General features: G+C 35.1%; 5 protein-coding genes across 12 annotated transcripts; 2 read left to right on the plus strand and 3 right to left on the minus strand.

Moving 5' to 3' along the window:
• Positions 1-3,441: 3,441 nt before the first annotated feature.
• LOC128228661 (tumor necrosis factor alpha-induced protein 8-like) lies at positions 3,442-33,436 on the minus strand. Of its 5 annotated transcripts, none has more exons than XM_052940100.1 (3): positions 33,340-33,436; positions 24,726-24,832; positions 3,442-9,804 (listed from the first exon to the last, which is right to left on the minus strand). In XM_052940100.1, coding segments are annotated over exons 2-3 (573 nt in total). In that variant the 5' UTR covers positions 24,727-24,832; positions 33,340-33,436; the 3' UTR covers positions 3,442-9,232. The 5 variants fall into 5 exon arrangements, with proteins under 5 accessions (XP_052796060.1, XP_052796059.1, XP_052796062.1 ...); XM_052940099.1 differs by lacking the exon at positions 33,340-33,436 and adding an exon at positions 29,680-29,838; XM_052940102.1 differs by lacking the exon at positions 33,340-33,436 and adding an exon at positions 25,236-25,334.
• Positions 33,437-33,475: 39 nt separating this feature from the next.
• On the plus strand, positions 33,476-43,291 carry LOC128228663 (snRNA-activating protein complex subunit 3-like). Its single transcript, XM_052940104.1, has 9 exons — positions 33,476-33,658; positions 35,821-35,913; positions 36,100-36,199; positions 37,814-37,966; positions 38,218-38,358; positions 40,529-40,611; positions 40,986-41,150; positions 41,677-41,784; positions 42,373-43,291. Exons 1-9 carry the CDS (start codon positions 33,483-33,485, stop codon positions 42,518-42,520), a joined length of 1,167 nt encoding a protein of 388 aa, XP_052796064.1. The 5' UTR covers positions 33,476-33,482; the 3' UTR covers positions 42,521-43,291.
• Positions 43,292-51,712, minus strand: LOC128228665 (frataxin, mitochondrial-like). 2 transcript variants are annotated; one of them, XM_052940106.1, is made up of 5 exons: positions 51,514-51,712; positions 45,941-46,035; positions 45,492-45,609; positions 44,814-44,911; positions 43,292-43,619 (listed from the first exon to the last, which is right to left on the minus strand). In XM_052940106.1, the coding sequence occupies exons 1-5, from the start codon at positions 51,607-51,609 to the stop codon at positions 43,475-43,477; spliced, it is 552 nt and encodes a 183-aa protein (XP_052796066.1). In that variant the 5' UTR covers positions 51,610-51,712; the 3' UTR covers positions 43,292-43,474. The 2 variants fall into 2 exon arrangements, with proteins under 2 accessions (XP_052796066.1, XP_052796067.1); XM_052940107.1 differs by lacking the exon at positions 51,514-51,712 and adding an exon at positions 47,854-48,132.
• LOC128228666 (nucleotide triphosphate diphosphatase NUDT15-like) lies at positions 51,704-54,518 on the plus strand. 3 transcript variants are annotated; one of them, XR_008259963.1, is made up of 4 exons: positions 51,704-51,884; positions 52,229-52,425; positions 53,073-53,298; positions 53,970-54,106. XR_008259963.1 is itself a non-coding variant. In XM_052940108.1 (3 exons), exons 1-3 carry the CDS (start codon positions 51,727-51,729, stop codon positions 54,493-54,495), a joined length of 471 nt encoding a protein of 156 aa, XP_052796068.1. In that variant the 5' UTR covers positions 51,704-51,726; the 3' UTR covers positions 54,496-54,518. The 3 variants fall into 3 exon arrangements, 2 of the variants coding, with proteins under 2 accessions (XP_052796068.1, XP_052796069.1); XM_052940108.1 differs by lacking the exons at positions 52,229-52,425; positions 53,073-53,298 and adding an exon at positions 54,380-54,518 and having other exon boundaries at positions 53,970-54,166; XM_052940109.1 differs by lacking the exon at positions 53,970-54,106 and having other exon boundaries at positions 53,073-53,959.
• An 83-nt stretch (positions 54,519-54,601) lies between these two features.
• Positions 54,602-60,394, minus strand: LOC128228664 (protein CA_C1420-like). The gene is made up of 5 exons (XM_052940105.1): positions 59,891-60,394; positions 57,129-57,297; positions 55,674-55,798; positions 55,402-55,532; positions 54,602-55,014 (listed from the first exon to the last, which is right to left on the minus strand). Exons 1-5 carry the CDS (start codon positions 60,189-60,191, stop codon positions 54,802-54,804), a joined length of 939 nt encoding a protein of 312 aa, XP_052796065.1. The 5' UTR covers positions 60,192-60,394; the 3' UTR covers positions 54,602-54,801.
• Between the last annotated feature and the right edge of the window lie 4,313 nt (positions 60,395-64,707).

Consider the following 64,707-nt stretch of genomic DNA (forward strand, 5'->3'; position numbering starts at 1 on the left):
TTCGTGGCAATTTGAGAGTGTGCATACACTGTCCAGGGTGCAATTCTAGGCAAATTGAGTGTGCATACACTGTGCAGGATGCAATTCTAAGCAATTTGAGAGTGTGCATACACTGTGCAGGGTGCATTTCTTGGAAATTTCAGAGTATGCATACACTGTGCAGGGTGCAATTCTTGGCAATTTGAGAGTGTGCATACACTTTGCAGGGTGCAATTCTTGGCAATTTGAGAGTGTGCATACACTTTGCAGGGTGCAATTATTGGCAATTTGAGAGTGTGCATACACTGTCCAGGGTGCAATTCTAGGCAATTTGAGTGTGTGCATACACTGTGCAGGGTGCAATTCTAGGCAATTTGAGAGTGTGCATACACTTTGCAGGGTGCAATTCTAGGCAATTTGAGAGTGTGCATACACTGTGCAGGGTGCAATTCTAGGCAATTTGAGAGTGTGCATACACTGTGCAGGGTGCAATTCTAGGCAATTTGAGAGTGTGCATACACTGTGCAGGGTGCACTTATTGGCAATTTGAGTGTGCATACACTTTGCAGGGTACAATTATTGGCAATTTGAGAGTGTGCATACACTGTGCAGGGTGTAATTCTTGGCAATTTGAGTGTGTGCATAAACTTTGCAGGATGCAATTATTGGCAATTTGAGAGTGTGCATACACTGTGCAGGGTGCAATTATTGGCAATTTGAGAGTGTGCATATACTGTGCAGGGTGGATTTCTTGGCAATTTCAGTGTGCACATACACTGTCCAGGGTGCAATCTAGGCAAGTTGAGAGTGTACATACACTGTGCAGGGTGCAATTCTTGGCAATTTCAGTGTGCACATACACTGTCCAGGGTGCAATCTAGGCAAATTGAGAGTGTACATACACTGTGCAGGGTGCAATTCTTGGCAATTTCAGTGTGCACATACACTGTCCAGGGTGCAATCTAAGCAAGTTGAGAGTGTACATACACTGTGCAGGGTGCAATTCTTGGGAATTTCAGTGTGCACATACACTGTCCTAGGTGCAATTCTTGGCAATTTCAGCATGCACATACACTGTCCCGGATGCAATCTAGGCAATTTGAGAGTGCACATACACTGTCCCGGGTGCAATCTAGGCAATTTGAGAGTGCACATACACTGTGCAGGGTGCAATCTAGGCAATTTGAGAGTGCACATACACTGTCCCCGGTTCAATCTAGGCAATTTGAGAGTGCACATACACTGTGCAGGGTGCAATCTAGGCAATTTGAGAGTGCACATACACTTCCCGGGTGCAATCTAGGCAATTTGAGAGTGCACATACACTGTGCAGGGTGCAATCTAGGCAATTTGAGAGTGCACATACACTGTCCCGGGTGCAATCTAGGCAATTTGAGAGTGCACATACACTGTCCCGGGTGCAATCTAGGCAATTTGAGAGTGCACATACACTGTCCCGGGTGCAATCTAGGCAATTTGAGAGTGCACATACACAGTGCTGGGTGCAATTTTCGGCAATTTGAGAGTGTGGATACACTGTCCTGGGTGCAATCTAGGCCATTTGAGAGTGTGGATACACTGTCCCGGGTGCAATCTAGGCAATTTCAGTGTGCACATACACTGTCCCGGGTGCAATCTAGGCAATTTGAGAGTGCACATACACTGTCCCGGGTGCAATCTAGGCAATTTGAGTGTGCACATACACAGTGCTGGGTGCAATTTTCGGCAATTTGAGAGTGTGGATACACTGTCCTGGGTGCAATTCTTGGCAATTTCAGTGTGTGCATACATTTGCAGGGTGTTATTTTGGCAAATTGAGTGTGCAAATACACTGCAGAAGGCAATTCTAGGTAATTTGAGTGCATTCACTGCGCTGGTTGCAATTCTTGGCAATTTGAGTGTTACACTGTGCATATACTTTGCAGGGGTACAAATCCTGGCATTTTAATTGCAACCCTGTGCATAGACTGTGAATGGATGCAATTCCTGGCAATTTAATCATCACCAGATATTTTCCGTAAAAGACAGCTGCGCAAAATGCAATTCCTGGCAATTAAATTTTGATCATAGTGTCCATAAGACAGCTTATCAAAATGTACAAAAAGCATGAATGCAATTCTTGGCAATTTAATGTTCAGCAGATATTTTCATTAAGACAGCTTATCAGAATGCTGTACCTAATAGTGAAGCACAAAATATCTAATAAACCAACTATTAGTGAAACATGTCCATTAATAATTTATCACATTATGCTTTCTTTTGAAGTTGAAGTTCTTTAGTGTCCAATTATTGTCAATATGAGAAATTGATGTGTAGAGCTTAAACACTTTCTATTGAATTATACCAAAAAGAGCAAATGATTGATAAACTAACTACCAGGAAATATTCAGATACACTGATGGCCAGTTCTGGAAAGGTATATTAAAGCTGCCCTCTCACAGATTGACCGTTTTTTCTTTATTTTTTTCGACCGTAAATATGAAAAACTGTGATCTGATTTTTTGTCAGCACTCTCATATCACAGGATTCCAGACATTCACACAACAATTTGGGTTATTCCAAGACAAAAACTACAAAAAGTTGTCAAAAAGGTCAATCTGTGAGCGGGCAGCTTTATGGATGGTTTTGCTTCTGTTTCAAATTTCTTTTGACAGAGACATTATAAACCAACTTATCTGCAGTATCTAAACACTATAATAAATTTTATATCAATTACCTAATTGTATAAAGTGCTTTGTCTTGACAGCTATTAGCTAGCGTATCACATTATCATTTATATACATCTCTACTCTAAGTGATTTCTATTCTGTTATTTCCATGTCTTTGTATCTGTTTATATAATCAGATTTCATGGGACAAATACTGTGTACACATGCATGTGGCTTCATTTATGATCATTCTTGCAGAGTAAGAAATCCTAGATAGTCTTAGTATATCATGCCGGTGTCATGATTTCTCTGTGCTTATATTTCATTTGCACATTTAAGGCTCTGCAGATCTATTTAGGGTATATCAAGGAAAAAGCCACGACCAAATGGATAGAATAGATACTGATCAAGTTGATGTTTTTCGTTATTCATGGATTCAATCCTGAGAAATAGCCAGGAGTCTGTTCAAGTACGAAGGATTCATGTCCTTAGCATGGTTAAGGGGATTACCGGTAGACCCCTTTTTAAATTCTTTCAAGTCACATATAAAAAATACTTCCTACTGTTTTTTTACTCAAATGTCCGATCAAAAACCTTTCAATACAACTTCAATAGTCATACAAGTAAAAGCGAAGGAGAATATAACAAAGTTTTACAACTATTTTTTTTTTAATCATATTCATGATTTTTAACAACTTCTCCACCTAAAACTGACTTGGACTTGTACACGATTCGACATTGTCATTTGGTAGATACTAAAACTGCTAGTTTTGCAATACCTTCAAATGAGTACAAAGATTTAGAAGCAAGTATGTACAGTGCAGAATTTATTTGTATAACATATAAACATAAAATACAGTCTTTATTACATACTATATTGTCGATGCAAATAACTGTATACAAAATAAAACTACACATTTGTATTTTTCGGTGATAAAAGATATCAAGGAATATGCACTTAAGTGTATGAACTACAGAAAACAGTCATTGTTAGTTTTATGCATGCAATCATGTAAATTACAGTCCTGACAGATAATTTGTAGTCGGGGAAATAATATGGACTGAGGACATCCATGTATCCATAATATGCATTATTATGTGGATGCTTCTGAAATATCCCAAACATTTGCATTGATCATGTTCCATTCTCTTTCATATAAGAGAAGATGAAATATCAGCCACCTCTTTTCAACTACATTCATAATCTAAATGGAGTTACAACTACAACTGAAGAAAACATATTCACAGGTTGAATCTTAAAATCATGTCTACTAATTCACAAACTTTTTTTTTTTATATGTTACTACATAAATGTTGAATAATGAGTGCACATGTCAAGTATTACCGTATTATTTTCACAGAAGCTTTTATGTGCTTTATAGCAGTGTTAAGGCAATGGTGTCTGAAGTCAATAGAGACATAGTTCAGAAATAACAAAGACCTATAGCAAAACATGTAATAAATATAAGACTATTAGCACATAGTGAATTGTATATGAAAACCAGCAGCAACTTTCAACAGAGCATTTCTAGGAATACTGAGCAGATGAATGAGAACATATCAAAGCATTTCTTGGAATACTGAACAGATGCATAATAAAGTAACAACTTCATAACACAAGTCCTATGTTCCTCCTATTATACATAAGCTAAGTGTTTACGAGGTTTCATAAGAGTCAATGTTCGAAATTCTCATGTAACTATATGAAATGCTCTGTTGGTTCTTATTCCTGTTAGAAATACAGATATAAAACCTGTAATAATTATTGGAAATTAGCACCAATGTAGATAAAGAACTAACTATATTTCCATATTTCTAATCTTATTGCATCAACCAGAGATCACAGACAAAGGGTTAACAAACAGGACAGTGATCAGACCTTTACATCAACGACATTTCTCTGACACTTTTGCATGATTAACATTTGGTGACTGGTTATAAAGAGTGTGTAAAACATAGCATTAGGAAAACAGATAAAATAGTATATACAAATTGACAACAATATTGACAATTACATTTTAAAAACTTAATAAACACATTTACATATAATTTTTTGGCTCCTAAACACCACAGATAGCACTGATCCTCAGGTAGAAGGGGGCATTTAACATTAGCCTTCAGTACGGCATGTTGCTTATTTTGTTTGACAAAATGGTAAATTAAGATCACAAGGGACTGTTTCATCAAGAATACTAGATGTTATTTCGAATCTAGGAGGGATTTTCAACAGTATTTATAATACTGCACTTTGAAAGAGTTTCCTACAGCAGGAAATGCTCCTAGCATTATTGATGAAATGGCTCCATCATCTGTCATAATCTTATACATTTAAATGATTCCAGAAAACCATGCATTTAAGTTTATAAATTTAACTATGTCATGTACTTTGAAAATGTGACTCTGCCTAGGAATACAATGTTCAAAAAATGACATCACTCTCACTGATGAACTGAATTATTACTGTCAAGTCAGAACATTGCTTAATGCATTTCCGCCGTTTTGATTGGTTGAGAAGCTACCACCTGACAAACCATAGAAAGTTATATACAAGGCCAAAAAAATATATTATTGTAAACAAACCCCACATGTGTTACAGGAAGTGACATCATTCATGATGTGTGCCATGACATATATAAGCGACTGGAAGTAAAATTCATGAAAGTGACAACATTTTCTTATCTTAGCGTTTTTGGGCATACTGCATCAAATATTATGTAAAACGATTGTTTTTTGAAGGAAGATTATAACTTATAGCACATTATTAAACACTTACAGGTTGACAATATCAGTGTATATTCCATTTATAGAAACATAAAAAGTGACATTCACCTTCTACCATCTATAAAACAGTATACAAAACAAATCATCAGTGTGTAACTGTATAATAATAATATCGCAAAACAAGAGTTGTACATGTATGTTAGAAAAAATATCACACATTTTCAATAATTATTAAGTTACAGCTTTCTTTTTCTGCTACATCATTGAACTCTGCTATAAACTGGTAACATGAAAATACTGTGGCTAAACATTTCTTCAATTGCAAAAAATAAAGTGACAAACAGATATTTTAGTGTAGATGGTGAGATCCCTGCAGAGCATCAGATTTGTCATACAAAAACATTCTGCAGCTGATTCTTTCTAATACTGTCAAATCTCAAACACTGCATCTTAGTAAATGGCAAGAAACCAAGTGTGATCAATTTGAAATCATGAAAGATCACGTTAAATTATATGCTTTCCAGTTGTTTAAAGAGATTCACCAGTAAAATTTAAAAAAAACCTTGATATTATGCCATTTAAAACAGTGAAAATATCAGTTTGATATATATATAAATATTTCAGTTTTTAAATTTTAGCATAATATCATGTCCAAATCAAACGTCAGCGCAAACAAGCCTGGGGCACAATTTCACCAACACTGAAAAATAATAATAATAATAAAATGCTTGTTTCAGTGTTCCGAGTGAACACCAAAAGTATGACATATTTCATTTGTGATTATGCCACTTGTAAAAAAATAGCTTTGAGTGTTCACTTAGTGATATATATTTTGCGATCTTACATTAATATAAACATTTATCCTATATGCATTTTGCCCTCTTATTGTGTGTGACAGACCAATGGGCAGAATAACTCACACCATTAACATCCCATTGCCTTTCGGTGGGGGTATTTCCAATCGGGTAAGTGAAAAAAATAAAATCACTCAAATTCATATAACAGATAATGTTAATCTTATATTTAAACCCAAAGGAAACAAAATGAAATCTTGGATAACGATGACAGTAAACAGGGATACTTTAGACAGTTTTTGACAGCAAAAAATGTTCAGATCATTTTCCAAAGTTTCTATAATGGCACTTTCATTCCTCAGAAGAAGTCTATATGCCAGCATGTAAAAAGCAACTGACATTTAAATTGTATAATAATAATGGTTTTGGTCTTGTTTGGCAATTCAAGAGAAGCAAGCCCTGTTCAAGAAATATATACCCTGACTTTGTGATTGTTTCTCTGGTTATAATAATCATACCATGTATGTGTTCGACGTAAAGGCACATTATGTCAGATCGGTTTCCATATCATTTTCACTTACAGTGTCCAGCATTTTACACATATAAATTACTATGAATCGTTAAATAACCATTATATCTATCATAAAATTAAATTTTTTATCAGAGACTGTTAAAAAAACAAACATCAAAAACAATAAAACTGGTGAAAAGTGGCACAGCAGAAAAGGTCTGCCTTTAACCTCATAGCTGTTACACAATGTGATCTCACAGAATGTACCTTTTATCAAAAATGCAAAAATCAACAAATGTCATGGTGCATGCTTTTTTGGCAAAATTCTGGATGGTTTGTAAAAAAACAATTTTTTCTACATTTCTCTAAAATATTAGAAAATAAAACATATTCAAGAATAGATCTGACAATTAACACTGAAAACGCCCATTAACAAAGCAATATGGTGTATATTGATTAACAATAAGTTATTAAGTTACATCTATAAGTGGTTCTCAAAGGATATTATTACCTTGTACTTGTAGTATTTAAACATGTACAATACCTAGAATAACATGGTGTCATATTGATAATTATATACAAAACATTTACAAGATTCATTATTCACTTGTTAAAATACTTTATAAACTGTTACCTCATGCAATGAAACATGACAAAATGAGCTGATTGTTCGGAATTTCGCAAAAGTTAACAATGTGATTAATAACAGTGTTGTTAACTTTCAAATGTACCGTAAAATATTTAAGACTCGCTGATATTTTTAGATAAAACAAGCACAGTTGAAACAGTTGTCTCAAAAGGTGTAAGAAGTATTGCAGATCACCAACGTGTCCATAACCCCCAGAGAAGTTAAGATTTCAAAGTGAACAATGGTGAAGTTAATGTTAATTTTAACAAGGTTCTGTACAATCCGCCCAATGTCATGCTGATACAAAACTTGTTAATTCTGCAGTAGCTGCAGTGGTCTCAACATTTTGAGACAGTAGTTAACAGCCCAGATACATACTCAGACAAATTGTTAATCATGAACACATTTATAACTCCATAGGTTTTCATAATACATAAACTTTGTAAACATAACAGCAATTTCAACACTTACACTTTCCAAATACTTTTTTTTACTGAAAATATAAGATTTCAACAAAATGGAAAATTCTATAGTGACATAAATGCATAAAGAGTGGTAATAATTGTCATCCCTCATGGGATTGCAAGTTGTGCATGCTACTGATTTTTACTTTTCAGGTATCAAATGAACAACGCAATGTATCATGATAAAACATTTATAGCAGCAATGGCAGTCCGGCTTTTACATATAATGATGACAGATGGCTCTATACAGGCATAAACAATCATTCTTATACTCAGTGTTACAAACTAATACAGCACCATCAAGTCATTGTCTTATTTCCCAAAAACTACCTTATTATTTCTTATTACTTGAATGCAGGATGTTTCCCACGTTACTTAATGGCTTGGCAATCTCATTTCGCCCAATTAGCAGCAAGACCGAAATGAATGGTGGTGAGATGAATGGTAATGTCCCTACTGTTTTCATAATTATGGACCAAAATGGGACAGCTCGAACGCCGCTGATTACAAGTTTGTTATAATAAAGATTTCTCTCCCATCATCATTAAACAATAACAAGGGAATCACAGATATTCCAAGTCTACTGTTGTTTTACTGTCCATATATGGGCATAATTCCACTTTTATTATAGCCAGAGTTATATGCCTTGATGCAAATGTAGAACACATTGTCACTGGTGACATAATTATATACTATGTTTCATGTGAAGGTCTTGTGAGATACGGTGAGTACAGTGAGTGCACTGGTGAACATCTCTCACTAAGTACACAATCATTCCAAGGATTCTTGATAAACCAGCTACCTGCTCTACATAATGATCATTTTTTACATTTTTATTTTGGGCAGTTTTCCATGATTGCAGGTCAGTAGTATAAAGATTTCATGCAGGTTTGTAGATTGTGATGATTTTTTAAAAATTGTTAGAGAATAATTACATTTTCACACCAGCCAAAGGTCAGATTACAAGAAGTTGTTATTTCTCTGGTAATTTAACTTCATTCTATTTAAAACAGTAAAAGGTTCTTATATTTAGATTTAAATGGAAGAGTTTCGCTACATTTGGCCAAAGTACCTCTTCAGCTGTAAAATGTGTAATTATATTACATAACTCTATCTGTAACATGCTCAAAATAATGTGACTAAAAGGATACAAAATTACAGCAGCAATGAACACTTCATGGAAATAGCAGATCTAATGTATAAGGTAATTGCCACTTGGAAAAGGTCATTTTCTTGGCTTTGGAGAATATTCTTTGCACAGAAACTGCAAGCATCATCATAATCATTACTAGAAATTCATAAGAAAGAGATGTTAACATAGCACAAAAAATGTATTCAAATGACCCTTTTATAAGATGTGAAAGTTATTATATCAATTGTGCAAACATTTTATAGCAGTTTTGACGGAATGTGCATAGATTTCATAGAAAGGCAGTAAATATGTTTGCATCACATTGGCAAGTGTACTACAAAACAAATCTCTGATTTCACAAGCTTCCCTCATCCATCAGTGTGTTCAGGTCAGTTGTTATTTTGTCCATGAATTCCTTGAATTTTCCTGACGTAAATATAGCATCCATAAGCGCAGGATCATTGAAAGTGTCAAAGATTATATCCACCCGAGATTTTGACTTGTCAGTCAAATGACGCTTGATTAGCTGTTGCAGTAACGTGTGACATTCTTCTGTTGTATGTCGTAGAAACTGCTTGTCATACGTAAAGTCTACAGTGTAGAAGCTCACCAGTGTCATGGCAACAGATCGAAACTTTTGCTTAAACAATTCAGCAAGTTTCAACTCCTCAGCGTTAAACTGGTCATTTCTGTAGAGAATGCCAATTTTTACAACAGTTTTTATCAGATATTTGAGAATCTTGTCCGCATCCTTTTTAGCGGGCAAATATTCTTTAAGTATTCTGAAAGCATTGTCGAGAACCCTGGCAGTTGTGTCATCAATGAAGACTTTTGCTATCTTCTTGCTGGACATCTTCCCCAGCAGCTTTTTCTGGGCTCGCAGGCCAATGCCTTTTGAATCAAACCCGGCCCCTGGCTCGGACGCCACTGAAAATATCATAAATAGTAAATTAGCAGGATTATATTAGTGTCATGGCCATTACATATTTAGACCCACACATAAACGGAAAAACTGTCATTGTAGTTTTTTTATTTTTAAAGTCTTACCGTTATGTGCATTATTGTCATTATCACAAAACACAAATAATGCTTGGTAAATTCGCTCAATTTACTTTTTTGTAGATACAAGTTATTATACCTGGACATTTTATTTTTTCAAGCACTTGTTATCTACTTTTTGTCAATCAAATGATTGCACTAATTCCTCAATGAACTGGAAGCAATTTGGTACCCTATCTGACAGCAATAACCAGGTAATAACTCAGCAGTAAATGGGCTGATAACCATTCCCAATCCATTCTGTATATATACTTTTAATAAACAAAACATGGCTTTCTAATTCAATTCGCCAATTTGTCTACATAGTTATGCTTATATAAAAAATAAAGCAAAGAGGACAGCAATGAAGTGAGTATGTAATATAGGGAGGGTTTTTTAACTATAATTGTGGGTAAAAATTGCAAAAACTAGTGATTCTTTTATTGTGTTATAATTATTTTTGAACAGAAAGGTATGATCACACCGTTTTTTGCCGAGTTAAACCAAACATATAACATATGTTTCCATAGTAATGATGGTCTTCATAAGAACTTATTTGGACAACCTTCAAACAGTCAGATTGTTTCAAGTCTTGTGAGGAAAAATAGCCAAGATTAAAAGCCAGTTGGAATATTGATATGATTTCAATGCATGTAGTTTCGATAAAGATCTTTCGCTATGACATCACAAGTGTGACGTAAAATTAAGCAGTCAAAATTTTCATCTTGTGGGCACACATGATGCATATCTTTCTAAAATTTTAAGATATCATCAAGATATTTTCAGCATTATCCTATAAAATGTCACCGAATTTTAGAATCAACTAAAACAATTAGATGCTTGTCTGATGGCATGTGGCATGTGACTTGGTTCATGTATAATACTGTAATGCTGATTGCAAATAATGCTTATATTCTTTCAAAATTATATCTAAAGTTTGGTTAAATCTCCTCTGACATGCCAGATGCTGCAAAATATTTTATTCCTGACTCATGAACCAAGCTCATTATTACAATTAAAATCACGCTGAATCATATCATTTAAAAGATTTAGGATGCCTGGATATCTGTAGTTCCGAAGCCAAGAATTGATAAATTTGTCTAGGTTTAGATTAAGACTCTTAAAGTCTAACACATACATGCAAAATACCTGAACCGGAAGTAAAAAATACAATAACTCTGGCTATCATTTAAGGAAAATACAATCAAACTAAGACCTGAGCAAACAAAGATATCAACAAGTTTCTGTAATATATTGCAGGTGAGAAAATTCACCTGGATTATATCAAAGAAAAAATAACATTAACATCCACTGGGGGAAACAGAAGCAGGTTCTGGAAAATATTTGACTTAAAAATTGTATTTCTGTACAATCCTCAACATGTCTGTCTATCAATTAATGCAAACCATTATATATGACTAACTTTTAAACTGACTCATTTTAATACTAAAGGAATAAACGTGCACTCAATTTAATGGTGAAAATAAAAAGTTAACAGTCATACAAGTCAGAAATAATTTAATACTAAAGACATGCCTTGTATGACTGCCCAAAATGAAAGCATTGACACACCATGAAGGAACAGATAAAAACATTTTGAATGACAACCAATCTGTTTAATGAGGAAAATAAATAGGCTATAAATGAAAGATTTTTTTTTTTTTTTGAAAAGGGTCAGAATATAAATAAAGTTATTACATCAATACCAAAGTCATGTTTATCCCCCGCCGAAAGGTGAAAGGGATATAGTAATAGTAGGCATGTGTGTGTGTGTTGTGTGTGTGTGTGTGTGTGTGCCTGCATGCGTGTGTCCAGGCAATCTTGTTCGGAGCATAACTTGAAGTCTTTGAGGCATATACTTAAAATTTCATATACAGATAGATCTTATTGAGGAAATGTGCAGTGCACAGGAACCATAACTCTGGGTGTAGTTTTTTTTTTAGTTTTTTGCTTTTGTCAATTTTTATTCTTATTTTTTGTACAAAAAACTTGAAAAGTCTTTGAGGTATCGACATAAACTTCATATACAGAAGGTGCACCAGGATCAAAACTCTAGGTGCAGTATTTACTGTTCTTAATTTTGCTGAGAATATGGCAGACAGTGTCTGCTCTTGTTCTTTTTTATTATAATCAAGCTGTTAAAAGCAGTATTAGATGGTGCTATGGCAAAACCTCAGAGCATTGAATAATGGTGAAACTATAATTTGCCACAATTCCATCATATGAGTTGCACAAATGTTGGTGGAGATATGCAAGTCTTAAGGTGTCCTAAATTAATATTTTACTGACATAATTATTATCTGATATCATTAATAATTAATGTTCCATGAAAACGAATTTTAGGAAATGGGTATTCATACATGCCATATTTTTGAAGACCATTCCAGGGGAATTGTTCAAAAAGGCTGAACATTCAGGGGGATTATGGTATTTTTCAGGGGGATTTTTTAGCTGGTATAAGTTGGCGATTTTCCAAGTATTTTTAGTTGAAGTATGAAAAAATGTATTCACATATATTTATTGCTATGAAAACCTTTAACTTTTAGAATATACAGAATTATTTTATATATAATGATTTATCATATTCTTACTGTCATGTCATACTGTAATGCACTTGCAGAACAAAAGTTGTCATAGGAAAAATGTTTTCGAAACAATTGAATTGGTTTACCTAAGTCCTTCCTTAAATTTTTAAAATACGGATACCATACAAAAATTCCAGTCTGGGTTTCCAGAAAATCATTTGTGTCACACAGCGTTAAAAAGGATTTACTGATGACTAGTTTAATGGATTTGCCACAGTTACTATGTAGGTGCTCTATTTCTTGATCTACACAAAGCATTTGATCTAGTAGATCACCAAATTCTTCAACATGAAATGAAATTGTACAATTTCAGTGTTAATGCATTTAAACTTATAAATCCATATATGAAAGATAAGACACCAAAATGTTGAAGATGATGATACTTCACGAAGATGTTGCAAGTCTGGAGTTCCTCAAGGGTCCATTGTTGGACCCATCTTTTTTCTTATGTATTATTACTGACATAACCTTTAAAATACACAACTCTTTGATCAACCTCTATGCAGATTATGCCACACTTTAATCAAGATATGCAAAATTAATGCACAAGAAAAGGAAAGTATAAAACAAATAATTTTTAACAGCATATCGGAGTGTTGCGAAACAAACAGTTGAGCAATACATCCAATGAAAATCAAATGCATATGTTGTTAGGATCAAATGGAGAGCTAAGAAATGGAAGTGCTCTTAGGTTATATGTAAATTATGTTCTCATCAATAAACGTTAAAGAAATTGCTTGGAATTGTTATTGATTCACCCTTGTCATGGAATTTGCATGTTGACTTTGCTTGCCTAAAATTAAGTGCAATCTAGATTACCCTTTTTAAAGACTAAGCTACTTCTCAACAAGTCGAAAACTAATGAGAGCATATACATATATTATATTTATATATATAAGTCATATATACTCCAAATGTTTGACTGTTGCAATGTTGTAGGGCTTGCGAAAAAGTAAGCAATCACACGTGAGAAAAGTAAAATCTTTTTAAACTTTATTACCAGAACTTCATCACATGAATTGTTTGAAAACTTAGAATGGCTTAAATTTGAGAACGGTTGCAAATATGAAACAGCTGTGCGCATCTTATACACAGTTTAATTTTGTGCCTTCTAAAATTACAATTTTCATAGAAATTTGAAAAAAAACACAACTGAAATGTAGGATTTAAGACCTATCTTGCCAGTACACAACCATGATTCTAGTTTGGCCGCAGACTTTAAAAAATCCTAATTCACAGGACAGTTTCACTAAGGTATCTGTAAATTGAGAGTTTAATGTTTCCCCGATCTGGCTACAACTTGACAAATGTTTCAAGATTGTGAAACAGTAAAGGGGAATCCTCTTGTTTTGGGGCAATTTCCTTAGCTGTTTAGACACATTAATTGTATACTGTAGATGAAGTAACTAAAGCTTTATTGTGAAGAAATGTAAACATTATGGAACAAATGTCCACTAAAATATGTTCAATATTAAAAAAACATAACATAAACATTAAATGAAGAAATGTACAGTACCGTGCACGGCGGCCTGGTTTTAGTAAGGTAAAAATGCAAATGCATGGCTGTTGATTTAAATGCAAATAATATTTAGATTTAAAAACTTTGCAGTCCTAACTTCCCTTTTCAGTTTTATTTCCTACAAGAAAAGTGCTGTTCACTTTCATTGTTTTACATATCCACATTTTAGGGTTAAATATTTGCCATAACCGAAGTATCAATATTCAAGTTTTTTTACTTTTTGTGTTCTAAGCAGCATCTTAATTATATCTCACCTTTTGACTACCTATTATGACACATCTCTGATGCTGTGCATCACCATCACACTTGTTGCACTTTGCATAAGTGACTTTGGATTAGGAGTTGTTTATGTTTTTGTTTTTTTTTGTCTTTAATTTGCGTATTATACAAGAGGATTAGGCAGTTTAACTACGTGTTGAAACACTGATTTCTGATAAAACTGCAAATACCAGTCCTGCATTAAGTAGTTTTATACTTGTATATTGCACAGTAGTATAGATGGAGGACGGAAAAACTGACAAAATGACAAGGGAGGACAAACAGACATGGATTAATGGACCGACATGCAGGCAGACAGACAGACAGTGACAGACAAACACACTAGCTATCTGACAGATGGATAGAACATAGGTTTGACAAATTAACTTACACATTCTACTGTACTCCATTTCAAACACGTCAACTTCGTTTTCCTCCATTGAACCCATATGATTGTTCTGATTATAAATATGTCCAAGAATATATGTATTCCAAGTGAACTATTTAACTCGAGTCCAAGAAGTAATATTGCTGTAAAAATACACTGTAAATAGGCATTATTTATGAACCTTCAACTAATAAGCTCAAATACAAATAATATTCACAGCTTGATAACAAAATTCCATGCTTAAACTGTACCTCAGAAATAAGTGTCAATGACTATGAAGTTTTGCAAGCACACTGTGAAATAATCAAATGAAAATCGGAGAAACTATTTTGCAATTGCCACAAAATGTAGACAGTATTTCTCTTCTGATTTGACGTAGTATTTATGTCTCACGAATGCTACACACTGATGAGAAATTATTACTCAATATTCATCCTCTGTCTGTGACAAAAAGAAAACAAAACCCCAAAACAAAAATGATTGATTTATAATGTGTCTCATGTAACCACCATTAGCAAAGATGTATTCCTTATTTTTGAGCTGTTGTTAATACAAAAGTAAGATCACAAAATTTTAGACTTGTCTTCTATCAGACAAAATTCCAAGTCTTTTTGTTCCACAATTTTAAACATCTGAAAATATAATAGCAGCTGCAACATCTTAGTTTTAGCTTATTGACAATCACTCCCAAAATTCCAACACTCCTTCACAAAGGGCAATGACAAGCCTTCTGGGCTATCATACAGTATTTCCTGGCTGCCAGAAGATGCTAGTGCAGGAGGAGCAAGTCAGTTTTACCAGAAGTCCCTCAGATATTTTCCAGGAGGCCGGTCTTAGATCTCCCTAGCTTGTGGCAGCAGTATCTGCCTGCTTCAATTAAAGCAGGGAGAATATTGCACAGAAATCATTTTTGCTAGAAGATAGTCAGAGATAATATGGCCGAAAATTGCTGGTTGGAGATATGTCATGATCTTAGAACAATAAAGTAGACAACAATGTCCTACTGCAGATGTACCAGTTACTACCAATTATTTTTTAAAAATTAAACATATCAAGATATTAAATTATTTCAACTCAACTCTACAAAAATCACAAAAAAGTCTCATTAAACAAGTTTAAATGTTAAAAAGGGTATAAAAAAAATTCAACTTTAAAGTTAGAACAAAAAAAGTCACAGTAAGTCACAGATGCCCCTGAAATGCCATTCATTTTATTGCATTTTGTAATTACTAATATGCCAACACTCTAGGTCTTGCACACATAACTTTAATATGTACCAAACACATGTGCCTCTAAATTTTAAATCCCACTGTGCATGACAATATTACAGCCCGGGCACTGATCCTCAATCTATGTACTTGTATGAAGTATTCCATAATAATAAAACTCAAAGTTTGACCTTGAACTTTGAAGTCTGGTCAATGGTGTTGGAAGCGACACATCACATCACACATTACCTTTAGGTACTAAACACATGATTTCCCATTTATTTTAACACCCTTCTGTGCATGACAAACTAATAGCCCGAACTAAGATTTCTATCTATAAGCATATATGCAGCATTCCATAGTGGTAAGTATCTGTGACCACGAATTCTGAAGTAGGGTCGTGGGTCCTACATGCGACACTATGTCACTTGTGTCAATTTGTTTTAAAATCCATATGAGAATATGACAGTCCGGAGACTGACTGATACTGGTACCCTACATATGTGCATATATGCAGCATTCTTATATCAAACTCTAGGAACTTCGAAGTAGGGTCATGGATCTTGCATGCAACACTTTGTCTTTTTGAACAAAACAAATCTGCCTAATAATTTTAAAATCGCTAACTGCATGGCAAAGTTAGAGCCCAGACACGAAAAACTGGACATATGGACGGACAGATGCACAACAAACCAACAGTTTTAATATGCCCACAATAATGCCCAAGCATAAGGGGGCATAAAAAAGAGTGTCACATAATCATGACAATTGTCCCTGATTATGAGGGCAGCTGGCTAGAACAAAAAAAAAGTACAATAACTGAATACCATTTCCATTTTTTTTGAAATTTGAATGCAATCAAGATTATCCAAAAAAAACCAAGAGATGTTTATCAAATATTATGCCCTGTCTGAATGCCATGTTGTCAGGATTATATGGACAATTGAATGAAATATGCATGGAACGAAATGACAGCTGATATGTCACTGACATTGGATGCCGTTGAGGCAGTTTTAAGATTCATTCATTTATCATTAAAGGTCACCGTGACCTTAACCTTTGATCCGATGAGCCCTAAAATCAATAGGGGTCATCTACTGGTCAGACCCAACCTTCATATCAAGTTTGATGACCATACGTCCAGGAATTGTTGAGTTATCACTCGGACAAGCTTTGGTCTTCGGACGGACCGACTGACATGTGCATAGCAATATTCCCCTCTTCTTTGAAGGGTGGCATAATTAAGATCTATTGCTTTATACTTATAAATCACTACTTGCTTCATGGACCCAATGACCTTGACCTCTGCATACATTTTCTATGTGATGCACCTTCCCGAAAGGCTGTCAAATTCTTTGATGTTTGTTTGCAATCGGAAAAGGAGAAAACATAAATCTTTTTTTTGCTAAGAAATCCCTATTGCTAAGAAATTCCTTGTGGGATACATTAATGGACCACAATTGAAGCATATTGCTGTGAAATCACTTTTGGGCAAAAATGAGTTCAAAAGTAATCCTTATGAATCATAATAAACTAGAAAATATTATTGCAAGGCATTTTAGGACAGCACTCACAAAATTTCTTGTTTCTGCCCATATTAAGAATTAAGATGCGAAGATATGGCCAAAACAGATTAGAAAGAAATTTGCGTTTGTGCTTCAAATGACGTTGAAGATGAGTTTCAAGTTATCATTATTTGTCCATCTTACCAACAACAGAGAGAAAAATAGAATACGTTAATATGCACAAAAATCCTTTATGTTTAAAACATTCAACAAAAAATGTACGTTGCATGTAATGCATTAATGATAATACTGTTTAAAATTATATTTTACTATATTAATTCTTCCTGTTTGTTTTATTACCAAAACACCAACTGTTTTCCACAGGTTACTTTGAAGATTTGAATTATTTGATTGGTTAAAGGAAATAACTCCATGTGTATCTTGGCTAACTAAAAATTAGCCAAACCAAAACATTAGGAATATATTATTTATTTGGAGGTATTCATTTGATTTAAGCCTAGAGCAGCAAAGCAAAGATTTAATTTTCATCAAAACTTCCAAATACCGGTAACATAGCATATATTATGGTTGAAATCATTTTTGTTTACAAACAAGGCAAGCTCCTTTCACTTAAACATATTTTCACCCTTTTTGCTAAAATATGAATGTGTAAGAGACTCGAGCAATATATGCAGGGTACTATGTTTTGACATTTCAATATGCCTGGATTCAGATGTTTTGTTTTCTTCTTTGCAATAAGATTTGGTTTAAATTTACTTTACCGCATAAAGATTGTGAGAACTGTTATTGTTTATTGTGTGTTTTTTTAAGGAAACCTTTAAATGGCTTGTCTCTCATGCATGAAAGCCAATGGCGTTGTTGTCGTCAGGAAAAGATGTTAAACATTATCAAAAACAGTTAATGACCACTTCCATTACTGAAAATGAATCTTACCAAACCCTTTTCATTGTATATTACAGTAAGTTATCAAGCCAAAATAGATGTTGACTTGTGCTCCTTAACTTACTGGCTGAGTGTTCATTATTATGTCAACTACATGCAAACCTAATGGGTTTTTTTGGTGATTCATTCCTATTACTAAAAGTCATTTACAAAAGGAAAAAAAATCGCATTTTAAATATGAGTTTGAACTTTATTTATTTTCACTTGATTAATATAAAGAAAGTTAAACAAACTTACACTAAGTCACTCTCATTGGCACAGTATTGCACCAGAATTTAAATATTATGAAATCTAATTGAGCAGAACAGCATATGGCAAATCCCTGCATACTTATGCTTACGTCATAAAATAACCAGACAAATTATTTTTTCCAAATTTAATTTGATCGGGCAATATATAAATTCTATTAAATTCAACCAAGTACAGCATGCAAAACATCAACCAATATTGAATATAATCAAGAAGGCCATAATGGCCCTAAATTGCCCACCTGAGTAAAAGTGTGTAACCTTTGTAATCAAATTAGCTTGATAATCGTTCTCAAGGCTGTACATATGGTCCAAATTTCAAAACAATAGCTTCAAAAATAAGAAAGTAGGTCAAAAAGTAACCTGACAATGTCAATATTGATATATGTTTTCAAACTGTACACATGCTTGAAATTTCATAACACAGACTTCAAAAATAAGAAAGGTAAAAAAGATACAAATAAGGTCATCCAAGCACAGCATTGATTGTTTTCAAAACTGTACACATGTTCAAATGTCATATCTGTAGCTTCAAAAATAAGAAAGTAGGTCAACAGGTCAAAGTCAAGGTCATCCAAGCAAAACATTGTTAGTTGTTTACAGAATTGTGAATATGGTTTAAATTTCTTCCCTGTAGTTTCAAAAATTAAGACCCTAGGTCAAAAAGGGTGGGACCGGCTTTGACCCAAGGGGCATAATTTGCACAATCTTGGTAGAGGACCACTGAATGATGCTTGCATCAAATTATTAAAGGTCTTGGTCAAGCAGTTTCAGACAAGAAGATTTTCAAGAATACCCTATACAAGTCCACAGGAAACCTCAGGGCCTCAGGGCATAGCAAGTTATGACCACAGAGGCTTAATGCACCAGTCAATTGTAACCCCCCCCCCCCACCCCTATAGGGGATAGCCGGGAAAATGGGCAGTGTTTTTACCAGCAGTGCAGGGTGCATGCCGTGGTTTTGTCTTCCCGCCAAATATAGCGGGGTATGGGCATTACCTTGGGTCCCTGGGATGCGGGGTATTTGGCGGGGAATTTACCATCAGTTACCAAGCAGGACAGGGATTTTACCCGGGCTTGGCTAGACCGAAAGTCAAAGTCCCTGTTATTCGTCAGGACCTGGGGGGGGGGGGGTAGTTACAATTGACTGGATCATAATTTGTGTTGAGAACAGACACACGAATGACGGACGGTGCACCACCCAATAAAAGCAAATATGTCTGACTCTGTGGATTTGATATAACTACACATTAAAACCATAAGTTAAAAATGTCCCTTCTTCCATCCAACACAACATAGCTTTCCTTCTTTACATTTCAATTAAATTCTTGTCTATATAATGTGTATTCTCTAACCAAGTAAAAGATAAGATTGTACCTTACAATGGCCTACATTTAGTTCAATGGAAAAGTCTGATAATTGAATTCATTATAGAGTAAAAATGAAATTCTTCATAAAACAAAAGAGCTATAATAATTACTTTTACCTAAACCTATAAAAAGAACAATTATTACCTTAGAAGTGACTACTTTGAAGAATTGATAAAATGTAAAATATATTTCCTTGTTACTAAAAATAGACAATAATGCAATCTCCAAAAGAAAGGGAGACCATATAGCAAGATTTGCTGCCCTTGCTTCAAGAGTAAACTTTACATAACTATCAGATTTTAACAAAATGTATTTATAGTGAACTTGTAACCCACGGGGTGGGGCCAATTTTGACCACAGGGGCATAACTTAAACAAACTTGGTAGACGACTACTAGCCAATGTTACACACAAGATAGCTAAGCCTCATGTTTTTTGTCAAGAAAAGTTTTGTAGTTTTTCCTTTCTTTGAACAATTTTAAAAGAGAACCAACCAAGAATCATTCCTATAAAGTTTTATTAAAATTGTCCAAAGGGTTTAGGAGGAGATGTAATTTATAAGCAATTGTTTACGCTGGATGCCGGACGCTGGACGACTGACGCCAGACATTGACCGATCACAATAGCTCACTTTGAGCGCTTTGTGATCAGGTGAGCTAAAAATGAAAACTTGAAAAATACTTCCACCTCATACTGGTTTGAAAATGATTTTAACAATTTGACAGGTTTACACTGTCTATGTTTTATTTCCTTTAGTGCAACTTTTTATCATGGTTTATTCCATATAAGATTGATCTTTTTTATGTGCTATTGCCTAATGTCTTAAATGTTACAAGTATGATTATTATGATTTGTATACATTTATAGAATATATATTTATCAATCACCAGAAACTGTACATCATCTGCTCAGTAAATGGTATATATATGCAGAATATGTGCAATTCATATTGTTTTACCCATAACTTCAAAAACTTTCAGCTGCAAAGTATCACATTTATCCTAAGTTTGAGACAAAGAAATGAATACTGCACTTATAAAACAGTGCATATTGAATTACAACTACACATGTTCTTAACATTATACTTACTCTTATTTCATAGATTGAAAGCACACTATTGTAATGTATTTATTCCTCCGGTATTTACTATCCACATGATAAAATTTAATGAGACAACTAAAGAGGTTAAACAGGAAAATAATTAGTTAACCGAATGGTGATGGCCGATAATAAATCTTTACATTGAATAAGCACATAAAACATGATGCACCAGTAGCCATATAGTATAAACATCACCCTAGTATCATCACTGTGTCACTGGCAGTTTAATACATACATGTACAAGTTTAACATGTGTTAACAACTACCATTATGGACTTTTTTCGTTCCCATAAATTAATGAGCATCAGAATGTTATTTCAAACTATTCAACTTATAATAGGATTCTTAGAGTACTTGAACAAGTTTCAAACCCAGATTGAAGATAAATTATTAATAAAGTAAAGTGCCATAAAGATTTGTCAACTGAACTTAAATGATTTAAAATCAAGCTAAAATCACTCCATTAACACTTGTAACCAGTAAGGAAACATTGTTACAAGAACCCTCAAGGGAATGTGACGAATGCCCCAAAAAGGTATCTTTGAAAAGATACTGTTCGCGTCTGGATCTATATGGACTAGGGATGCAAATGCATATTTAAATATTCAAATACTTGATTGAACATTCGGTATTTGAATGTCAAAATCGTTATTCCAAAATTCGGATTGTTTTGTTGAATGTATAAAATAATAAACCTTGTGCCTGCAGCTGTGTTATTTTGTAAAAATTTATATTGTCTTGTTTTCTTACAGCAATTGACACCTAATGCCAGAGGCGTGAAGGTGATCACAATACTGCATGCCTGTCAATGAGGAATCCATCGTCTTGTACTATAAACAGTCCGCATAGCTGTACAGTAACTGGCTACTTGTCCATTTAAATGACCATGGCAATAAAGAATTTAGGGAATCTGCCTTCACAGTGCAGTGTTGTCTTGCTTACCAATAAGTATTAAGCTGTGCAATATCGCTCAAATCACTGTAATGATATAACATTCTGAAGGTAGTTCCTCTTCATTTCTTGTGAATATCTGCTCTTGAAACATTCTAAGATTAACAAGGTTTGTTTTTCTTAACAATGTTGAAGTTGCCAATTTTACATTTGCCGAGCCAACCAACAAACTTTGAGACAATTTATTGGAAGTTTCAAGTGTCTATTTTTAGACCCACGTGAATGTAAATTAGTCATATCTCAAACATCACACAAATTATATCAGGATCATATTAGACGTATTTGTCTACACAGCGATTGTGCACTTATCGACAACACTAAAAAAATTGACATTTGTAATGAATTCTCGTATTCCAACAGCACTGACATACAACAATAAGAAAGTCATAGTTAATAGCCAATAGTAACAGACTCCTAATGATACAACTCCTAAAGTATTCACTTTGGTAATCGAATATTTTAGTTAGTATCAATTTTGCCATTCATTTTCATCTCTCATATGTAGGGATCTAAAAAATACCATTTACCGGCCTTGGAACGATTTTGACAACACCTGACCGATTTCAGCAACAGAAAATGGTTTAAAAATCAGTCCAAAATACTTTCTTTTTTTATCATTTGGTCCGAAAAAAATGTAATACACAAACATTGTTTGTCATTCACACATCCCCAAATACACAGGGGACTTCCTTTAGTGTGATTCTGGCAAACTTCGCTCTTTTTTTATTGACTTCACTGTTTTATTACCAAAGAGAAGTCGACAGAAGCTATCTTTTGCTCATGTTAACAATTGTCACACTTTGGCTACATAGAACAATATATATTAAATGATGTCATTTTACTTCATGCCATAAAATTCCGAATTTATTTACCCAGTCAAACCCTTATTTTAAGATATCAACAGCAACATACTTGATTAACTGCAGAGACTAGAGAGATATCATTTTAAAAAATATTGTTGTCACCTTTTGTCACAAATGGTGATCGCCAGTGGGAACCCTGAGTCATGTACAGTTACACTCATAGTGTTTAAGACCTACTTTTCTTTCCCAAAACAATGAATTTATTGTCTGTACACTTTCAGCAGGGTATGAGGCATGGAAGAATTACTATCGCAGCGTTCCTTGAGGGAAACGCTGCAGAAACCTGAATTATTTAATAAAGAAATTTTATGTATAATTAACAGTGTAAATCAGTAAGGTGGGGGGCTGAGGCTGCCTGTGATTTATTAAAAATATAAGAGTTAGAATTTGAGTTTTTACTCAATCATTTTTATTGTTAAGCTCAATAATTTGCACTTCATAATTATGTTGCTGTTTTAAAGAAAGTATCAATCTTAAGACAAAATAGTCAGATGGTTTCAATAATCTCTATTACTTTCTTGAACGTTTAATTTGTATCAGCACAAAAACCCTGGTTTTAGATTTTACCTTGAATTAATGTCAATATCTGGAGGTAAATACCATTGATATGAAACATGAAGAAGTGCCAACAGCATATGGATTGTTCACAAGGTAGGGCTGATTTTCACCTACTTCTACAGACAATGACAAGACCTATTAACTACATGCTCGTCACTTAAATTATATGATCAGATAATTTAGGAACAGATATCACTATCCTTGAGTGAAATCAATGTAAAATTATCTGTAGTTTTATGGTTATATGACAGTATTTCATCTGTTGAATATAAATGTTTATTGATGTTTCTACAATTCCTTACTTTTAAGTAATAATGATAATGGTTCTTTCATTATCTTACTTAATAATTAATTCTTAACTTTGAAAGCACCAGTATTTTATTAATGTCATATCTGCAAGCTGCAGAATGAAATTACAACTGCAGCAAGTGATTTTAAAATCTGGCGATCAGGACACGACAACCTATACTCTATGTCCTTATATGCAGCATTCCATTGTGAATAAACACTTGACCTTTGAGGTAGGGACACGGGTCCTGCACGCAACACGTCGTCTTGGTATGTGGAACACATGTGGCAAGTTATTTTAAAATCTGTCCATACAAGGGAAAGTTACAGTCCGGACACGACAACCTATACTCTATGTCCTTATATGCAGCACTCCATTGTGAATAAACACTATGTGTGACCTTGACCTTTGAGGCAGGGACACGGGTCTTGCACGCGACACGTCGTCTTGGTATGTGGAACACATGTGGCAAGTTATTTTAAAATCTGTCCATACAAGAGAAAGTTACAGCCAGGACACGACAACCTATACTCTATGTCCTTATATGCAGCATTCCATTGTGAATAAACACTAAGTGTGACCTTGACCTTTGAGGTAGGGACACAGGTCTTGCACGCGACATGTCGTCTTGGTATGTGGAACACATGTGGCAAGTAATTTTAAAATCTGTCCATACAAGAGAAAGTTACAGCCCGGACACGACAACCTATACTCTATGTCCTTATATGCAGCACTCCATTGTGAATAAACACTAAGTGTGACCTTGACCTTTGAGGTAGGGACACGAGTCTTGCATGCCACACATCGTCTTGGTATGTGGAACACATGTGGCAAGTTATTTTAAAATCTGTCCATAGAAGGGAAAGTTACAGAGCCGGACGGACGGACGGTGCGATTTTAATATGCCCACCTTCGGGGGCATAAAAACAAAATGCTGTATCCTATAGCAAATAAACTGTATTCAATTGGTAAAAATTAAGCCCTAGCATGCCTGAAAATACTTACTGTTCCTGTTGATTTTTCTCCCTTGAGCAAAGATTCAGGTGGCCTTGCCTGGTTGTGGTTAAACACTTCTAAATGTCTCTATGGCAACTCTGACCCTCCCATGCAACCTGATGATAGAAAAAAAGTATCTTAAGTATATTAAAAAAGAATATTTGGAAAACACATATATAGTACTGGTACCTGATACACAAAATGCCAAACTGCCACACACAACGTATGTATACATGTACACTGCCAAAGTGTACATCAATCTCTTTTCTAAAACAGGTGATATGTGTTTTGAAGATTATTTCAGTTGTTAAGGCTTTAAATGCAATTTCAAATGGCAATGTAAGTGACTTTAACCATTCATTTATTTATGAATGACAAGAACTATAAAACTCTTAAGGTCAAGGTGACAAGGGTCATCCATGGATACAGTGACAGCCTCGAAAGTTCCGAGATATATTTCAGCACAAATTTTAAATACCTCAAAAGCAAATGTGAACAGAAATTTTAAACAACATTAACTTTCATTTTTTCCTGAATGGCAAGAACTATAATTATGTCCAGAACTATCAATAGTAAACACAAATCTGGGTACACAAAGGAAAGTTATGAGGAAGTCTAAAGTAAACATATTAAGCCAATATAATCTGAAACATTATATACTTGAGACTGACAGCTGCTTGTTCATGTTTAAAACAATGGATGTTTTGAAATCAGATGAGAAATATGAGAATACTTCACTGAAGGGCCACTTGAATATAATACCCTAGCAACACAAATGATCTATAAACACATTGAAAACTTTGCCTTTAAAGTCGTATGAACACTTCCTGTAAGTGATATTTTACATTGTTAATTGTTGGTTTATTGCAAGCATAAAATCGTTATAAAGTACAAATGCTGCACCAAAAACAAGAGTGCCCCTAGATTGAGCGTTGCACGCTAATTTACAGAATACGACTATTCACGAATGAGACAATTTAAAGGGTTATCAAACTTAGATGATAATATTACACAAAGTAAATAATTTTTGAAAAGATTCAAGCTAAGTGCACATTTTTTTTAAGTCTGAAAGAGGAATAAATTGTTAATATTACAAAAAAATGACAATTCAAGGACCACAACTCTGAGTATCCAAGGGCCTGGTTATTGAACTCATTGAGATATATTGCATCAAAACACATTGAGGCCATCAAGTTTGTTGGGAGTTTTAATAGAAAATAGGGTGGCTGTTGAAGCTTAAGAAAATACGGAACTAATTTGGCAAAATAAAACGCAAGGCAGTCCAAAGGACGGCTACATCCGCCGCTGTTGTTTTTTAGTATATTTTGTTTTTCTCGCAACCCGACTGGTACGTTAAATCTGATCAAAATTGTACACAATCACTGGTCAAGAGTTGGAATATAGAAAACACAAGTTGTTTGATCAGTAACCTAAATATTCTTGGATATATGAACATATTATAAAAGGATATTTGTTAAAGTAATTCATATTGTGTGTAGTGTAGGTCAGATCAATGTCAAGACTGCAGACGAAGTATATTAAGTGCTGACGATTTTGATTGTACCTTGTTGCTAACCAAGAATCAATCAAAACAGTTGTAAATAGAATGCCGTTACTGATGAATCGTTTTTACTCGTTTATCACCGGCAAACAACATCATAATTGCATATCCGAAATGGCCGACTTTTGGCGATGTTATGTGACGTCAATATCAGTATTGGATCGACTAACTACCGCAATGGCTAATAATCAGCAAAGTTTTTAGAGACATTTCGCTTTCATGTACCTTTTCGCTATTAAGTCGTCTCAAAATATGTCGGTCATTCAGACCGTCATTTTCGGAAGACCTGCCGGACCCGTACAAAATTTGCCAGACATGTCCGGCGGTTCGGCACATTTCGGGAAGACTGCATGTGAACTCTGACCTTTAAGTGTCTTGTGTGACCTTGACCTTTGAGGTATGGACCCGGGTCAAGTTCACTGCACATCATCTCAATGAGGACAACATTTGTACCAAGTAATATGGTAATCCATCAATGCATAAGTAAGTTATAGCGAGGACACGAGTATATGTGCTCTGACCTATAAATGTCTCCTGTAACCTTGACGTTTGAGGTATGGACCTGGGTCAAGGTCACTGCACATCGTCTCAATGAGGACAACATTTGTACCAAGTAATATGGTAATCCATCAATGCATAAGTAAGTTATAGCGCAGGTATGAGCATGTGTACTCTGACCTTTAGATGTCTTGTGTGACCTTGACCTTTGAGATATGGACCTGGGTCAAGGTCACTGCACATTCTCTTAATGAGGACATTATTTGTACCAAGTAATATGGTAATCCATCAATGCATAAGTAAGTCATAGCCCGGACAAGAGCATTTGTACTCTGACCTTTACATGTCTCATGTGACCCTGACCTTTGAGGTATGGACCCGGGTCAAGGTCAGTGCACATCGACTCAATAAGGACATTATTTGTACCAAGTAATATGGTAATCCATTAATGCATAAGTAAGTTATAGCGCGGACAAGAGCATGTGTACTCTGACCTTTTAATGTCTCGTGTGACCTTGACCTTTGAAGTATGGATCCGGGTCAAGGTCACTGCACATCATATCAATGAGGACAACATTTGTACCAAGTAATATGGTTATCCATCAATGCATAAGTAAGTTATAGCGTGGACACGAGTATGTGTACTCTGACCTATAAATGACACTTGTGACCTTGACCTTTGAGGTATGGACCAGGGTCAAGGTCACTGCACATCATCTCAATGAGGAAAACATTTGTACAAAGTTATATGGTAATCCATCAATGCATAAGTAAATTATAGCAGGACACCGGCATGTGTACTCTGACCTTTAAACGTCTTGTGTGACCTTGACCTTTGAAGTATAAGTAGGTTATAGCCCGGACACGAAATGTTACAGCCAGACGGACAGACTGACTGACGGACAGGACAAAAACAATATAATTTACCCCTGAAATCCAGGAATCACAATATACACATGATTTAGAGACGAACACCCTAAAATCACCCAATAATAAAGCCGAGTAATTAGGTCATGACCATTTACTATGTACATACATCCGTTACCAATGCAAGCACAACTGTTTCAATGTACGCGGAAATATAACAACCTAGTTAAACAATCAAGTGCTCTACTTTAATTCTAAGAAGATAAATATCCACATACAGAATTTTGCTAGTTTAAACAAGTCACTCACAATATTAAAATATCATTCACATTTCATTTTTGAACCTATGGGATTTAAAACTTTTTCAAAATATTCAAATTTTCTTAAAATTTATTGTTTTATTGGGTTTTATAGAGATAACCGGTTATCAGAAAAATAAAAATGATATTTCAGTCTTCAAATATCAATATGATTTTTTTCACAAACAGACTACAAAAAAAGGTAAGGTCGGCACCTATTTGGTATATAAGGTTGGGTAACCCTAACCAGGTGTGTTTTTTTAAGGCCCTGTTCTGTTATCCAAATCAAACATCAGCGCAACAGGGCTGACACACAATATCAACAACCTCATTTCTGAAATGATGTTACATACATTTATACAATTTGACGCATTTCAATAATAAAATATCATTAAATGTCTTTTTACACCAATTTAAGGCATATGATAATAGAAACGTTGTGAACACCAAAAGATAATATTTTACTCATGGCTACGCCAACTTCTTGTGCTCACTCTGTAAAATACATTACAATCTTTAAAAAATTATCCTCTATTTAACCTCCATACTGATTGATGTTTTACATGCCATACATACTGTTAAATTTATAATTTATAAGCTGTTCACATTTAAGTTGAAATAGTAGTCTGTTTGATTATTTAAATGTGATGTAGGCGTGACATACTTTCTATGACAAAGCTGTAAGAAATACGTGGATATTTGCCATAAGGCCGTTTAACTATTCTGCCGAGTTTACACTTTTTTTTAATTTGTTGTTAATATGACATTTAATACTATGCATGAATCACCAAAAAACAAGAGCATTTTGCATGGAGCGGACAACCATTGTCAGTTAATCAAGGAACACAAGTCAACATCTATTCTATATCTTATAGAATGGTAATGTTAGTCCTTAAAATTCATATTGAGCTAGGAGTAGTCTTTAACTGTTGAATTAATGTTCAACATCTTGACAACAACAATGCCACCATGGCTGTCATGCATGACATACATGCCAGTGGAAAAAATTATTGAAAACAACAACAACACTGTTTACACAATCTTAACTGCAGTGAATGAAAGCTGCTCTCTCACAGATTGAACGTTACTTTTTTATTTTTTGTCTTGGAACGAGCCAATTTTGGCGAAAATTAGATCATCGATTTTTATATTTGAGTTCAAAAATTGATGTTTTATGGATTTAACAGTTTAAGCACAAAAAATCGGAAATATGAAAATCTGCAATCTGATCTTTTGTCAGCAATCTTTCATCATTGGTTTGTAGATATTCACGCAAAAATTTGCTCTTTCCAAGACAAACAATAAAAAAAGTTGTCAAAATGTTCGATCTGTGAGAGTGCAGCTTTAAGTGCAGTGAAATAAATCTTATTCCAAAGTCTGTTTCGATGAAGATTTATTTTAGCTTATATAAAAATGAAATGACAAGACATACTCACATGTATTCAGTTATTGCTTTAGTTTCGAGGGAGAAAACATGTTCATTTGAAAGGGGTATGCCTTATCAGTTCCCAAAAATGATATCAACCATTTTATACATCATTATTTAATTGTAAATCTTGCAAATATTTTTGTTATGTGTTTGCCAAGATTTGCTTCGATTGAATGCTTTATTTCCTTGTGGAACTTAGAACAAACAATAACTTATACTCACGGCTTTGAAACACTATCATAACAGAAACTCGCAGTTAAAAAAATCAAATACTTGACAATCTTTTAACATTTTTTTTTCAATTCTTACCGATGTTTTGATGTAGCCAAATTCTTTTAAACCACTTCTATTAAAATATACACAAATACACTGTTTCTACTTTACAAGCATTATTTATTATTAATTTCTGACAAACACACTATTTCCTGTCCCATAGTATGCTCTTGAGTCGATGTTTGCCAATTGCTTTACATAGGATTACAGGCTAAGTTAACATATTCACTCCACATGACGACTTTCAAAGGAGATTTAATACTCCAATCTTCAAAATCAATAGAATATCTACAATAATTAAAGGGCCTGTCAGTAGCCTTTCTTTGAGGATCAATGGTGAATAAAATCAACAAGGCTGTCTCCTATATGACTAAACTAACTAGTCATAATGAATACCATACTTAACTAAACTTGTCAAATGAGAAATTAAATGAAGATATCATTATATAATGAAGACACGTTTTTGGTCATTCTGGGTACAATTGCAATTTTTTTTACAAAACAGAAAAACAATATTCAAATGGAATTAATATGTAAAAGAATGATGATAATAGGTATGCATTATTTGTATGAAGCAAAGCTGTATTTGCTGAATGATTGTAAATAGAATATAAATATTATGTAATGTTATATGTAATACATCAGAGCATTATTTTTAAATGAAAAGTTTTTAAGATTATAACCTACATCTTTCTCTAAAGATTTGACTTTTTCATTAAGAATTGCATTTTTACTACTTGACAGACATTATTTTGGCAGCATGAATTGGTAACGTGTCTGCAGAAAATACATTATAATCTTATTCAGTTAAAACATATTGTGTAAAATCTTAATCTCGCTCCGCCCTTCTTTATCATTAAGATTTGACACAATATGTTCTAATCATTGCATATTCTTAAATAATAATATTGACAAAACAAATAAAATAATATTGCTTAACATATGCTCAAAAAAGTAAACATAATTAAAATACTTTTAGACTATAAGTGTATATGCTAATAATTCATTATTGAAGTATATAAACATTTTTTTAATGAAAAATACTGAAATAAATTGTTGTACAATAGCTCATATTAGAACTACATATAGCTGAAAACATCCACACAGTATTTCAGTATAACACTCACCACATACACTTGAAAAAACCGAAATTGAGCTTGTAGGAAACTCATGCCAAGTGTTTCCGGAGTAAAGAACATGTTTGCTTGTATATATTTGCTCACTAGTGATAATAGTAAGATAATATCAAATCAGTTCAAGTGCTTTTATATGCAACAGTCATAAAGTCACAAAACATAACAGGCTATCAACAACACCAGAACTTACCAATATGCTTCTTGATTTTCTTTATCAAAACATGCTTGTCAATCAAATGAATAAAGCATGAAAAAAATGTGCTCGAGTGAATAAATTCTTGCTTTGTCATCATATGACTGACATCATATGACCAGTAAAAATATGAGACATTTAAAAATCACATGGAATACTGCAGTTTAACAATGTCAGAAAATTTCAAAAGGTCTAAATAGCTTACATTTATATATTTTTTTATTAATTAACAATTACATACTAGTTTACAAACAAAGGCTTTTGTGTTCATGTATTACTGAAAGGTAATTAATGAAATAAAAATAGGGTTGCTATAATTATTAAATGCAATTATATAACAAGAGCCGTCAAAAGACAGCGCGCTCGACTACGCCGCTTTGACTTAGAATACAATAACGATGTAATATTACCAAGTTTGGTCTCTTTATGTCAAACCTAACTAAAATTATTTGATACATAAGGTGACTTTGATGCTGCCCTCCCACCAGCCCGCCTAAACAATGACGCAAGTCATTCAAATAACTTGATTTCCCATTATGTAAACATGGTTAAGAATATAGAAATACGCCTTTCAATGAAAAGGAAATTAAAAAAAAAATAAAAAAAATTCAAGGGCCATAATTTGTATTTAGGCTTAAAACGGAGTTATGTTTCTTGTTGTAAGATGGTCGTAAATAATTTTGAATTTTATTAAGTGCATTTAATGAACGGTATAAAAGTTTTTTATTAAAATCCCAACTTGCCCGTAACTTTTACTTGCCTAAAACTTTAACCTAAGTCAATCAGGGGCCATAACTTGTATTAAGGATATGGAGTTATGTAACCTCATTGGGTGATGGTCCTGAACAATTGTGTGAAGTATTAAGTCAATTGAATGAAGGGTATAGAAGTTATTAAACAATATCCCAACCTGCCCTAAAACTTTAACCTAAGTTCCATAGTCAATCAGGGGCCATAATTTGTATAAAAGACAATATGGAGTTATCTTACCTCATTATGTGATGGCTCTGAACATCTGTGTGAAGTATTAAGTCAATTGAATGAATGGTATTGGAGTTTTAAGTGAAAATCCCAACTTGCCCTAAAACTTTAACCTGTCCTAAAACTTTAACCTAAGTCAATCAGGGGCCATAACTTGTATTTAGGATAATATGGAGTTATGTAACCTCATTGTGTGATGGTCCTGAACAACTGTGTGAAGTATTAAGTCAATTGAACAAAGGATATAGAAGTTATTAATAAATATTCCAACTTGCCCTAAAACTTTAACCGGACGCCGACGCTGGGGCGAGTAGTATAGCCCACCTATTCTTCGAATAGTCGAGCTAAAAATAATTTTAAATTGGTTTATTTTTGTTGTGGACCAGATCGCTGTATTGAGAATTATTTCAGATTCTCTTGAAAACTTAACAAATTTCTTCAACAAGAAGCATGTTCAGGTGATAGTTCTGGTTGTTATTGTAAGTTTGGAGTGTTATCCGCATGTAGGCGGCAGGTTCATGTTGCATCTGTTCATTTGGTTGTTTTTATTCATATTGGCATCTTTTTTTTTGTACTCATCAGTTTTTGCCAATGGCGTAGTTGTTAAAGTTTAATCCATTTAGGCCTGTGTGATTTTTTGACATTATAAAACTGCAATTTTCAGTAACCATTTTATGCTTGAGTGTTGGTAGGAGTGACCCTTTGATAAATCTAAAGAAAAAATAAATACTTTTAGGTTAAATGTCACTTTATATTTTACTGGTTATATGACATCAAAGCAGGAGGTCATATGACACCAAAGCAGGAGCTCATTCCCTTCAAGTAAACTGTGTAAAAAGGACAACTTGGTGGACTTTGGTGAATCTTGAACCCATGACTGCTAAAACAATACTTAAACAGACCAGATGGTTAGTTCTGACAAACACTCACAATTCTCCACCCATAAATCTTTTAGACCGATCCAGACTCTCTTGCCTAATTATACTTCAGACACCAGTAGAGTAAACCTGAGAGAAAAAAGTGCCCGCTTTGGAGTTGAATCCATGACTGCCAGAACACTAGACCCTAACAACTGAGCTAACCGGGCAACTATAGCTGTTTCTTACCTTCCAGTACAGTAGTACGCCGTTGTTTGACTTTAAAAGTACAAATAAAAAGGATAAACAATTTTAAAAAAACAGAGATGAACTGCATCAATTGTCATATTTATATAATAAGGTAAAATATTGTTGATAACAATACCCAGCACATTAGAATATTAATATTACTTAAACCCAAAACTTGTGAAAAAAAAGTAATAACTTTGACGTTTGATACAGTATATATTCAATACTATACTGGTATGTTTCATGTTGATAACTAATAAACAGAATGAATGAAAGTTACCTTTCAGAGAAATAAATACAACTGTCAAAATGACTGTCCCTAGAAACTTCCTGTCTAACTTCTTTTCAAAGTTTGTCATGTGTGACGTCAACTCTCGTACATGTACATTTGTACAATTGGGCAGACGTTTTTACAAAATAAAAATGTCAAGACAGCGATTCGAAGCTTCGGAGTTGATCAATGTTAGAGATTTCCTGGCTCAGTGGAGCAATGACGTTTATATTCAGTGTGCCACAGATCCAACAAAAAGCACAGATTTACTTGCAGAAAAAATGAACATGAGTGAAGAAAATGTTAAAGAATTAGAGAGCGTCTGCAGGTATTTGTAATATATTTTCGCGAATGTCCAAAAAATGTAATACAATAAAAACTGCATATAACACAAATGCGGAAGTAACTTCTCGGTATTACACGCCTTGTTTCTCTATTTTAACAGATTATTTTCACAAGATGTATAGCTGGAAGGGAATTGGCACTGTTATTAGACATTAAGTAACACTAAGTAAATCTTATCAGTCCATAGTTTTTCCTCGGCATCTGCAGTATATTGTAGGCCCTGCGTGTCCGGCATGCCAAGAAATACCAGCCAATTTTTCCACTTTTCATTTCTAGACGAGAGTCAATTTCAGCCATACATTAACCCCTAATTGACTGAGAATCTGACCATGTGTATAATCATGTTATCATATCTAGGGAGTTGCTGTAGTTTGGGTCAAGATTTAGAAGAATGTATTTAATTTTGCCCAGAAAGACGTGAAGAAGTATCAAGTGTTAGACATAAATACTGAGTACTTAATTTAGTAAAACTTATTATTTACTTATTCTTAAACAAAAATGTGTTGTTTTGAATGAGTAACATTATTTTTTTAAACATATGACAGATGTTAATGAAAATGGTACGCTTAACCAACCGTTTTATTTGGAATGAAAATGTAACCTATATTACATTATATATGAATCTGGCCGTCTCATAGGTCGAACTATATTTAAGGCAATGCTTTACTAATCGTATGGATATTGATTTTGAAATGTCAGATTTATTGGGTTCGCATTTTTTAACAAAGACTCACACTCTTATTATTCATTTTTAAAGCTTTGTTGTTGTTTTTTCACTGTAAATAATATTGAGTTCCTAAGTATACGTATACACCATGGAAAATACAAACTAAATTTGAAAAAATACATCACATTGGCGAAACTGAATCTCCGAATCTAAAATTACTTCAATTTTATTCATATCATCATGAACACATTCTGAGACGTTTAAAATGCATTTTCGTATAACTGATTGTGATTTGTTTTTGCAATGTTTCAATCTAGAAAATTGCTAAGTTTTATGTTCATCTGGCATTGTCTTCATACCGTGACCGGCACAGTGGCTTGATGACAAAGGCTCATTAAAGTCACAACAAATAATTTCAACTGGCCAAAATTATATTTTATACATACTTGAACATGTATATCACAAAAATAATACATTGCCATAAACATAAAACAAGATTTGACAAAATTAAATAATACCCTATACTGTAACATGGAACAAGTGAAGAATGTTTGCCCGGCGAAAAGGTAAACAAAGTCCAATTCTCGTCGAAAATTATAACTTCTTCGTAAGCTACACACAAAATACCTGGCTCATAGATGCAGGTGCCCGTTATATACACGTTAAAACTGGTATTCTTGTCGAGAGAAACAGTATACGACAAAAATGCTTCAAAATGCGAATTATCACAAGCGCTAGCCAGACGTTGTTCTGTCAAAATGCTGTGGTACCCAGCTCCCCTTCATCAATTAGCGAAAGCGGCCGAAGGGCGGGAACCACCGGAACACTCAACGCTTTTCTGATGGTTCCCGTTCTTTGGCCGCTTTCGCTAATCGATTAAGGGAACCGGGTACTACGTCATTTTAAGTTTAAGTGTATAAGTTATGCCCTCTCTGCTATGAAGCTTAATGAGGTTATCTAACAGTGTGAAATTAAGCAGCCGACATGTGTGTTGCATTGTTTTAATAGAAATGGACAGAAACAGTGTCTCATAAAAATATAAGTGAGTTAAAAAAGTGTAAATAAAACACTTCTGGATGTTTCAGAAGGAAATTAAGGTGAAATGCTACCGCACCAAAGCGAAAAATGGCGATGATAAAATATCCCCTGGAATAAGTATCATATCGGCTGGAATTCTGAACAAAATCCCCTCGGGAGCCTTTTAAAAATATGACATGTATGCATGAGAGTTTTAGGACCTCAAAATAAAATCCTATGGAGGAAATTCTTAAGTCATACAGCCAATTTTAATAATAACTTCTTATCATGACTTACCAATGACACATCCAAATTAGATGGCTGACCCTTTAAAAAGTGATGGTCTCTTTAGTATTCATTCATCATTTCTTCTTTATTCCCAAATCTAGCTAATAAAAGTTTCTGTACAGTTATGAAGCCTTAGGGTTATGATGGTTTTATACTGATTACTTGTTTTTAAGTTTGGATCTGCTGAACAAGCCAGGAGTGGAAACCAAGACGAGATGGGACAGCTTGGAAAAAATACCACCCCAAGTTAACCTCTACTGCACATCGTAATGATTATCCTGTATTCGTCATCCCTACAGCAACTGAAATCTTAATTGAAACAAATTTTTATTTGAAAGATTTTCACATATTTTTGTTAAAACCTTTGTTTTCTCCTAAAATCTGAACTTTACCATTCAAATAATTTTGTGCGGTGTTTTTATGCAAAGATATTTTAACCTGATAAGATTTAGATTTCAGAAGAAAGAGCTGGACAAAAGAAAGCACAGTTTGTACTATGCCAGAGAGATGATGAGAAAATTTAAATACAAGAGGAATGATTTACACTCATTGGTAAACCATGAAGTCATGATTTTTAGCTCTACTGGCCAAAGGCCAGAAGAGCTTATGCAATGGTAATGTGTATGTAAGATGTGCGTTTGTGCGTCCATGCCTCTGTAAACAATCGCTTGTGAACACGATACAGTCTTTAGTTTTGATTGTATCTCAATGAAACTTGTACAGTTTTTGATATCCATTAGAACTCTGTTCCTTGCGAAAACCAGCCAGATCCACCCATGCATGCCTAGATTAAGGGCCTTGATAGCATTAAAAAAATGCTATTGTGTAAACAATTGCTTGTGAACAAGATACAGTCTTCAGTTTTGATTGTATTTTGCTGAAACTTGTACAGTATTTAGATATCCATTAAAGCTCGGTTCCTTTTGAAAACCAGATCCAGATCCGCCCATGCATGCCTAGATTATGGGTCTTGAAAGTATAAAAAAAATGCTATTTTTAGCCAATTCTATTTTTAGCCAAGTCTACATGAGCGAAGTCTATTTTTAGCCAAGTTCACATGTAAAGTCACAATTGCTTGTGAATGTTTGTTCAAATTATGCCCCTGGGGTCATTACTGGCCACGCCCCCAGGTTCACAGGTTTGGTATACTTAAATTGGGAAATGTTAAAAACCTTTTTGTCTGAAACAGCTATGCAGATCCTTGCTATTTTGAACAAGGCTTAATTTAGTGGTCCACTACCATGGTTGTTCAAATTATGCCCCTTGGGTCAAAACTAGCACTGCCCCAGGGGTCACAAGTTTCATAGGGACTTATTTAAGAAATATTTTCAAAATCTTCTTGTTTTAAACAAGGCCCATACCTTTGATATTTGTTGTGGAGCATCGTATGATGACTGTCTAGCAAAACATTTGAAATTATGCCCCTTGGGCAAAAGCTGGCCCCCACCCCTATTAACTTACTTTTTAATTTTTAAAGCTGCAGCAATGAAATTTTGACCATGTGTACAGTTTTGCAAACAAGCATCAATGTTGTCCTCCGATGTCCTTGACTTTGACCTTTTGACCAACTTTTTTATTTTTAAAGCTACAGAAATGAAATTTTGACCATGAGTACAGTTTTGAAAGCAAATATTTTTTACCCTCAGATTACCTTTACTTGGCACATATTAAAATAGTTCATGCAACTAATCTGCTTACAACACCTTCTGTCCTCAGATGTTGAACGTGCAGTGTTTTCAGCTAACCCAGACACAAAAAGTGAACTATATATTTGTTGCCTATTACTCTTACATACATGCTCTGGATTGAAAATGACCACAAGAGCCATGCCAGTAGAGCATAGGCCCTCTTGGGCTCCTTGTTTTCAATTGTATCTGTCTAAAACTCAGAATGCATGAACTATACCATGCATATTTCTAATCTGAATTTAAAATATTAATTCAATTTGATATTGAAAATGAACAGTTTATTATAGTTAAGTTAATTACATGTAATACAATATTTATTTTTAAACTTGTGTAAACTTAGGAATTCAATTTTCATTTTTAAACATTTAAGATTTTCTAAGAATACAAAATTTATTGAGTGTTTCCCTCTTCAAACCCAGTTGTTATTTAAGTGGTAGTATTGTTTATTTTTGTTATGACCTTTGTATCTGTATAAAAGGTTCACTACAACAACGCAATCACCAACATAGTAAAGACTGTGCCGGAGGACTGCAGAGTAATCTACCCTGACGTGATTCTCACTGTGAACATCCATCGAGGGGTTAAAACCTTCTTACAGGACAGAGATGAAGATCACCCCAAGACTGACCAGGTGAGCTGAACAATGTTATAAGCATTATTATTGTGCTAGATGAAGCATTTTCAAGGCTCCTTTTTCATTTCTTAGCGATAGTGCTTAAGAAATCAAATCTAAAAAGTTTGAGCCTGAAAGAAGCCAGAAAGACTCATAAGATCAAACTGGGAAAATTATAACCAATTCATTTGAGTCAACCTTGTAAATTATGATCTGGAATTAAAGAGAAAAATATTTATAATAAAATGCCTTATATTCTTGCCTTCAAGTTGTATCCATCTAATACCCTGCTGGTGCTGGGGCGTCAGAAGTTGACTGATCTCCGGGACGTTGTCCGCTGTGTGCATGACCTTGCTGTGGCGGGAGATGCCAGCGAGAACCCAGATGCCGATTGCCAAAATTATGCCAAGGTTAAGAGGGATTGCATTAAGATACAATAGTGAAATTAGCCTATTTTTGTGTAAAATATACTGCAAATGAGTTTCATTTGTCAGCCTGTTGCCAAGAGTTGCATTTGTCAGCCTGTTGCCAGAGTTTCATTTGTCAGCCTGTTGCCAGAGTTTCATTTGTCAGCCTGTTGCCAAGAGTTGCATTTGTCAGCCTGTTGCCAAGAGTTTCATTTGTCAGCCTGTTGCCAAGAGTTTCATTTGTCAGCCTGTTGCCAAGAGTTGCATTTGTCAGCCTGTTGCCAAGAGTTGCATTTGTCAGCCTGTTGCCAGAGTTGCATTTGTCAGCCTGTTGCCAAGAGTTTCATTTGTCAGCCTGTTGCCAAGAGTTTCATTTGTCAGCCTGTTGCCAAGAGTTGCATTTGTCAGCCTGTTGCCAAGAGTTGCATTTGTCAGCCTGTTGCCAGAGTTGCATTTGTCAGCCTGTTGCCAAGAGTTTCATTTGTCAGCCTGTTGCCAAGAGTTTCATTTGTCAGCCTGTTGCCAAGAGTTGCATTTGTCAGCCTGTTGCCAAGAGTTTCATTTGTCAGCCTGTTGCCAAGAGTTGCATTTGTCAGCCTGTTGCCAGAGTTTCATTTGTCAGCCTGTTGCCAAGAGTTTCATTTGTCAGCCTGTTGCCAGAGTTTCATTTGTCAGCCTGTTGCCAAGAGTTGCATTTGTCAGCCTGTTGCCAAGAGTTGCATTTGTCAGCCTGTTGCCAGAGTTTCATTTGTCAGCCTGTTGCCAAGAGTTGCATTTGTCAGCCTGTTGCCAAGAGTTTCATTTGTCAGCCTGTTGCCAAGAGTTTCATTTGTCAGCCTGTTGCCAAGAGTTTCATTTGTCAGCCTGTTGCCAAGAGTTGCATTTGTCAGCCTGTTGCCAGAGTTTCATTTGTCAGCCTGTTGCCAAGAGTTTCATTTGTCAGCCTGTTGCCAAGAGTTGCATTTGTCAGCCTGTTGCCAAGAGTTTCATTTGTCAGCCTGTTGCCAAGAGTTGCATTTGTCAGCCTGTTGCCAGAGTTTCATTTGTCAGCCTGTTGCCAAGAGTTTCATTTGTCAGCCTGTTGCCAAGAGTTGCATTTGTCAGCCTGTTGCCAGAGTTGCATTTGTCAGCCTGTTGCCAGAGTTTCATTTGTCAGCCTGTTGCCAAGAGTTTCATTTGTCAGCCTGTTGCCAAGAGTTGCATTTGTCAGCCTGTTGCCAGAGTTTCATTTGTCAGCCTGTTGCCAGAGTTTCATTTGTCAGCCTGTTGCCAAGAGTTTCATTTGTCAGCCTGTTGCCAAGAGTTGCATTTGTCAGCCTGTTGCCAGAGTTACATTTATCAGCCTATTGCCAGAGTTACATTTGTAAGCTGTTGCCAGAGTTACATTTGTAAGCTGTTGCCAGATTCTCATGGACTGTGATAGCATTACTGAACTGTCAAAAGTGCATTGCTACCTGTACTGTAACAAAAATAGTAATACTTGCATTATTTACTATGTATGTAATTAATTTGTTCTTTATGTATGAATGTATTTAACCTTAATTTTTTAACATGGATAATACAACAGTTTTTAAACAAACCATGAATGTTCATTTGATAGCAATAGTTATTTTGGCTGAGCCCAAGAACATGTTTTAGGGTATTATTAATGCTTTAATGCCAGCTGTCCGAGATATGAAACATCAGAGCTACAGATAACTTTTTTGCTTAAAGTGTACTTTACACCCTTATGCGATCTAGTAGAGTGTATGGTACACCCTTGTGCCATTCATTAATGTGTAATCGATTTCTAAAGTGTACTGTTACATTAAATTACAAAATTGAATGAATTATTTTATTTAATGAACTTTTATAATACATAATTATATAAGAACTTAACATAATTGAAATGTTGCTCGGCAAATTACAAGTCCTTTTTAATTTAAACATCTGATAGTGAATCAATTTTAATAAACCGGTTTAACATTTAGTCAAAACGGCTTGCTAGAACAGTAAAAAATACTCATAAGAACGTTATGCCCTATTTATTATTTTAAAACGTACCGGTACGAACAGCTGTTTGATTTTATGTCGTAATGGGCGATTTTTAAAGTGTATTTACGCCCATTTCGACCCTTATCTGTAGCTCTGAAACATATTTGAAAGCGCATCAAATACCATGAATGATTTTCAGGACATCTACAAGTCAGGGTTCTTTTTCATCAACAACACATTCTACAATGATTTGCGTGAGGATGATGCCAGGGACTACAGTCAGTAAGGCAGCAGTGTGTTTCACATGTAGCTCTTTGTGAAAATATTTCAGTTTGGCTCAAATACATGTTTAACTTATTTAATTAAGTCGTAGTTTCACAATTGAAACAATAAAATTGCAAGTAGTACAAACATACACAGGTTTTATGATTAAACCTGCATAATGATGTTTTCTGCGAAGCCTTGAACATTTAACATGATTAAACCAGATGACTAGAGATACTTAAATTTTAATTTACTTAAAATAAGACTAGCTTGATTACAGAAACGCTTCATGTTTTTGGAAATATACATGAATCCTTTTGAAAAGATTGGGAAGCAGAAGACTTAGTATCCTTTGATACAAATAAGCAATATCATGAACATGTACTGTCCAGGTTGATCCGTGACTGGGCAAGCGACCCAGACCGTCAAGTAGGGCCGTTTGAGACACAGAGGATGGAGGAGACGACCTTCCTTGATCTGACCTTGAGGCTCGGCCATCCCTATCTCTACCTACATCAGGGTGACTGTGAGCACCTCATGGTCATCAGTGATATCAAGTATGTTTTGTGTTTTAAAAGATATAAAAGTAACAGGTTTGAGCTTGTCTGTTCCCTATGAAAAATGTTCAGGTAATGTTGTGGTGGTGTTGTTGCATAAAGGCTCAGACTTAAGTTATTGGACATGTCATGCTACTTGTTTGAACAAAGGATGAGAGTTGATGTTGCCTTGCAGTGCTCTTTGATTTTCCTGAACTATAGTAATAATATTAAGAATGAGTCGCTTTTTGTTACATTTTCAAGCTGAGTAGCTTTTCTTTAATATAGTCATAGAATAAAGATTTTCAAGAATCAATTGATATTTCTTAGGATAAGCTTTATAACATACTAGTGTAAAAGATCCATAATAGGTTTGGGCATGAAAAACTGAAATAATAAACAAAAACTATCAAGTTGATTGTTGGAAAAGTTGTAAACCCTTACTTCATATTCAAATTAATTGCATGCAATTGAGCGTAGTAATGTTACAAACAAGATTACTTAATTAACCCTTTAACAAACCAATGCAATGCTTTATTGCTTGTAGGCTGCTGACCAAAGAGCATCCCCAGGATGTGCGTGACTACCCATATCTGATGAAGAAATATCAGCGAGTTAGAACAGCTTGCAGGGTCTGCACAAAACAGGCTGCAAGGTGAATTTCATTCTTAATTTAGAATGTGAAGTAATTTTAACATGTAATAATTTTATCTTTGACGAGTCTGTTGCCTGAAAAAATGTCAATGTGTTGTACTTTTGTAAAAAAACTTGTTGTTCATATCATCAGTAGCGGCAATGTTGTTGCTGTTGTCATCGTAACCTTAACTGAAAGTTTTTCGAATGAGTACAAGTTTTGGCATGTTGCCTTTAATATTTGGTGACTGGTGTCCCTTTATCAATTAAGAAAAACAGTTGATTGCCACTTACTCTGTTCTTGTTCACAATGTAAGGTACAATATCATAGCACCCTGGAAGTACAATGTTCCATGCACTAATAGTATACCATCATAGAAAAACCTGCACTCTCTTTTATAGTAGTAAGAAAGAAATATACATGTATAAATATATTTATAGTTATTAGTATATATTGTTATGTTACAGTGACAAAAAATATGAAGATGTGTATGTGTGTTGTCAATATTTTGAATATATCAAAATAGAGAAATTAAACCCAAATGCCAATATCGAGAAATTCAGTTAATTGTGTTTTCATGCATCATAAAATGATCTCTATTCCTTTCAGGTGGATCACATATGGGAGCGAGTTTACCCCAGAAAACCCTTGCTTCTTCTGTGATGTGTGCTTTAGGTCGCTACACTATGATTTAAACAATAAGAAAATTGGTGACTTTGAAGCTTACAGATTCTTTGATCACCAAGCTATTGTGTGATGAAAGCAGCTCAGATGAATGGCTTGATATATAAATACAGTGAAATGATGATGTTCTACTGTGCACGCCAAGTATACCTACACGCTCATTGACAGAAAATGGCAGAGCGAGTGTACCTACATGCTGATTAACAGAAAATGGCAGAGCGAGTGTACCTACATGCTGATTAACAGAAAATGGCAGAGCAAGTGTACCTACATGCTCATTAACAGAAAATGGCAGAGCAAGTGTACCTTCATGCTCATTGACAGAAAATGGCAGAGCAAGTGTACCTACATGCTCATTGACAGAAAATGGCAGAGTGAGTAGATCGGAGATGGGTCTACTTCTGCTATGCTTTAGTTTTGTCAAGAATGCTTCCAGTTTTTGAAGTGGATTAAAAACACAGTTATTATAGAATTTGTTTATTTGATCAATGATGTTTTCATGTATACATGTTTTTGCTTGTCCATTTTTCAAAGAAAATATGGCATTATTGTCCTGTTCATTAGTTCTAGATTTAGATGTTAACATGAAAACTTGATATCGATACACATATTCAATATAACAATACACACATGTAGACTTTAACTTAAAAAAATTTTGTGGCACCTTGATTGGACTGAAAAACACAAAAAGTGTTGGCGTTTGCTAGCTGTGCTCTAGGTCTATACATGTTTGTTAGCACATTTATAACTAGGCGCCACATGATCATTTGTCTTAATGTTTTGCCATTGGCAAGCGCTCATTTGTTAAATATTAATCAATGTACAAAATAAATGCAAATACTAATTGTTCTTCACTCTTTATTTTCTTGTATATATTTGTATACATACATTATCATAAATAGTATTATGTATACATGTTCAGTTCATGAATATCTTCACCTATAATAACTCTAGACACACTCACACACAGAGGTATTTTGAATATTGAAAAGTTTACCAGAATAGTTTTAATAAGCTTAAACATTTGCTATCTGTTCCCATATGAACATATTGTGAAATCCACAGTTTTTCCCATCACTTCTGTAATTTCCTCTGTTAAAAGATCGTGAAGAACTCTCCCATCATGCTTGTACACCCACATGCCATCGACGTAGTCGTAGCGCTTGGGTCCACTGTAATTAAAAGAAAAGATGTTAATACCACTAAACAAGGTAATGCATTGACTTGTACCAAATTGAAGAATGTCTCTTCTATATCAGAGCTATACTGTGCAATAACTATTGTTGGGATAAAATACACTGCTATTATTTAATACAATGCATGCTATTAACATGCAGATTAGTTATTGAATGTTGTCACAGACGATATGGTTCAAAACAGTTACTTGACCCAAAGCCCTCTTGCTTGATATTAAACACTGGAGTACAGTTGCTATCTCAATCGATTTATCCATTCCAAAAATTACCTGTATGTGAGTACAAAAATCTAATTGTTCGTTGTATTCATTGTTAAAAAAATACAGAAATACATGTATACAATATTGTTTAGTTTATAAATGTACCAATTCATTTTATTACGTAGAAAAATCCAGCTGGTAGATTCATACAGTTTAATGGGCAGAAACCAATCCAGTATTTCTCTCTAAAATGAGAGGCCATGAGCAGACAAGCCAATGCTCTTACAATTTGTGTGGTCTATTTATGTTCATTATTTTTTTATAAAATGAAGAAACATGATGGCCGAAAGGGCACTAGATCGCTCACCTGATAAAAAATAACTAGTCAACAAGTCTATTGGTATTAAAATGACCACTACATGAGGCTGCATACCAGATGTTAAGGTTCTTGGCCTTAATGTTTCAGATAAAAAGATTTTCGAAGATTTTACTAAATATAAGTATATAGAAAACCAAAGACCCCTGACAGTCATTTCTCTCGCCAAGGTCATAAGTTGGACCATTTTGGTAAAAGGCCACTACATGAGGCTACATACTAACTATCAAAGGTCTGGGCCGGGTGGTTACAGTTTTCCAAATTTAACTATATATGCAGAAAACGTTGGACCCCTAGAGTGTAGTCAGCTTTGATCCAAGAGATATTATTTGAACAATGTTTGTATAAAGCCACTACATGAGACCAGTCTCGTGTAATAATTGGCCCTCATGCTGATTGACCCCAGGGACAAAATTTGAATAATCTTGGTCAAGCACCACAACCTGAATACCAAATATCATGAGTCTGGCCTTTGGGGTTTAAGAGAAGAAGATGTTTAAAGGTTTTGAATATACTCGACGCCTGACGGCAGACATTGATCAAGCACAATAGCTCTTCATGCTAAGGTGAGCGAAAAAGTCATCTCTGAATTACCTTTTTGGTGATGAAAACCATATCTGTTTATTGGGAGATTGTTTGTTGATTACGTATGTTCCCCATTTAGGGTTGACCTTCACTGTCAAAACACCACTCTGAAACAAATGTATCAAAGTTACACATTGAAATTAATTATGTACAGTTAATGGGCAAACATAGTGTATGTGTACCTTAAATAAATATTAAATAACAATTCCATTAGAATAGCTTGCATGAAAAAAACGATACTGACTATTGTAACATATCTCATTACTTTACTGGCCTTAATTACTTATTAACAGGAATGGAAAACCTTAACAAGAAACGCCCATCAAAATTATGATTATTTTTTTAAATATTTAGTAATTGAACACAAACACATACAAAAATGTATTGTCCAAATTTAGTACAGCGCAGTCAACAAAGTTTGTGTAATAAATGCAATTCAATGGCCATAACTGAAAAGTGACCGAGCAAACATGGTTGGTAATCAAACCTCGTCAAGATATTCTGCCCATTCATATATTGTTTTAGTTTGGTGGAAATTGAGCTAAAGCTTTTTCAATTAGAGATTTAAAAGTTAAGGGGACGCTTCTGATGAATCAAAAATACATCTTATCTTATGATGGGTGTATAAAAATGATGATGAAGCAAATGTACATACATTTATAACAATTAGCCAATATGAATACATACACTGTATGAAACATCATATTCAGGGCCACAGTCAAATCTTTCTTGAATATCTTCAAACATCTCGGTGAGGGAGTCTAGAGTTTCATCAGCAATCTCTTCATACTTATTTGGAGTTAATCTATGGAAAAAATATCATTTTCACTACATATAATATAGTTCCACACATCTGAACACAGATTAGATATCGAGACATTATCTTCATGTACTGCATGTAAACAATTAAATGCAAAACAGACAATTGTTAAATCAGACAAGCAAAGGATTAAAAAATATTACCATCAAAATAAATTTGTATTCATTGCATATGAAAAATATAACCAGCAAGTCATGCCACAATCACTTTCTTGACTTTGTAAGTGTGAGGCATTTTAATAAATACAAAAAGTTTGCATAATAATGTCGTAATAATTACTAAAATTCATGATTTTATGTTTTGCTCATGTTCTTACTGTGTGCTGAAAAAGCGCTGGTTTGGGCACCCATCAAGATTGTAACTACTGGTCAAGCCAGCAGACAGTTCTGAGATACATGTATGGGCATGTCCCTGAAACAGTCACAGCTGATAAATAAAACATTTAAATGAATGAAATAAGTGTGAACCGAAATGACAGCTGATTTGTCATTGACAATGCATACCTTTGAGGCATACCTTTGAGGCAGTTTTAAGATTTTGACCATTCAAAGTGTGAGGATAGTAGTAGAGTTTTTAATTATATTCTGATGACGACTGATATTTGCAGATGAACATGTATCCTGTTAGCAGCAGGTAATAAGTAAGTTTGACATAAATTTTAATGACCAATATGAGTAGTGAACTTGACATTTGACTCTATAACCTTAAAATCAATAGAGGATTAAAGGTCCTCTACTGGTCACCCCCCCCCCCCCCCAACATTAATGTCGACTTTGAGGGCCATGGGTGCAAGCATTGTCAAGTTATCACATTGATAAGCTTTTTGCGTTCAAGTTCACTGAGACTGAGACCTTTGACCCATTGGCCCCTAAAATCAGTAGGGGTCATCTACTGGTCATGCTCAACCTCCAAGTCTAGTTTTAGGGTCATGGGTGCAGGCATTGTCGATTTATCACTCGGACAACCTTTCCGCATTTAAGGTCACTGTGACCTTGACCTTTGATCCAATGACCCCTAAAATCAAAAGGGGTCATCTTCTAGTCAGGCCCAGCCTCCATGTCAAGTTTGATGACCATAGGTACAGGCATTGTTGAGTTACCATTCGGAAAAGCTTTGACATCCTTTTCACTTTTCAATGTGACCTTCGACCTGATGACCCCTAAAATCAATAGGGGTCATCTACTGATCAGCCCGACCTTCATATCAAGTTTGATGACCATAGGCCTAGGAACTGTCAAGTTATCACTTGGACAAGCTTCGGTCTACTGTGACCTTGACCCGATGACCCCTAAAATTAATAGGGGTCATCTACTGGTCAGACCCAACCTCCAAGTCAAGTTTGAGGGAAATGGGTGCAGGCATTGTCAATTTTTCACTCTTGACAACCTTTTCGCATTCAAGGTTTGATGACATTAGTGAGTTTAAGTGAGTTATTACTTGGACAAGCTTTTGACTACCTTTCCTTGTTAAACCTTGACTGGCCGACCAACATCTGCAAAGCAATATACCCCCTCTTCTTTGAAGTGTATAGGCTATAATGTAATGATCTGAGATGATTTCTTTTTGCATTCATTGTATTATGACTGATTAAAATTGTTTTTATGTGACATTTAAGTTAACATATGAAAACTATTTTTTTTTAAATATTAATACTGCCAGATAGGTGAAATATTATGAAAAAAAATTATGAACCAAATAAAAACTGTTAAGAAAATTCCTATGACATCTTATAATACATATTATAATATCGAATTGATAAGCAGAAAAAGGGAACAAAATGAAATGGAAAGGCATGCTGTTAACGGTTCATTCTGTCCGATAACAGATGAACATCTATAAAGATAATTTATCTGATATCAAACTATATTCCAAAATGGTATGTATCAAGATCTGCCATTGATATCATGTCATGTTCACATTATTTTGTCATGCCAAGTGACTGAACACCCCTTTCCAATTTCAAATCCTCCCAAACCCAGCCTGTATCCTCTTCAACCAAACCAAAATTAAAATTACAATAATACCACCCCACACCACACCCTCTAATATTTGTATTGCCACATTTTCCTACAATATCCCCTTTGCCACTTCCACTACATTCACTTCCCATTAACCATCATTCCATAAATAGATGCTAACATATATTACCACCCTCCTACAACACTTCATCTCATTTCAAGCAGCGACTCCTTTACCACTCCCAGCAATCCCATTGCCACCCTTTCTTACCATTCTATATTTGATACTCCCTCCTCCATCATATATGTACCTCTCGCACCACACTCCATCCTTATTGCCATCCTCTTATATCAAATCACATTTAAAACTCAAATCCAACCAATTTGCCACTCCTTCCCATGAATTACGGACATTACGGACCATGGACATTACAGACCAGATTTGGGGACATAACGGACCATATTTCGGGACATTACGGACCATCTTGAGAAACTTAACAGACTATGATCTATAATGTTATTAACATTTTTTTAATCTATTCACCCAATCCTCTTCATTCTTTAATAAATACTTGTATATGAGAGCTCATTTTGATATGACACCTGCCAAAACTAGAGCTGTCACAGGAGTGACGAATACCCCCCAATGCCGCCTGGACACAGGAATGGCAAACCATTCCTTTGAAAAGAGGCCATAACTCCAAGGTTACTGCACACTGCATCTTCTTTTATCATGCATGTATTGTTTTATTTAAATCTGTTGAGTTACACTGCTGACAAGTGAAAAACTAGCCTTTCATGAGTTATCATCTGGAAACCGTTTTTTTTTTAGCAACAGTGACCTTGACCTTGGCCCCACCAGCCCCAATATCGAACTTGACCTGTATCTTCTGATTTTACACCTGTGTACCAAAAATTGTTCAAATCTGTCAAGCCTTTCATGAGTTATCGTCCGGAAACCGTTTTTCTATTTTTAGTAACAGTGACCTTGACCTTGGCCCCACCAGCCCCAAAATCGAACTTGACCTGTATCTTCTGATGTTTCACCTGTGTACCAAAAATTAATCAAATCTGTCAAGCCTTTCATGATTTATCGTCCAGAAACCGTTTTTATATTTTTAGTAACAGTGACCTTGACTGTGGCCCCACCAGCCCCAATATCGAACTTGACCTGTATCTTCTGATGTTACACCTGTGTACCAAAAATTGTTCAAATCTGTCAAGCCTTTCATGAGTTATCGTCCGGAAACCGTTTTTCTATTTTTAGTAACAATGACCTTGACCTTGGCCCCACCAGCCCCAATATCGAACTTGACCTTTATCTTCTGATGTTACACCTGTGTACCAAAAATTGTTCGAATCTGTCTAGCCTTTCATGAGTTATCGCCCGGAAACTGTTTTTCTATTTTTAGTAACAGTGACCTTGACCTTGGCCTTACCAGCCCCAATATCGAACTTGACCTGTATCTTCTGATGTTACACATGTGAACCAAAAATTGTTCAAATCTGTCAAGCCTTTCATGAGTTATCGTCCGGAAACCGTTTTTTTATTTTTAGTATCAGTGACCTTGACCTTGGCCCCACCAGCCCCAAAATCGAACTTGACCTGTATCTTCTGATGTTACACCTGTGTACCAAAAATTAATCAAATCTGTCAAGCCTTTCATGATTTATCGTCCAGAAACCGTTTTTATATTTTTAGTAACAGTGACCTTGACTTTGGCCCCACCAGCCCCAATATCGAACTTGATCTGTATCTTCTGATGTTACACCTGTGTACCAAAAATTGTTCAAATCTGTCAAGCCTTTCATGAGTTATCGTCCGGAAACCGTTTTTCTATTTTTAGTAACAGTGACCTTGACCTTGGCCCCACCAGCCCCAATATCGAATGTGACCTATATCTTCTGATGTTACACCTGTGTACCAAACTGTATCTTCTGATGTTACACCTGTGTACCAAAAATTGTTCAAATCTGTCTAGCCTTTCATGAGTTATCGTCCGGAAACCATTTTTCTATTTTTAGTAACAGTGACCTTGACCTTGGACCCACCAGCCCCAATATCGAACTTGACCTGTATCTTCTGATGTTACACCTGTGAACCAAAAATTGTTCAAATCTGTCAAACCTTTCATGAGTTATCGTCCGGAAACCGTTTTTCTATTTTTAGTAACAATGACTTTGACCTTGGCCCCACCAGCCCCAATATCGAACTTGACCTTTATATTCTGATGTTACACCTGTGTACCAAAAATTGTTCAAATCTGTCCAGCCTTTCATGAGTTATCGCCCGGAAACCGTTTTTCTATTTTTAGTAACAGTGACCTTGACCTTGGCCTTACCAGCCCCAATATCGAACTTGACCTGTATCTTCTGATGTTACACATGTGAACCAAAAATTGTTCAAATCTGTCAAGCCTTTCATAAGTTATCGTCCGGAAACCGTTTTTCTATTTTTAGTAACAGTGACCTTGACCTTGGCCCCACCAGCCCCAATATCGAACTTGACCTGTATCTTCTGATGTTACACCTGTGTACCAAAAATTGTTCAAATCTGTCAAGCCTTTCATGAGTTATCGTCCGGAAACCATTTTTCTATTTTTAGTAACAGTGACCTTGACCTTGGCCCCACCAGCCCCAATATCGAACTTGACCTGTATCTTCTGATGTTACACCTGTGTACCAAAAAGTTTTCAAATCTGTCTAGCCTTTCATGAGTTATCGTCCGGAAACCATGAAAACCGACAGACCGCCCGACCGACCGACAGACCGACTGACAGACCAACCGACCGACCGACCGACCGACAAGCTCACTCCTATATACCCCCCCAAACTTCGTTTGTGGGGGTATAATTAATGTCTTCCAACTAACTGAAAAATTCCCGTGAAATTCAAATTTAATAATAATATAGATCATTGGTTACTGTGACCATTGTAAATTCCTGTGAAATTCCATTAGGGGTTAAAGACCAGTGTACATCCACAGTAAATAAGTCTGAAGTAAATTTATTTTTAATAAAATAATATGTAAAATAATTATGTCCAAGATGAACAAAATTTGAAAGATCGTCAATAAAAGTATAGTTCATGGTCCATAATGTCCCGAAATATGGTGCATTATAAAGTTTAAACAAACTGAGTTCAATTATAAATAATTGTCCGCAAATATGGTATGTTATAAAGTTAAAACAAACTGTGAGTAAAATTATATATCATGGTCTGTAATGTCCCAAAATATGGTCCATAATGTCCCCAAATCTGGTCCGTTATGTCTGGTCCGTAATGTCCATGGTCTGTCATGTCCGTGACCCCTTCCCACTGCACTAATTCCAATTGTGATGGACCATTGTCATAACACATCCCTATTTTAATCATATTACATCACATGGACCACTCCCCCTGCCCCAGCCATACCACTTCCATTGCCACCATCTCCCACCACATCCTTCTTTGCCACTTACTCCCACAACCCAATCTGAGTTCTTACATTTCTCACCATATCTTCTTTAATCATCCCTCCCACCAGACATGTTGCACTCCCCCATTATACTTGCTCCTATTTCCATAATCAAGAACCATATCCAATTTGCCAGATCTATCTCACCACACCCAATCCTCTTTTCAACCTCTCACACAACACTACACCCTCTCCTACTAGTCAGAATGACTACCTCTCCTACACCCACATTGCCATCCTCTCTCACTGCATCCCCTTGGTAACTTACACCATACCCTTTCCTACTTCAACCCTATTCCACCACAAATCGACTTCTCCCACCACTTGCCGCCTTCTTCCACAACATACCCTGTGCCACTCACTGTGATTCTACTTTCATTTTCGATTTAATAACTTTCGTAGAGTGATGACCTTTGTTATGAAATATATGCCACATTTCATGGGGAAACCAGGGTGTTCAATTTAGATTTCTACCTTCTGTTTTTGTTTGACGTGTTTTAAATGCGAAAAACATCGTAGATTCGTGGTTTTCAATAGCCGACGCAGAACAGTTCTTCCACAGATGTTCATTTTTGTTGATTCAATGAAATAAATAGAATGTGAATTCTCATTGGCTAATACATTTCCTACAGCAGTATTAACCAATCATCTTCTAGATTTGTCGTCAAAACTTTACGGATCTAAAAGATGTCTGCGCCCTTTGATAAACAAAAACGTCCAAAAGTTGGAATAGGCGTTTTAGTCACAAGTACAGATCACACAGGCTGCGTTTTGGTCGGAAAAAGGAAAGGAAATGTTGCAGGCGAAGGAATGTTTGCGCTTCCAGTAGGTCATCTCGAATTCGGGTAGATCATTATGTTGTTTTTTCGCTAAATTACTATTTCCCGTACATCTACATCGTCCCGTACCGCGAACGTACTGGTACATAAATGTACAAACAGCAGTAACAAATAGGTCTCTTCAACAAACGCTATCAATAAAAAATCTACCATGGTTATAGAATAATAAACGACGATGTTTTTGACAGTGAATAGAATCTGCTAATTATCAGATTCCTATTGACGATAGATACTTATGACTGAACAGATATTTCGATGCACTTGCATGTGTACCATCACGGCGTCAGTGATTACATATCTCAGTCAGCTCAAGATAACTTTGTTATTTCGTTTGTTTCGCGGGAACCCAGGGAGACGTGGGAGGAGTGTGCGGAGCGGGAACTGCTTGAAGAAACTGGACTCGTTCTGACCGGCATCAGGTTTGTGACTGCCGTCAACGCTGTTGAGAAGGATACGGATTACCACTACATCACGTTGTTTATGGCGGGCCAGGTCGATCTAGCTCAAAGGAGGGAGCCGGTCAACTTGGAGCCAGAAAAATGCGACGGTAATTTGGTCTAGTACAGGGTTTCATTTAGGCCTCCTTTGTGACCCCATATTATTTTGGTATCAGTTGAAAAGGTTTGTGTTATAATGAAAGAATATCATTAGTGTAAATATATTAACAAATACGCATTTGTAGCCTTGATATTTTGTAAAATAGATTATTTGATATACCGGATTTCAGTTAAAATAGTGGACAAAACAAACTGCAATAAAATATTACATAAACTAACGATATAATTGCTCAGCAAGTAATACCCTCTCAGATGGTACCAATACTATATAATGGACATCCGCATTTAGAGCTCGATGAAATTACGCGCACGTTCTCATATTGGGGTACTGGCCTCAAAGTAAAATACTACATGATATGATAAAGAAACAAGGTGTTATAATCGGTTTATAATTGGTTGCCGTACAGCCAGTCCCTGAAAACAGTGGATTGGTTCAAAGCGTTTTCCGAATAGCTTTCCTCTATACCAAGTCTGTTATTAAACTGAAATCATTGGAACTACGCTCTTACACAATGGCAATTTAAGACTAATATTAAAAGATGCAACGCGAGGACCTGTTGATACAAGTGACACGAATTATTAATATACTCTTATATGTGCTTTATTTATGTCCATCTTTGTTGTATTTTATTTTTAGGTTGGGAATGGACTCCTTGGAACAGCCTCCCTGACGGTTCTCAGCTCTTCTGTCCTCTTAGGATCTTCAGAAAGATGGGTGTGAACCCGTTTGACGGTGACTGATAAAATTTGCACTAAAGTTTTAGACGCTTGGAAAGAGCTGCGCATTGCAACGAAGCCCCTGCTGAAATATTTGATTGTCAGGGCATGGTACATGCTGTGGTGTAGAAGTATAGAAACGAACAGTACGTTGGTGGAGTATTAGCACGATTGAAGTAAACTAATAAAATGAACAAACGTTTTATCATCAAATGATGATTTGTGTACGTATTAAGACTCGGACATAACGTTTCAAATATTCTGTGCATATATGTGAAAACATTTACTTTAGATTTGATCGATTTACAAATAAAGATGCCGTATGTGCTTCTGTTGTTATTTCTCGTCTACAATTATACATACATTGAAGGTTGGACAGCGAAAATAAACATTACAGTGTGTAATTTGGCTAGAGAACTTCACTTATATTTGTATACCTGTTAGCTGAAGAGAGACGCATATCGAAAGTCAAACAAGCTGTAATTTTGAGAAATACTTGTAAGAAATGAATTAATTACTGAATTGAAAAACAATGTACTGAGATAAGGGGTCTGATTTTAGTTCAAACATGCAAAAAACATTTTCCTCAAATTATTCACGTAAACTTCTAAACTGCAATCAACAGTATAAATGTTTTGGTTGACCTTAAGGGGGCTTCATACAAACAAATCGAAAGTGAAATCCATAGTGATCGAAGGTATGTGTGACTCGGTTATTGGAAAGGACAATGTTTACGAAATTGAGAGCTACGTAAATAAATAACTAATACATTACGAGCGTTTGACCAAGATTCATTTTAAGCTCTTTTTTCTTACAGCAAGACATGGGAAGAGTGCACTATTCGGGAAACCAAAGAAGAGACGGGACTTCAGCTGAAGAACGTCCAATTCTACCACGTGTGTAACGGCCTTGATCTAGATCATGATTACCACTACCTTGAGCTTTATATGATAGGGGAAGTGGACGAAACCTTTCAGCGGGAACCAGTCAATATGGAACCAGACAAATGCGAAGGTGTTTTGTATTTTTAAACGTCGCAAAATTTCGTACTCTTCACCTCTCAATATATTTTAACGACGCGTTGGAAATACTCGCATGCATTTTTGTGTTGAATCATTTTGTAACGACCAGCAAACAGTATTGCACCAACACGTGTTTATGTCCAGATCCCAAATTCCAGCTAAACATATTATTAGAACTAAACCCATGCCCATTTTGTTATTTTAGGCTGGTACTGGATGGAATGGCGAGAACTAAAAGCCAAGCCGGAACAGTTATTTTTTCCACTAAGACTGCTTCTTGATCAGGGTATGAACCCTTTGATAAAGATGGGATTAAACTGATTAATAATGATTCATTTAAGATATGTGTAATGTGCTGATATTTTGACTGCGACCGCGGTTTGTGAAGCTCGACTTGTGCATTATAGATCATTACTCTGACACTGTGTAATTCATAACTTTTACTAACGGAATATTTCAAGACAATAATCGTATTTGACTTCTAAAGACTGCATCACAACGACATTTGATGCACATGTATTCTAACAATAACTTTCCACGGTTTTGGATGACTGAATATGTCTTTTGTGAGCATGAGCCTTGATTGACCGCCATGTGATCAGTTGCCGGCCGCGTTCAATCGGTCATTCACACGTCTGGCAGGAATGACGCGGCCATCATGCCGTAATAGCTGGGGTGAAGGTTTGCGTACAGCAGGGGGCGAAGGCGTGGCGTGCCCAGCGTGAACATGCCATCCAGCATCTTGAGTCCCGTATAGCCGCATGACAGAGCGCGATCCACGTACTGGGCGGCCATGTCGATAAACACTGAACTCATGGTAGACGCCCAGTCGCCCATGAGCTGAAATAAAATGCCGTTATAAAAAAATAGTTAAATATGCTTAAACGCATTGTTAAAACTACTATAGTACGTCATTGTGATTTTTATACATGATCATTGTGGTTCACCGTACCATTTAAAAAAAATTATCAATGTTGTATGCTACACAAATGTGATTGGAATGGTCATTGCTGAAACCAATAATATTTTAAAATGAAGATGTTTTTATGTGAGCATAATGTAAACATATATTAACTATATTGATAAAGGTGTCGTTTTGGAATGTAAGTTGAGGTTTTTGTTCATAATAATACTTAAGTTACAAAATATGAGTACTTCCGAGGATGGGCAATACCGGGAATCCACACCGGTCAATACTAAATACCACCCCGGTGCACCCACTTATACCTTATCAAATGGCTCTGATGCGTTTGAGTAGCCGTAAGGTCCGTCTGCCTTGTGTGTGTGGGCGAGGTCCGCGCTTATCACTACGGCAACGCGTTCCGTAAGTCCGTGCAGGAACATGCCCAGATGTCGACCTGAAACAAAAATATGGACATGTTAACGTTCAAACTATATTGTTTGTTAGGTAAAAAAACTTTAACATTAGTTTTAAATGTAGTATATGCATCACTCTCCTTTGCTGTTAACATGGATATAGGAGAAAACTGTTTGGATACCAAGATTTGTGAGTTCGGTTGTCATGTCCAATGTTTCCGTGTACCGTCGTGTTGGCTGTGACAAAATGACTACTTTCACTGTAGCTGTCATATTCACCAACAACAGCGGTATCACCTCACCCCATCTGCAAGAAAAATGTGACATGAATAAGATGACGTGTTCGTTTAAAATGAAAACACTACATTCAACTCATCATTTAGCAAAACAATCATTTTAAATGTTGAAAGGTTGTTTGCTAGCTTACTGCAATATTGAGAATGTCATATTTGTTTTCTCTGAAAAGGGAATACATGGGTTGATGAAAAAATATAGGTTCAACTCATTTGACTGTAAAAAAATGCCTTCATTACATTTTATAATAATGTTTTTCAGTTTAGATACGTGACATGTATATATATATATATATAACTTTTTGTATTACGACGATGTACTCTTGTATAAGACAAATAAACAGTCTGTTCGTTTTGTAAATATAAAACAAGAGGGCCATAATGGCCCTAAATCGCTCACCTGAGATGAGAAACCAAACACTTACCAAAAGCCTATACTTTCTAAGATCACTACTTACCAAACCATAATATGTCAATTGTTTGGAAAACTGCTGAAATTTCATTTTCTTAAAGGAAAAAAAATGCTATAAACCATCAATTTCCGGTCTGAGCAGTCTTATATCACCATTTTCCGAACATTTACACAAAGGTTGGCCTATTCCGAGACAAACGAGGAAAAGTTGTCAAGACGGTCAATCTTTGAGAAAACGTACAGCTTTAAACAGAGATCATTATGATAAAGCTGTTTCAAATCTAACGTTTATTCACATTTGTTTTATTTACGCGTTCCGACCATTCCATTTTCATTTCAATTTAAAAATACGTTCGTGCATTTACTGTTATTATTTGAAACATAGATCGATGCATTAATAAAACTTCATTGATGAATGTTCATAAAATGTTTGCACTAAAACGAGTAAATGATAAACAATGAACAAAAAAATATATCATAATAAGAATAACAATTAAACACTTCAAAAAGGGGGCATTCAGAAAAATAATTAAGATACCAATAAAACTCAAAAATAAGCATAAAAGAAACACCACGTACCGTGATCATAGAAACAAATTATGTATTTTCACGAGTGGCGAAGTCTTTCGTGAAAATATATTTTTCTATGACACTCGTGAAATAAAATACGATCTTACATTGAAATCAAAAAATATCGTCTATATGGATTTTTTTATTAACAGCTACGTAATCACTAAATACTCAGTTTTAAAAAGCACCAAATATCGCTATTTATCGCTGTACACAAAATCATAAGCTTTTTTGTTTTGATAATTACAGTCCAATGAGTCAAACATAATAATGCATTTAACAAATCCTACCGTTTTACGGTAAATTATTTTGAGCAATTAAAACAATTTTTGCGGGTTTTTTCGCATTTTATATTCATGTACCTTAATGGGACCGAATTGTTGCTTCCTTCTGGCCCGAACGCTGAAAGCAGGCTAACGTTATTCGAGTAACCCTGTGCTGCAAAGAACCTTTCGGCGATATTTGAATCTAAGTTTATTGTGAGGTTGTATTGGCATGGCTTCTGTAAGCAGTCGTCTACGTCACCGAAACCTGTAAAACAAGTATGTAATAAAACCGTTCGTTTCTTTGAAATTTGCAGAACAAGAAGAAACTATATATATCGACTATACCTGGTACTTGTCAGTGTCATTATTTGTAAATATAGCATTAATAATATATGTCATGTGTTTCCGTTCCGGATAGAAAAATCCGACTCGAGGGCACCTGCGTTGCCAGGTAACGAGGCTTGCCGAGTTACCGGCAATGCAGCGTGCCCGAGGGTCGGATTTTTCTATCCAGAACGGACACACATGATAGATATTTTTTCTAGCATACCTTAAATCATATTGTTTTGTGAAGAAAATACATAAATAGCGCATTGTTGTTCAATTCACAAAAAAGCGCGTGCGATGATGTTTACTGACGTCATGACGCGCAGTAATTTGTACATATTTACTGCATACGTCAATAAGTTTCTACGATATCGCGTCTTTTAAGGGTTATTTTGTTTTGTTTTGAAGATATATTTTTGTCAAGTTAATGTTTATGGAACTTATCTATTGAAATTGCATAATAATGGTTACATAAAGTGTATAATAAAATAAATAAAAAGTATTACGTCACAGAGCGTGACTCATCTGGCATAGGGGTGTGCCAGACGGCTGAATTCACCGGAAATGCCTATCCGGTGTGCTAGGATAGTTTTTTTGTTTATTAATTATCATTTGCACATTTCAGATCGTTTTTGCACAACAATTGACAGAAGACGAATAAAAATCTACTTGACATTCACTTGTTATATGTGAATACATTTTGAGTGTTGACCATTAACCCAAACCCGAGGCCACACATTAACTGAAAAAATGGTAAAGTTTGACCTTGACCTTGAAATGACATGAATGGTAAATGTGTTCTCGCTGTGAGAGGTTTACCGAGTTTCCGCAAAAGACCCTGCGCGAGGGTCGGAATGAACCTATCTTACACGAGCGGCTATGGTAGATGCTTTTTCTCCCATCTCATTTAAACAAAATTAGGTAAAAAATGGGTTTTTTTTGCTGGAACTCTTGTGCTTAGTGAAAAAAATTGCGTATGAAAATGCGATAATTCGTGGTTGTCATGGAAATACGTGCAGTGATTCAGATTATGTTAATAGTCAAATCGGTATTTAAATAGTTCTAAGGAGAGTGAAGCATTGTTTCTTGAAAGGTGCGTGAAACTGTTTTATGGTGACATTTGAAGCGAGAAATAATTAATTAGCGTTCTAAATATTGCCACAAGACAAGGTTTCCATGATGCTACAGACTACAGTCTTCAACAAGGGAGGTAATTACAATGTAGTGACTATTAAAAGTTCCATACGGGCATTTTATCTTCGCCCGTGGGCAAGATAAGAATTTCTAGCATGGTTAAACTATTGGATCTACTTATCTGAGGTGGGAGAAATATTTGGCCGATGTTACGAAATCTTTCAACAGTGTGTGTGTGTATATATATACCACGTGATAAATTACGTCGGTTTGTTCCCACTTTCCCAACCGCTAATTTTCACACTTACAAATTATCTCCAATTATCTCTTCGCACCTAAAACTTACCTGTATTTTCTATACTGTTCGACAAAAAATTGAACTACACACAAAAACTTGTTCTTGCCGTATACTTTCAAAACATTATTATTTCAATGTTTTTTTTATTACGGATATCTTGTTTCACTCTGTTTGAAATGCATATTTAATGTAGAATATAAATATAAGGTTCGTTGTCATTTGTTTGCAATGCATATCTATAAAAGCAAACATTTTTTTTAATTGTGTATAGATAAAATGCAAATAGTCAAAAATAATAATTAATAATCATTCTGGAAACAATACTGATAAGTTCTTCTAAATGCACTTAAGACATTCCTTGTAATCAACATTTTAAAACTCAGAAGAACAAAACAAACTGAAAGTCATTGTTTAACATAATATAAAAAGAGGGTCAGTTTCCTCAGCATTCATAATCCACCTAAAATGGCAAACGCGCTAGTTAATATACGGTTTATTGAGAATAGCAGAGGAGGCCAGACTCTAGTTTCAAATGCCTACATGTACAGCCTGAAAATCAGAAAACATGGGAACCACTACGACAATGATGGTCCACGCACTACAATTCATGTTGAGGGATGGCACCATAACATTAATAACCACTGCCACCCTAATGTATATACTCTGATAGATATTGTCGAGAAAGAGTAGGCTGCAAACGAGGCCAAGATAATATAAAAAAATATTATGCTACCGTCGGAAGACAACATTTTGCTTAAAATGAAGACTTTAAACAAAGATAACTTTTCCTTTACTACACCATTTTAAAGTCTTCATTCGAAGCAAACTGTTGCCTTCCAACGCAGCATTTATGACGCAATTTGTCACGTGGTATACACACACTATATGTACAGTGTCGGTCATATGGTTAAGGCGACGTTTTTTTGTTTCATATTCTTAACTTTACCGGCTTCAGTTCGCACCCCACTAAAAGCAAATTAATATATTTTATACCTTAATTATGTTGTTTTTTTCTGCAACTTCGATATCAAAGAGTAAAATAATGATAAAATAAGCGTTTTCAGATGCATTAACGCGAAAACAAATGTTTATGACTCACCTGACCCCACGCTGTTACTGTACATTAAAAAGTTTTTGTAATCGGCAATCCCATGTGGCGTGCTCAGAAAAATAACTTCCGGATTTAAACTTCTTATGTCGTGACCTACTTTCAAGCAGGCTTCATGAAGCTTGTTGGCCTGCTGTATTTCTGTTTTATTCGTGGTGTTAAAGTTTCGTGGGTCCAACGCTATGCCGCCATGAGGAAGTACAAACGCTCCGACTATTTCACCATGAACATATTCTAAAATTGTCAACGAAAAATATAATCCGATTAACGTGAGCTTTGTCGTGTATTCCATTTTGCAGTCACCAGTTCAGATTAAAATAGTTGTGCCCCTTATCCCCGATTCAACATGTGACCTTATTACCAGTGACAGTCGTCAGTTATCTTATAACACATTCATTATTGAATCTTCGTTGTCAAAATAGTTGCAGTAAGAACGAATATTAGAATACAACCTACATCGTCTGCCTATGAAATTGCAGATAGGCAATCATTATGTTCTAGCCTAGCTAGTAGGCTTAATCATTATGATTTTTAACTCTCGCGGGTGTCGCCTACGGTAACTCATCCGATCCACACACCCTAGCTGTGTCAGATTTTGCATTGACAATGGTCAACCAATGAGGATATATTTTAAATCAATCAGAAGACCTGAAGTATACTGTAATAAAAATCATAATAATAAAAAGGGCTCGTTCGCTGCACTCACTCCGCCCATTATTGGTCATTAAGATTTTATTTCGGGTCATCAAACTAGCTATTACATAGTTTAAACATGTCCTTTTCCTGGCTATACTCTCAAACGTTTGGAAAATTAATTATCCTTCATATTGAACATATCATTGGCGTGATGGATGCGAAATTAAATGCATACTTTGGTTGTAAAAAGGGGCTACCACCATTTAAAATTATCAACCCTCGAGTAAGTCGCAAGACATGGTCGAACATAATTTGTTTGACCTATCCTTATTTTTCCAAAGGTTTGATCCACCCAAAGTGCTTTTTAGCTGCGATTTAAGAAATAAGTTGAACCTGTTATAGCGTAGATACTTTGCTCGTGAATTAGATGGTTAAATACACATTAAGATATTGTCGTTAAGCCGTGTCGAAGCTTCCTGTCACGGCCTTTGGTCGATAGTAGTCTTGAGTTCCTTCCCGTTACCTTATTGTTATCGTACTATATGAGAAATCAGTCCACAGGGAGCCAGACACGATCGATGGTTGCATTGACAACACATTCACGTACGTACCAACCTGTTAGCTGCTCTGTTCACAAGAAACTAGTTTTTACTTATGCTAATACATACATGTAAATGTAGTCCAAATAAATGGATAAAATAATGGTTGTTTTCAAAACGTCGCATTAGAAAACTGCATGCCTCCCTTAATGAGGACATGTGTTAGAAGATGTTTTTAAGTAAGACGGAACGCATTAAAAATGGAAGTCAGAAACAAACAAGGGGAGGTAACCATGCAGAAAAATTATTGAATTATATTCCGTAGTTTCCGAATTATATGTTATGGATCAAATTTGTTTTATCATCAGTGCCATATAATTCAATGTTCTAAGTTTTACTTTATTCCTTTCAGTATTTTCTGAGTAAGTCTTTGGTAAAAAAATGTTTGATGAGATATCTCTGCAATGATTAATTCAAGGGCTGTGTTTTGTGCGCTGTGCGCATATTCACATGGTCTTCTAAAAATGTTCCAAATTTCAACCAGTTCCGTTTGAATAGTCTTTGATTTATGCCAGTGACAAACGCGTGTTTGAATTAAAAAAAGTGGAATTAAATTTTGAACAAAGTACCCAAATTTGGTTATAATTGGTCCTAAGTGCAAAATTTCACACAGTGAAAGAAAATCTGGTAAATGGAAAAACTACAGGGAAAACAAATGCAACAGTATACTTACTTGAAGAAAGAAATCAAGGATAAAGGGTTTATTTTACAACAAAAGGTTCAATGTAGTATTTCTTTTGAAGTGCACAATTTCACGTTGTCATTTGTCTATGTCTCATGTTTCATCAAACTCAAAAAAAAGTACAATGGGAGATCAAGTTGCAAGAAAAATGTCCTCGAGTTAAAATTGCTGCGCTGTGAACAACTACCCACGCATTGTTGGCTACAAATGCTCAAAATATAATTCAATTCCTTTCAGTAGTTTCAAAGTTATGCTTCATACATCACAAGGGGAGATAACATTCCAGAAAGTATCAACAAGTTAAAATTCCTGCGATGTGAACAACTTCACATTTTTTGCTATCCATTCATAAGTTTCGGAGATGTGATGTGGAAAGAGTAAATAACAAGGCAATCAATCGCATAAGGCCGATCTTTTTCAATTTGACAAATGCAATATTGCAGCACGATGTATATGTTTCTAGAGAAAAAGTAAATGCTGCTGACCTATATTAAAACCGAACAATATAGGTGTTTTTAATGCATTAACATGTTTAACTCATTTGACCTATATTGTCAAAGCATATGATTTATTGGTACACTGATAAAATATATTAGCGATATAGTGGCGTTTTTAACAGAGGACTTTGTGACCACGTAGCTTAATTTTCAGAAACCCATTTTTTAATTAGGCTAATATTTTTTATCTGTACAAAGATCACATAACATTATTTCTTTTAGATTTGATTATTAAGTCAAATGAGTTAAACATGAAACTTTAATGCCAATTTTTGTTTTAATGTTTGACCTAGTTAACCTAGTTTTTTTACAGAGATGACCCTAGCTTAGTCATTGGGCTTAAATCATGAAAGTGCAACTTTCATGATGAAAGTGCAACTTTCATTAACATTGAATAAAAAATGTTGTATTTATGACACTAAAACGTTGATGCACAATTGTCAACGACACCCGAACGCAATGTTTTCGCCAATCTATATAACCCGGAATTTAAATCGGGCTAAAGACAAAAGTTCTAGCCCAGCAAACTCCCGACGTCGGGCCTTATTCACGTACATTTTTATAGACTCAAACTCCCACGTCGAGGTGACGTGGAAACTCTGACGTCAATTCGACGTGGTTTAACCGGACAGATTTACAACGTACTATCGACATGGGATACTCGTCGGGCGCCAGTCTAAATTAATTTCCATCTGATATTTACGTAATTATCTCCATATGTGTACTACTACGCTGTAGCTAAATTTTAAATTATATATTTGAATAACTAAAGTACTCTTAATATATATTGAATAGTTTATCATGAACCGACGATCGAAAAATATATATCCTTGCGGTTGGTGAGCATCTTTCGTCTTAAAAATAATTATTACTTCCCTTGATTTCAATTCTCTTGATTTTACGTTCATTTGTTTACTTCCATTTAAATATCTCTAAAATAGTGAAATAAAGTAATTTTATATGAAAACAAATATAATATTTTTATGTAAATGACGTGAATTCAATCAAGTTTCCTTAAGCTTTCAAGCGCTTCTTGCCAATATGTAAACGTATATGGCACAGCCGTCAAGTCCTCTATCATAGGTAACAGTGCAGAGAAATGTTGGAGAGAAATATTTTAGAAGTGTTTTACTTTGATAAATAGCGAAAATGTTGATCTAAATATACCATTTATATGAGGCCAACAAGATATCTGAAAAAAACTGTCGAACCGATGGATGTTCTAGTCGTAATTGCGATGTCGCCTCGACGTCAGGTTTTGACGTCAAACCACTTTGAAAACCCAACAAAACCCTGCGACGTCAAACATTTGCTAGAGGATGATTACTTCGAAACCATGAGTATTGTTACAAGAGTTACTATACGTTATACCCGTCGTGCACAACTTCAAATGGGCAGCTATGGCCATATAATGCACATGCAGGTTCAACTAACACCGAACAGTTTTGACAATTTTTGCTTCAAAAAAGTAGGCCCTGAATCGCTCACCCGAACTAAGTGAACAAACACACTGCTTAAAAACAATTGTTGGGTAATACGCCCAATTGACATGTAAACAGTTGCACATTATATTTGATATCGCCTAACAATGCTGTTGATATTTCCCACGTTGCACGATACAATTTGATAGACCATGGTGTTTTTAGTGTACACGTATAATTTTATTGCTAACGAAGTCTAAAATTGTATCGACCCTGTATAATAAATTGCTGTTTTTTTTTAAATATTTATTATAAATAAATAGCTGAAGGTTGCAATTTCGCAACAGATTGGAAGCTGTACATTGGTCTACTCAATGTAAAAGTATTATTATTTAACTAATTATTGGGTATATGAATGCTTTTCTACAAACTTAATAATAAAATATTTTTTAATATAATAAAGATAGTTACTTTTTTGGGATCTTTGTTGTAGGTCTATCGAAACGCCATGTTGTATCTTTGTCGATGGTCACCCAAGGAAGCTTCATGTAAAGTTTCAGTAAATTTGGCCAAAATGTTTCAGAGAAGCTGTTCAAGCAAATTGAAAGGAATGCCGCTTAAATGCTCTTGAGCGATTCCTGGCACGTGCCCGAACATATTGCAGTCAAAAATTATGTAAGACACCCATCACTTATATTTTTTATTTTATAGTTTTTACAATATAAAAATTGTATTTTTATGCTAAAATTCTATGAAATTTTTATGTGACTAGCATTTACTGCAGAAAAAAATGAATTAATAACATGGGGCAAATATTGCCTAAGATTTGACCTGGTGACCTAGTTTTTGACCTGAGGCGAACCATATTCACAAATGTTCACGACAACATATGTAGACAAGTATTCTAGCTGACATAGTTTCATAATAATTGGATAACAACTATCGACTTCATGACATGGGGAAAATATTAGCT

Source organism: Mya arenaria, chromosome 3 (assembly GCF_026914265.1).
Source record: "Mya arenaria isolate MELC-2E11 chromosome 3, ASM2691426v1".
NCBI classification, from domain to species: Eukaryota; Metazoa; Mollusca; class Bivalvia; order Myida; family Myidae; genus Mya; species Mya arenaria.

What these genes read in the sequence shown, in the direction of transcription:
- LOC128228663 (XM_052940104.1), top strand. Translation starts at nt 33,483, where the DNA reads ATGTCAAGACAGCGATTCGAAGCTTCGGAGTTGATCAATGTTAGAGAT. An exon ending in GTTAACCTCTACTGCACATC is followed by an intron (nt 35,914 to 36,099) that starts GTAATGATTATC and finishes GATAAGATTTAG; the next exon opens with ATTTCAGAAGAAAGAGCTGG. An exon ending in GATGCCAGGGACTACAGTCA is followed by an intron (nt 40,612 to 40,985) that starts GTAAGGCAGCAG and finishes TGTACTGTCCAG; the next exon opens with GTTGATCCGTGACTGGGCAA.
- LOC128228665 (XM_052940106.1), bottom strand. Translation starts at nt 51,609, where the DNA reads ATGAACATCTGTGGAAGAACTGTTCTGCGTCGGCTATTGAAAACCACG. An exon ending in ACGTCAAACAAAAACAGAAG is followed by an intron (nt 46,036 to 51,513) that starts GTAGAAATCTAA and finishes TGACTGTTTCAG; the next exon opens with GGACATGCCCATACATGTAT. An exon ending in TGGTTTTCATCACCAAAAAG is followed by an intron (nt 43,620 to 44,813) that starts GTAATTCAGAGA and finishes TTTTAATTACAG; the next exon opens with TGGACCCAAGCGCTACGACT.
- LOC128228666 (XM_052940108.1), top strand. Translation starts at nt 51,727, where the DNA reads ATGTCTGCGCCCTTTGATAAACAAAAACGTCCAAAAGTTGGAATAGGC. An exon ending in GTAGGTCATCTCGAATTCGG is followed by an intron (nt 51,885 to 53,969) that starts GTAGATCATTAT and finishes TTTTTCTTACAG; the next exon opens with CAAGACATGGGAAGAGTGCA. An exon ending in GGAACCAGACAAATGCGAAG is followed by an intron (nt 54,167 to 54,379) that starts GTGTTTTGTATT and finishes TTGTTATTTTAG; the next exon opens with GCTGGTACTGGATGGAATGG.
- LOC128228664 (XM_052940105.1), bottom strand. Translation starts at nt 60,191, where the DNA reads ATGGAATACACGACAAAGCTCACGTTAATCGGATTATATTTTTCGTTG. An exon ending in CAGTAACAGCGTGGGGTCAG is followed by an intron (nt 57,298 to 59,890) that starts GTGAGTCATAAA and finishes CTTGTTTTACAG; the next exon opens with GTTTCGGTGACGTAGACGAC. An exon ending in CATCAGAGCCATTTGATAAG is followed by an intron (nt 55,015 to 55,401) that starts GTATAAGTGGGT and finishes ATTTTATTTCAG; the next exon opens with CTCATGGGCGACTGGGCGTC.